The following is a 71,787-nucleotide window of genomic DNA, read 5'->3' as shown; positions in this document are numbered from 1 at the left end:
CCTCCAGCCTGGTTTATGCATGACAAAAAGTGTGTTTAGCATAGTGTGTAAATCAACCCTATGAAATAGCCATGCTTTTTGGAGTTGCTGGCAAAGGGTCTAGAATGTAGACCACAGATTTCAAAATCACCAAAATTATCAGGGCAACACCTACTGCTGACACGGTGCCTTTAGGTCACCACATTCCAAAGGTCCCGTCAACCTTGCATGAGCCATAGACAGAAAGAATCATGCCCTCAGGCCCCTGGTGGGTTGATTGCCTCCCATTCCCCTCACGAGACAGACCCTAAGCAGCACTTCCCACCAATAAAAGGGCCCCACGAAGAATGGCCTTGAATGGCAGGGACTGATGGTGGGGCAATGTACAAACAAAAACATTGCTCATTTAGCATTGCCAACTGTAATTCAGTGAATCCTGATGACAGTACTACAGGCTTATGAGATTCATTAAGATTCATCATGCAAGCCACACTGTCACTCCAACTTATGGCAGACATAATTTCATTTGCAACATTCAGCCAGACCACTGTGTGTGGTATAGGTACCTGCTGAGGATGCTAGGACTACCCTCAACAACCTCAGCAGTAGTGTTATTGGGCTTGCTGGAGCTACTAAGACATTGAGAAGTGGGTTGAGGCCAGACCTCAAATACATATGCTTACCTCAGTGAGAGAGGCAGAAGTTCTTTCTAGTCAAGTCAAGTCAAGTGGAGTTTATTGTCAATTCAACCATATACAAGTACATATTGAAACGAAACAACGTTTCTCCAGGACCAAGGTGCTACATAAGACAAACACAGAACAACACAGAACTACAAGGGACTACATAATTTATACATAAAGTGCACAAACATGTGCAGATAGCACAAGACAGTACAATGACTACTGGGACAGACAATGGGCATAGTAAGTCCCAGTGCAGCGCTGACCAGTACACAGTTCTGTTTACAAGTGAACCTAGTGACAATAATGCAAAGAGTACAAGAGTACAATACAAGTAGCTGAAATAGCGTAAGCATAAGTGTAAACATAAGAGTAGCAGCCTATGTACAGTATAATAAGTATTGCAAAAAGTATTCTAAAAAAGAGGTCCACTTGGGAGCAGGTCTCATCAGAGAAAGACACTATAATACTGGCTTTACAGCAGTGTCATGACACAGGGGCATAGAGGGCATGTGTCCCCCAGGTGTGAGATCAGGACACATCAGCCAGCTGGAAGTGAGAGCAGTCTATATGACCCTGATTTGTTCTGAGAAGTCATCACATGCTTATCAGCTCAGAAGTCATGACAGTCAGATGCATCAATCTAGCCAATCCAGCCTATCTATTGACTCACCTACTTGGAGTACTGGTGAGGGAGTGTGTAATCCTGGGAGAGTGACATCAATAAGTGGTTTCCCAAATCTGGGACAAGTTGTGCAATTGCAGGTGGACCTTCTCAGTGAAACTCGGTGCCAACTGTCGTTCTGCCTAGAAGAGCTAGATAACCTACTGGGACAGGATGAACTGGCCCCATTCTGTACTGTATACTTTTCTGCCTCTACCATGTATTGATCCCATTTTGCCCAGAATTCAGCAGCTACTTTTGCAAGTGGTCTGCACACCCTTGTGGGTCACTCCTCAAACAGATCTGCTATCCCTAATGAAAAGAATGATTTAGTACACTAACCAAGTCACCTGTGCCGGGACTGAGGATTGTGATCTAGCAGTCCAGGAAACACACCTGAATGGTGGATTGTGATAACTTCACCCCTGCCCTGTGAAGGTTGTTGGTGATGTCACTAACTGTGGTTTTTGGGTTTTTCTTCACAGCTCTCACAATGTTTCTCTCATCAACTGTTGTTGTTTTCCTTGGCCAACCTGTTCCTTATCTGGTTGTTAGTACTTTCTTTCTTTTTCAGGACATTCCAAGTTGTTGTATTGGCTATGCCTAATGTTTATGCAATGGCTCTTTTCTCAGCTTCAAAATGGCTTGCTTTTTTCCCCATAGACAGCTCTCTGGTCTTCATCTTGGTTTATACTTTTTAACAAATGCAGTCTTCACAGGTGAAACCTAAGGCTCATACCAAGAGTAGACATTAATTCTTTAAACAATCAATTTAACCGGGCATATCTGGGCAGCAAGAAACAAGTCAGTCACGTGTTCCAGTATTTTTGATCACTTGAAAAAATGGGTGGATTAAAACAAAAGGTGTCATATTCTAAGTTGTTTAACACATCTAGATTTAAGTATGAGGAAATGAAAGCTAAGTTCTAATCCATCCTCTCATATTAATCTTTTGATCTCAAACCCCAATGTCTTCAATGTATAGCGAAAACAATAGAATTGGCCTTGCTGTTCCAGTAATTTCAGAGGGGACTGTAGTTTTGTTACAATTTATTCTGAAGTCGGTGGAGGTTTTTCATGATTATTTCTAGGAAAGCTTAACATAAAAATGAACCCATAAGCAGTAAGTGCAGTCTGGTCCTCTTAAAGCCTTGGGCGCTCTAGCTGGCAGCTACAACTTAATGCAAACTGCAAGTAGGAGCAAACATTGATAGGCAGTGACTAGTTAGCAGTTAGCATTTAGCTGGCCATGACAGAAAGTAGGCTTATACTGAATGGTCAGCCAAGATCAGGGATAAAATTACAGGTACAGGGCAGGCAGAAAGAAAAAAAAGTTGCCATTTCTTTAGTGCATGATCACCATTTTAATATTGAAATAGTGACATTGTCTCTGTCACAAGGGGTAATGTCAATATTTTAATATTAAGGTGTATGGAAGACCAGTCTGGCCTAGTACTATACAGTTTTCTTTCCAGGTGCACAGAATTCAGTGGTTACTGACGTTAGTGCTCTGCACACCCTGGTGGCTCACTTTTCAAGCAAATCTGCTATCACTAATGGAAGGTAGGTCTTGTACTGTATGTCCTTAAGTGGAAGCTGTTCCATGAGTTGTTCCACAATCACCCATATGAATCCTCCAGATCCACAATCTCAGAAGACTTCCTCTTCTGAATGCCTTCAAGACAGCCAGGGCTATACCCATCTTGAAAAAGCCCACACTAGATACCTCAGTCATCAGAAACTACTGACTAGTATTACTTCTCTCCTTTTTTCTATCAATTATCTCTTTATCTTTCCCAGTCTGCCTTAAAAGCAGCACACTCCACAGAACTCGCACATGTCACCATTACTGAGTAGCTTCATGCCATTAGATCATCAAAACTGTCATCAACCCTCATTCTCCTTGACCTTTAGAAGCCTTCAACACTGTCAATCAAAAGACTCTTCTGTCCATTCTCATGAGTGTTGGAATTACTGGGACAGCATGATGGTGGTTTGCTTCTTACCTGGAGAGAATGTCATATCAAGTGACATGGATGGGATCGACATCTCCATGCAGATTTTCCACTAAGTCCAACAAAGCTTTGTGTTAGGTCCTCTTCAGTTCTCCCTCTATACCTGCTCTCTCAGTGAAGTCATATTCTCACATGGTATTTCATACCACTGCTATGCTATATGCTATGCTAAGACACTCATCCTCTCCTTTCCTCCGTCAGACACTCATGTTTCGGCATGGATCTCAGCAGGTTTGGCAAACATCTTGTCATGAATGGCATGAAGCTTCTTAGTAAAATGAAATCCCAGGAACACTGAGCTGCTATGTGTCTCTGGAGATGCATCTTGTGATCTCCCTGGACAGCTCTCAACATCTGATAGTGCACACACCCTTGAGGTAATTCTTGAAAACAAATAATCTTTCTTGTCTCACATTGCTTACCTGACTCAGTCATGCAAGTTCCTCCTTTAAAGAATCTGGGCATTTCTAGAGGCCACTCAGATGATTGTTCAGTCTTAGCCTTTTCATTTCAAGACTGGACTAATGCAACTTGCTCCTGGCAGGTCTGTCCCTGCATGTCATCTGACCTTTGCAAATGATCCAGAATGCAGCTGCAAGACTTGTTTTCAATTTCCCCAGGTTCTCACACCACCCCATTGTTGTTTTCCCTATTCTTGTAACTGACTGCATCAAGTTTAAAACACTGATTTATTCACTTCAAAACCAAATACACACCAGCCACCACCTACCTGAAAACCTTGAATGGACTCACCATACCTCAAGGTACAAGGAAGACATGCATCAAGACAGTTCTCTGTCCTGGCACCCAGATGATGGAATGAATTTCCCCTGGCTGTCCAAACAAAGACTAAAGACATCTTCAGCAAGCACTTCAATTAGCACTTATTAAATCTATTTAAAATCTCTTGATGTGTGTTTTCTTTATTGCTGTAGTAACCTCCTCTAACATGGTTTTAGCTTGATGGGATTCTTAGTTTTTGACAGTGTGATCTAGCACATGTTTCTGATAGATACTACGAAGCACTTCTGCAAGCTGCTTTGGATTAGTTGCACCTATTAAATTTTGTAAAACTAAATGAGTGGCATGTACCTCATCATTTACATCTGATGCACTGCTCAATTCCCAAATACCACCTCTTCATCAGGGACTGCTAAATAAGGGCAGGTCCCCATTTATTACTAAAGGTTTATGTGGTGGCCATTGCAGCATGTTACAACACCATGGATGGCATCTCTCTAGGTCATTGTGATGGCGGGCCTAGAGCCCCTGCACTAAAACTGCGTATAATGTTACCTGATGTGGGAAAATGAGGAGACGGGAGGCAGGCTTGGTTGGAGCACACACAACAGCTTTATTTTTACTTTCGCTTTTCCCTTTTACTCGTTTTTCAGTGGTGCAACTTCATAGCTCACGTGTATATACAAACACACACACCAAGCTCTCTTCTCTAAAGCTCCCTATCTCAAGGTGCTCATCTGTACCTTCCTTATGCTCTCTGTTTCACTGCAACATGGAACAATAACTAGGAAATTCCCCACAGGTGTGTGTAATCCCTGTCATGCACCTTCTCCCACTCCGCCCTCCATTCACAAGACGGCGCTCAACCATGCCCCTGCATTCACATACACTATATTACCAAAAGTATTCGGTCACCTGCCTTGACTCACATATGAACTTAAGTGCCATCCCATTCCTAACCCATAGGGTTCAATATGATGTCGGTCCACCTTTTGCAGCTATTACAGCTTCAACTCTTCTGGGAAGGCTGTCCACAAGGTTGAGGAGTGTGTTTATAGGAATTTTTGACCATTCTTCCAAAAGCGCATTGGTGAGGTCACACACTGATGTTGGTCGAGAAGGCCTGGCTCTCAGTCTCCGCTCTAATTCATCCCAAAGGTGTTCTATCGGGTTCAGGTCAGGACTCTGTGCAGGCCAGTCAAGTTCATCCACACCAGACTCTGTCATCCATGTCTTTATGGCCCTTGCTTTGTGCACTGGTGCACAGTCATGTTGGAAGAGGAAGGGGCCCGCTCCAAACTGTTCCCACAAGGTTGGGAGCATGGAATTGTCCAAAATGTTTTGGTATCCTGAAGCATTCAAAGTTCCTTTCACTGGAACTAAGGGGCCAAGCCCAACTCCTGAAAAACAACCCCACACCATAATTCCTCCTCCACCAAATTTCACACTCGGCACAATGCAGTCCGAAATGTACCGTTCTCCTGGCAACCTCCAAACCCAGACTCGTCCATCAGATTGCCAGATGGAAAAGCGTGATTCATCACTCCAGAGAACGCGTCTCCACTGCTCTAGAGTCCAGTGGCGGCGTTCTTTACACCACTGCATCCGACGCTTTGCATTGCACTTGGTCTTTGCACTATGCGCTTCAGCATCCGCTGACCCCTCTCCGTCAGTTTAGGTGGCCTACCACTTCGTGGCTGAGTTGCTGTTGTTCCCAAACTCTTCCATTTTGTTATAATAAAGCTGACAGTTGACTGTGGAATATTTAGGAGCGAGGAAATTTCACGACTGGATTTGTTGTACAGGTGGCATCCCATGACAGTTCCACGCTGGAATTCACTGAGCTGCTGAGAGCGGCCCATTCTTTCACAAATGTTTGTAAAAACAGTCTGCATGCCTAAGTGCTTGATTTTATACACCTGTGGCCAGGCCAAGTGATTAGGACACCTGATTCTGATCATTTGGATGGGTGACCGAATACTTTTGGTAATATAGTGTACCTCCGCCACCCGACTCAGGCCGAGGAGCAGTCCAGCCTGCCGCCCACCACCCCTTGCCGGGAAAGGAAGTCCATGACAGCCATCTGTGCCCCCAGCATGTGGACCACCTGGAACTTGAACAGCTGAAGTGCCAGATACCAACGAGTGATCCGCGCGTTGGCATCCTTCATGTGGTGGAGCCACTGGAGCAGGGCATGGTCAGGGCAAGGCCTGTCCCAACAGGCAGTACCGGAGAGTTAGGATCGCCCACTTGATGGCCAGACACTGTTTTCTATGGTGCTGTACTTGTTCTCCCGCACAGAGAGCTTATGGCTGATGTACTGCACCGGGCGCTCCTCTACCCCCACCACCCCAGCCCCCTGTCTGATGCATCCGTCTGCAAAACAAAAGGGGAGAGAGAAGTCAGGAGAATACAACAGGGGACCTCCACAGAGTGCAGCCCTTACCTGCGTGAAAGCCTGCTGGCACAGCTCCATCCCCCTTTTTAGTAAGATCAGTTAGCGGGCTGGTGACTTCTGAATAATTAGGCACAAACCTACAATAATAGCCAGCCAGCCCCAGGAACTGTCTCATCTCCTTTCTGGTCTTGGGTCTCGGGCAGGCCGCAATCGCTGCAGTCTTTTCAATTTGGGGACGCACCTGCCCATGACCGAAGTGGAAGCCCAGTTAAGCATACAATATTGTGCAAAATGCTGAACTGAAATGTTTGTCCAATAAAACTGCTTCTTGCTAGTGATCATTATAGCAAAAGCAGTGAGAGAACTGCTTTGTTGATAAATTTGTCTTGTCTTGTTGGTGCCCACTTGACTCTGAAGTGACCTTCTGGTTAAACCTGGGGTTTTGAAAGGTTATACTACCAAACAACTGACCTTGCAGCTTTCCATGCCCAGGCACTCCGTACAGTGATACTTAGACAGGACAGAGACCATCTGATCCTCAGACCAGCTGTTCAACTGCCACAGCTTAAAGATGAAAGGGGCTCTCTTCTCTAAACAGAAAGTGACCTAGACCCTACCATGGCATGCCTCTCTATCAGGAGTGTAACCACCTCTTGGGCATTACTTAGAGGCATACTGCTGCATGATATTATCTGGCTGTGACTGAAAACATGGTGATGTAGTTCCTGTTTTCCTGTTGGTGGTTTTGAAATGTTTGCCAGGAGATTCTCATCTGTGTTGGCGTTTAAACAAAATGTCAATGCTTTTGTTTTCCTCTGTTATATTTTGACTTTCCCTTTTGCTGCCTCTTAATATTTTTGAAGAATGCTTTTGTCTAAAGACAGCAAACAGAGGATCCACATAGGATGTGCCTGTCATCACCAGAAAGCTACAACCAAGATATGTTCCTAAATTCAACATGACAAACACTGAGCTTGTTCAGTGTGGGATGTTTATTTTTTCCTCCTCCATCGTTAGTAATAGGTTTATTTGTGATAATTTCACATTAGTTATCTTTCTAATGGAGAAGACTGCACATAGCAGATAATCCTAAGGTCTTAGTCAAGAATAAGTTTTCAAAAATAGTTATCAGTCAGACAATATAACTAACTAAGTAGAAAACAATATAGCCATGTCAGAAGGGCAATTAAAATCTTGTACTATCATTCCAACAGGCTGAACTAATTTAGCTAATTTCCTCTTCAAAATCATCAACTTGTGTACTAGATCACCTACCTACATATTTCCTCAAACAGATACTACCAGAAGCAATTGGACCTTGATTTAAAATAATTAGTTCCTATTTTAACATTGGCTATGTTTCTCACTAAGATCCTAGGAAAGGTCATAGCTCAGCATTTAGGATCATAATTGCATAGGAATAACATTCTTGAAATCTTTTAGTCAGAATTTAGGCCTCATCACAGTACAAAGACAGTGCTGGTTAAAGTGGTAAATGACCTACTACTGGCCTCCAAATAGGGTTGTGCTCCTTGCTTGTGTTGCTTGATCTTATTGCAGCTTTTGATACCATAGATCATAATATTCTTCTAGATAAACTAGAAAATGTTGTTGGGCTTAGGGGAATGGCTTTATTCTGGCTCAGGTCATATTTGACTGATCTCTATCAGTTCGTAGATGTAAATGAGATGCCTGCCTTCTGGTTCTGCCTGACACCATCCTCATACTCTACTTCTGTTTGGAGCCTCCTTCACCAGGGAATCACTCACTACTGCTAAAGGTTGGCCTCTCACGGACAGCCTAAAGTTTGCTATGAGGTTGCTGTGAATGGTACCATACAGATCCCTTAAGATGATTATGGATGTTCTCACTTGGACAGTCTAATGCAGGAGTGTCCGATCTTATCCCAAAAGGTTTGGTGTGGGTTCAGGTTTTCATTCCAGCCAAGCAGGAGCCACACTTGAGTGTACTGAAAGCCAAGATCAACTGATTAAACTGGTGGAATCAGTTGTGGATCCTGCCTGATTGGAAAGAAAACCTGCACCCACACCGGCCATTTCCGGATAAGATTGAACACCCCTGGCCTAATGATTGCATTTGTTGAAGTGCACCTGGATGTTATAAGACTCAAGATGGAAGCTAGTATTTCAAACAGATACATATTCAAATACAATTCAAAGTCTCTTGCACATGCTTCCAAATGGACTGTACAGATACAGTATTGCAAATTATCATTTTACTTGTTGTTTTTCCCTCCATAAATCACTGTTAGCTGCAAAGCACAGAGGATTCCTCTCATCCCCACAGTCCCATGTAACCTAATCAACAACTGGGTTATGAAAAAAAAAAAAAAACACTTGACCCATGGGATAAAGTTAATATGGAGAGATACAAATACTTTAAGTCTCTGGGTGAGTACCCAAGTGGTGATAATAGTGATAATACCATCACCTCAGATGTGTTCAGTTGGTGGGTTTTGTGATGCTGTGGCACTTTCACCGACTTATTTATCAACATACTTAGTCTTATCAGCTTGTTATAGGTAAGAAAGCATAGGTGTCGTAAAACAAAACAATTTGTCCATGTTAAATGTCTTAACCCATATATTGTTATATTATTTTGTCCAGGACTTGTAGTTACAATGGGAGGAGACATGTCTCTTAATTCAAATTTGACACATTTTATGACAACTCTGACCATGGAATCGTTGGACATACCACCATCTAGTGCTTTTTCTATATTCATTTTTGGCATCATCACATACTGTTTAATTTTGTTCTTCCAGTCCATGCTACTTGTGACTATTATTGTAAAAAGGGATCTGCATAAACCTGTGTACATACTGCTGTTTAATTTGTCCATATGTGACCTTATGGGAGCTACAGCTTTTTACCCTCAGCTGGTTTGCAGTATATTGTCTCAGACAAGAGAAATCTCCTACCCTGCTTGTGCCTTGCAAGGCATCCTTCTTCACCTGTATGGCAATGGATCTCTTTTATTTCTCACTGTTATGGCTTATGACCGATACATTGCCATTTGCAAGCCTTTGAGATACCATAATCTGATGACACAAGGTACTGTGGTGAAACTTATTTTTATGGTCTGGTCCATAAATTTTGCTATGATTGGGGCTTTATTTGTGCTCACAATAAGTAAAGAAATCTGCAGGACAAATATAGTGGACACATACTGTAATAATCCATCTTTATTGAAGCTAAGCTGTGAGGATACAAGAGTGGTTAATTACTATGGCTTGTTTACTATAGCTCTTGTACAAGGCTCTTCCATACCGATAGTATCATTAACATATATAAAAATCCTAATTACCTGTCTTTCTACAAAACAAATACAATCTATAAATAAGGCAATGCAAACTTGTGGGACTCATTTAGTTGTTTTTTTGAGTTTTGAGGTTAATATATTCTTACTACTGATTTCACACAGGTTAGAAGCAGTATCTCCACACTTAAGAAGGGCCTTTGGTGTTTCAGTTGTTATCTTTCCTCCCATTCTTAACCCTCTAATTTATGGGCTGAAAACAAGGGAAATTCGACAAACAATGTTTAAGTTCTTACAAAGAAAGATTTCTTCTATCTAACAGAAAACAAAGTAAATATATAGTCTTTTGCGATGTACCAAATAAATTAAGTTAAAAAAAATAACTAGGCTTTTCCTCTGCACTAAAATAAAATGACTTCTGAAATTATTCACTGATATACCATTGAAATATGAATATTATTTTTAAATTCTACTCCTGTTATTTAAAAAAAATTTATTTTACAATCAAATAAAAAATATATGAAATACACAACTGAATAAGCATGCTGATGAGCTGTTAGAGGACCTTGTATTTATTTTGTTGTCATGAAAACTCTCTGATCAAACCTAGTCGAAGACATAAATTTAAACCAGGATGTTCAATCACCTAAATAATCTTCTGTCCTGTCATAAAAATAAGTATTATAGTCTGAGTCAAATTCAACTTTATCATCCTGCATATTGCACAACAGAATCAAGTAGTGCGCCCTTTCAGTGCTACACTGCGCATACACATTAAACAAAAGCATTAAATGCAAGCAATAAAAAGAATATACATGATAGTGTAAATAGCTTAAGATGCATAGAGTATTTCATGCAAATGTGCAAGGAGCTCTCTTCCCTAAACAGAGAGTGGGAAGTCTCTGTTTAGAGAAGAGTCATTTATGTTTGGCTATCTGTAAATGTGCTAGGATTTATGTCCTTAACACACAGTATAGTCATCGTAACACACTTTTTAACAGTCCCTCAAATGAACTTAAAAAACAAAAAGATAAAAAAAGAAATTTACTGTTATAAAGTACAATTATCCATAATTTAATGTTCTTTATATCACTGGTTTACACTGTCCCCGTAATTTACTATTATAACTGTACACTGAAATTTACATGTACATTTGATTTAGTCATTTGTAAGATTAGCATAACAGTGTGTACAGTTACAATGTGGTCACTTTTTTTTTAAATTACAAATATGTGATGAACAAGTCAAGAATGCTCTCTATCATCAGTGGCAATTGCATATAAAGTATAGAAGTATATATAAATAGTTAAAAGAATGGTAGATATACAGTATATTGTATCCACAGGTACTTATATTACATGGTGTCAACATGAAATGCGCTGAACCGGGATATGTCCAACATATTATTGTATTCAATATACAGAAGAGAATTCATTGCATCCAAGAAGCCACCTTTTATATCACTTGTATTATTTGTCTTCTGTTTATCTGCCTAGGGAGAAGCTAAGTACAACACATTTCATTTTACTTCAGATTAATGTTTTTGTACTAAAAGTCACAGTGTTTTGTACTGAAACTCACAGTGAATTATAGGTTCACAACACAGAATTCCTATTTCACAATTTGGTTTTTGTGATTTTAGTAATATAGATACTGTAAATGTATTTGCTGGTTAACCTTAGCCTAGAATAATATATTTTCTTGGGCCGAGATGTGTTAACCACATAACTTGCATATAACATATAACAGCATGTTAGTGTATGTCCATGATTTCTGAAATAAAATATTCTTAATAAATATTCTATAATAAATATGGTATTTATAATAATTATAATAATAATAATAATAATAATAATTTATTAGGTTTAGTTTTTGGGTTTGTTACATTCCAGAAAGATCAGAAAAGTTTGTTGGACAGACTGTCAGAATCAACTATAAAGCTGGGACACACTTACAGTACAGTGCTGCTTCAAGTCAAAATGGGATCCAGCATTTCATTGTAATGCCCATGTGATTTTCTGAGAACATTTTCTTTTAATAATGATGGAGAAAATTAATAATTTAAGAATGAAGAAAAATATGCACAATGAATGTACAAGTTTTATAATATTTTTAAAATTAGTTAATTATATTATTATGTTTGTGGAGAGCCAGAAGAAATATGCAGCCCTGTGCATAGCGCATGGTCTGTGTGAACTATACGGAACAGTTCAATGTGTGAAAGCATATTTCTTTTGTTTGTACAGAAATATAGTAAAAATGTGGTTTTATGTAGAGCTCAATAAGGCAGTCAGGCTAAAACCAAATAGCATCTCCCATTAGTATAATGTTAAAGACCTTGCCCTTTTTCAAATTTTCATGGGCAGGGTTGCAAGGTTTTGCATATAATGTCCATGTACTGCATATACCTGTATACTACAAATCAGAAATGTGCACTACTTTTAATTTTTTTCCCCAAAAAAATAATGAGATAAAGAAGAAAAATATCTACCTCTTCATATGCCCGCATACGCATTTTGGGCTAGTTTCAAGACTTTTTTTTTGTGGTTTTTGAGTTGTAGTTGGGGTTTAATAGGAGTTTTTACTGAAACCTGGCAACCCTCCCCATCAGCTTTCACAAGCTGTCCTTTAAAGAACAGCAAAGTAAAACCATCACTTTCATGCAACCCTTTTTGTTTTGTCCAGTGTCAAATTACAAATATTAATATGCCAATTTTTTGTTTCCGTACTTGCATTCTTTTAGGACACCTTATCTGTTAAAACCGAATAATGTATTTGTGTTCAGTTACACCCCTAGTGTACAGCACAAGTTGGATTTGCATTAGAATTTCTACTAACACTCAGTGCTAATAAATAAAAGCTGAAGGGCTTGTTACTCAGTATGACCAAATGTGTACGCATCGAATTCTCAAAAAATCTTTTTGATATTTTATAACAGAATTACTACCCAAGCAACTTATAAAATATCTGAAAAGGTACCTTACATCTCTCACATAAACATGTACAATCGATTTAGGGATAAATGAATTAACGTTGTCTCTCATGTTAGGAAAATCAGCTGGACAACTTCTTCCTTATTGCACCTCACATCACAAGAGGGCACTCGATAGCTTTTGCAAAAGAAACAATAGAATTATATTATTTATATTATAAAGAAGCAAAAGAATTATTTAGTGGAATAACAACTGCAATGGTTTCCAGCTTCTCTATCTTAACATTGAAGAATGTTTGATTGATTTTTCATTTTTCAAAGAATTTCATTGATTAAAATTCTTCATGCTGATAAACTAATGAAAGCTGATGCATTTCGCTGCAGGTCTCTTTGTGTGTCTCTATGTCCTATGCATCAAACACATAATTATAAGTAAAGAGCTCCATGGAATAAGTAGACAGGTATACAGTAATGCATTTAACTTGGGCAGTGGTGGCTCAGTGGTTAAGGGTATGGTCTACCAGTCAGTATCCATCTCCCACTGGTCCCCGAGGCCATTACTACTTGCCTGCTCCAAGGGCACTGGTTCATGAGAGACCCTGCATGAGGAAATGGGTAGGCTCTCTTCCAGTCTGTTTCATGCACAACCCAAAGTGTTTTTAGCAAAACTTGCCTTGCCAGATGTATATAAATCAATCTTATGAAATACGGTGAATATAAAAAGTCCACGCACCCCTTGTAAAACGGCAGGTTTTTGTGATGTAAAAAATGAAACCAGGATAAATCATATCAGAACTTTTTCCACCCTCAATGTGAAGTTACAATGTAAATTAAAAAATTAAGTGAAAAAACAATCAGAAACATTTTAGGGAAAAATAGGAAAAGTAAAAAACTTACAATAACCTGGTTGCATAAGTGGGCACACCCCTAAAGTAATACATTGTTGAATCACTTTTTGATTATATCACACCACTCAGTCTTTCTGGCACATCTTGACTTATATATTTTCTCGGTCTTTGTTGAAAAAAACATTCTAGATCCATCAAATTGTAAGGACATCTCGTGTGCACAGCCCGCTTCAGGTCACCCCACAGATTTTTAGTTGGATTCAGGTCTGGGCTCTGGCTAGGCCCTTCAAAAACATCAATCCTTTGTGGATTTGGATGTATGCTTTGACTCATTGTCGTGCTAAAAGGGTTAATTCCTTTTCATCTTCAGCTTACTAGTAGACACCTGAAAGTTTTGCACTAAAATCTACTGATATTTGTAGCTATTCGTGATTCCCCCCACCTTGATAAAAGCCCCAGTTCTGGCTGAAGAAAAGTAGCCCTAAACCATGATGCTGCCACCACCATGCTTCACTGTGGTTATGGTGTTCTTTTGGTGATGTGCTTTGTTTGCACCAAACATACCTTTTGAATTATGGAATTATTATACCTTTTGGAATTGGTCTCATCAGACCATAACACATTTTGCCACATATTTTGGGGTAAATTTTTTTAAGCTTGTTTTTTGTGAGAAAGGGCTTCTGTCTAGCCACCCTACCCCATAGCCCAGACATGTGAAGAATAAGAGAGATTTATGTCTCATGCAGACAGTAATCAGAACTTGTCAGATATTCCTGCAGGTCCGTTAATGTTGCCGTAGGTCTCTTGGCAGCCTCCCTGGTAAGTTTTTGTCTTGTCCGTTTATAAATTTCAGAGGGACATTCTTGGTGATGTCACTGTGGTGCTCCATTTTCTCCACTTCTTGATGATGGCCTTCACGGTGTTCCAGGGTACATCTAATGTTTTTTGTACCTCTCTCCTGATCAATACCTTTCAACAATGGGACCCTGTACAGGCTTTGTAAGCTCTTTGTAGAACACGGCTTCAGAAGTCAGATGAAACCAAGATGAGGTGAAGAAAATACTACAGAAACAGCTGGTCTTTATTTGGTGTTATTCAGAATAATTTCATTGATGACAGCTGTATCAATTTCTTTTGAACATGAGACTGAATATGACCATATTTCAACCCATATAAAGACTCCATCAACTTTGCATAAGCCTTATACATAAAGAGCCGTGCCTTCAGGAAAAGTGTAGTTAGCACAGTCTGCCTTGCTGTAAGTGTATAAATCAATCTTATGAAATATGCCCTGTGTCCCAGAAAGGCACTAGAAAGGAGAGTAGAGATTTCAGAATTTAAAAAAAACATCCATGCCACACTGTGCCTTTGTTCCATCCTCCATAAAGGTGCCATCAACCTCATATGAGCCCTAGACAGAAAGATTCATGCCCTCAGACCCCTAGCAGACCCCCTACCATTCACCTCATGGGGCCAGCCCTAAACAGCACCCCTCACCACTAAATGACCTGATGAAGACTGGCCATGGAGGGTTGAGTCTTGTAGTGGGGCAGTTCACAGCCGAAAGCATTGCTCATTTGATAGTGCCTATAGTAAGTCAGTGAATCCTGATGACAATATTACAGCAATAGGAGATTCACTGAGAATGCTATCCACACTATCCACAATGCTGTCACTCCAATGTGTGGCAGATATTGCATTTGCAATGCATTCATACCTGCTGAGGATGCTAGGACTACTGACAGCAACCTCAGCAGTAGTGTCATTGGGCTTGCTAAGAGATTTTCAGTGGATTACCAGCCTGGGCCCTAAATACCACAGGCTATTGTGAAAAATGTGCTCACCTCAGTGAAAGGAGCCCAAATTGTCCCTTGCTGGTGATACCCTTTCTAACAAAAAATATCAGGTTGGGAGCAGGGCCCCCTCAGAGAGCAGACACTATGACACTGGCCAAACAATGCAAAAAACTGCAACAAACAACATCTTAGCAAGTGAAATATCTTGAATATAGTCACATCCAGTATTTCCTATTATAAAAATCACCTTAACCTAATATGAGTAGTAACTTATTTCTAGAGGTTTTACTAATTTCAAGCTTTAAATGTTCTTATTCTATTGGCAGATAATGTTCCTTCTTTCTAGAAATAAATTAGTAAAAATGTCTAGAAATACGTTTAACAATCTTTGGTTTATTGAAAACTTATAATAGGAAAAAATATATGCATTTGACTATATTCAAGATATTTTCACTTGCTGTCATATTTTTTGCAGTGAAGCTTCATGCCATTAGATCAGCCAAACTGTAACTGGTCTTCATTCTCCTTGGTCTTTCAGTAGCCTCTGTCAATCACAAGTATCTTCTGTTCAAATTCATTCACCTTTTGGAATTACTGGGATTGCATTGTGGTGTTTTGCTTCTTACTTGGAGACAAGGTCAAAGGCAGTGGAGGGGCTTTGCATCAACATTTTCATACCACTGCTATGCTGAAGACACTCAACTCGTTCTCTCTGTTCCTTCTCAGACACTCTTATTTGCATGGATCACAGCATTTTGTCATGGATGGCAGCTCATCAGCTGGAACTAAATCCCAGCCACAGTGAGCTGCTGTATATACCCAAAGATGCATTCCCATAACAAGGTCTTTTGAACTCCTTCGACAACTCTCACATCATCTGACACCACACACTACCCCTGATCTGGAGGATCTGGCCATTTCAATCCATAGAGGCCACTCAGGTGTTTGTTCTTTCCCTTGTCACAAACTACTGCAACTCATTCCTGGCAGGTCTGCCCCTGTGTGCCATCCAACCTCTGCAGCTGATCTAGAAGGCAGCTGTAAGCTGTATCACACCCTGCTCTGCACTACATTCCTTTTCAACCTCTAGCATGGGCTTGACTAGACTCACCATCCCCTAGTGAAAGAGGAAAACACGGATCAAGATTCTTCTCTGTGCTGGCACACAGACGCAGCATCAAAATCTAGCACAAAAACTGTTTTTTGATAGAGCTTACAAAATACTTCTGTAGGTCTCTCTCTGTCACTGATGAAAGATGCAAGGAGCGCCCTTGTCCAAACAGAGACTTGCAAAGTCCAAACAAAGCTTGCATTGCTGCTACCTGGTGTCATTGTTATCTCTGAACAAGACTGTGTAGAGAACGTTAGAGGGGAATATATTCAAAGTTAAAAAGGGACACGTGGAACAAAGTTTTAAAACACCACCTATAGCAAAACCTGCTTAATTCTACCAAACGACATTTAAGCAGAACATGCCATATTATATGATTAGACTGGTATTTATCAAATTATAGTATTATATTCATTTCAAACAGATACATACATATGCAAATTTCCATTCCGTGCTTCCAAATGTACTTCCAAACACAGACTTGCACGTTATCCTCAGCATATTACTTGTTTTTTACTATAGGCCACTGTTAGCTGCAAAGCTCCAAGGATACCTCAAAAACCCACAGTCCCATGTAACCTAGCATCAACAACTGGGATTTGAAAAACATTTGACCTTTGGGATAAAGTTTACATGGAGAGATCCAAATATTTTAGGTCTCTGGATGGATACCCAAGTGATGAAAATGAACACCATCAGCTCAGATTTGTTCAGTTTGTGGGTTTCGTGATGCTGTGGCACTTTCACTGAATTAGTTGTCAACATACTACATAAATACTTAGTCTTATCAGTTTGTTCTAGGTAAGAAAACATAGTTGTAGTAAAACAAAATAATTTGCCCATGTTAAATGTCTTAAGTCGTATTTTGTTATATTATTTTTTCCAGGTCTTGAAGTTACAATGGGAGGAGACACATCTCTTAATAATTCAAATTTAACACGTTTTATGACTATTCTGACCATGGAATCGTTGGACATACCACCATCTAGTGCTTTTTCTATATTCATTTTGGGCATCATCACATTCTGTTTAATTTTGTTCTTCCAGTCCATGCTACTTGTGACTATTGCTGTAAAAAGGGATCTCCATAAGCCTATGTACATACTGCTGTTTAATTTGTCCATATGTGACCTTATGGGAGCTACGGCTTTTTACCCTCAGCTGGTTTGCAGTATATTGTCTCAGAGTAGAGAAATCTCCTACCCTGCCTGTGCCTTGCAAGGCATCCTAATTCACCTCTATGGTGGTGGATCACTTTTATTTCTTTCCGTTATGGCTTATGACCGATACATTGCCATTTGCAAGCCTTTGAGATACCACAATCTGATGACACAAGGTACTGTGGTGAAACTTATTTTTATGGTCTGGTCCATAGATTTTGCTATGATCGGGTCTTTATTTATACTCACAATGAGCAAAGAAATCTGCAGGACAAATATAGTGGACACATACTGCAATAATCCCCCTTTAATGAAGCTAAGCTGTGAGGATATGAGAGCGATTAACTATTACGGCTTGTTTACTATAGCTCTTGTACAAGGCTCTTCCATACTGATAGTATCATTAACATATATCAAAATACTATTTACCTGTCTTTCTACAAAACAGGCAAAATCTATAAGTAAGGCAATGCAAACTTGTGGGACACATTTAGTTGTTTTTCTGAGTTTTGAGATTAATACATTCTTACTACTGATTTCTCACAGGTTAGAAGCAGTATCTCCACACTTAAGAAGGGCCTTTGGTGTTTCAATTGTTATCTTTCCTCCAATTCTTAACCCTCTAATTTACGGGTTGAAAACAAGGGAAATTCGTCAAACGATATTTAAGTTATTACAAAGAAAAACTTCTTTTATCTAACAGAAAACTAAACTAAAAGCATATGCATATACTTATTTTAATATACTTTCCTTAGTAAATTAAGATAAACAAAATGATGCACTAATGTAGCAGTGGCATATCTACCCCTGTTATTCAGTCAGTTTAATTTATATAATGAAAATATATACAGTTCCATATAGAAATGAAACACAACACAGTACCATAGTAAAACAAAATAATTTGCCTGTTAAATGTCTTAACCCATATGTTGTTATATATATTTTTTCAAGTCTTGAAGTTACAATGGGGAGAGACACATCTCTTAATAATTCTAATTTAACACATTTTATGACTATTCTGAGCATGGAATCATTGGACATACCACCATCCAGTGTTTTTCCTATATTTATTTATTTCTTTTTTTTTTTTTTTGCATAATCACATACTGTTTAGTCTTGTTCTTCCAGTCCAAGCTAAAAAGGCTCCTTACATACAGTTCCTTATCTAAAAGAAACACAACAGGAGATGCATGATGAGGAGCGATTAGAAGAGCTTATATTTATTGTGAGATCATAAAAAGTGGCAGCTTGTAATTGTGCATCTCTAAGACTTAGATCTAAACCAGAACTTTAAATCACCTAAATAATTCTCTGGCATATTATGAAGCTCAGTATTAATACAGCATAGTTATTAGGACATCATTTCCAACAGTGCCAGAAATTAAATTGTTTGAAGTACAGTTGTTCATTATTTGATGTTGAATGCATTACTACCTATGTCACTTTACTTTACCACCTGGTTCATGAGCTTTTTATATGCAGTTCTCTAAAGGTACATTCTACTCATGATTTCATAAAAAAATGACCATATATTTAGAAAAAAAAATGTATGGCTGTACCATAGTAAAGCTGTCACGAGCTGAAGACATTTCTGTTCTATAAACACCCACTATGTGACTTTCATAAGTCATCTAACAAGCAGCTGTTCTAAAAAAAAAAACAAAAAAAAAAAACTACAAGACAAATAAACACCAATTTTACATTTAGTGTAACTGGAAAGATATTTTAAACTATTGACACTTTTAAAAGATGAGACATCAGTAACTAATTTAACGCAGTGCATACTGATGAGAAATACTATTTATTATTATAACTGTACATTTGATTTAGACATTTGTAAGAATCTTTAATCCAGAACAACTTGCAGAAAATACTTTTTAATTTGGATGTATGCTTTTGTACTGAAAGTCATCATGTTCTGTAGTGACACTCACAGTGCATTGTGGGAGTTCTGTTTTGTGAACCTATGTATGTTGTGATTTATTTAATTTGTCATTTTAGTAACACAGATACATGTGTGTGTACATTAACGTTAGGCTACAGTGAAGAATATTACCTTGATGGGAGAGCAACCATATTTAGATTTGTGTTTTTCTTATATATACACTGTACCATAATCTCTGTCTTTCTTTTACAAGCAATTACAGATAGCCGTATTCTAAGACAAACACTACAGGTAGGAACAACAATTTTAGTCACATCAATTCCTGAAATTTGTGTCAGTTTATGTTATATGTCAAGTTCATTTTAAACTTAATAAACTACACTAACTAAAGTAAAAACCTGAATTACATTTTGTATTTTCAACTAGTTTTTCTATTTTTTACAATTTTTCTATGCTCAGAAACAAAAAATCTCTGTTTTCAGATAACCTGCAATCAAGAAAATTTACATGTTAATTCCTAACCCTTATTAGAAAAATATTACAGAGGAAGTTGATTATTGATGAATTTACATTAGATTTTATACTGAAAATGGATTTTTTTTAAATTAAAAAAAAAGTGTATGGTATTCTCTTGTTTAAAAAATTCTCAATTTCTGTAAAAGTCTTTGTCTTGAGAGTGTCATTAGACAATGCCTCATTTGCATAAATAAATGTATTTTATTTATTTGCATAAATTCTTAATTAAAGTTCCAATACAAAAAGTACTTGTAAGAATATCAGAAAAGACTGACTGTGATATCTATTTTTTTTTCACCTTTCTTGTCTTTAGTCTCCATCTTCTGTGTCAGAACACTGACGGTGATGTCTGTTATAAATCTGATTAAAGCGGTTACATTTTCCTGGAGGTCCCTTTGTGTGTTCCTATGTCCTTTTCATCAATAACATAATTTTATGGCCTTCACTAAATAAGCAGACACATACAGTGTGCATTTATTCTAGGTAGTGGTGGTTCAGTGGTTATTGATGTGGGCTACCGATCAGTATCAGTCTGCCACTGGCCCTTGAGTGAGGCCTTAATCCTCAGCTGCTCCAGGGGCACTGTACCAATCTGACATAGGAGCCAGGAGACATTGCTTTCAGCCTGTTTTATGCATGGCACAAAGTATGGTTAGCATAGTCTGCCTTGCCTGATGTGTCTAAATCAGTCCTATGAAATCTGCCCTGTGTGCCAGGGATACTCTTTAGACCTCCTCCCAAATGACCGTAGAAAGGAGTGCACAGATTGCAGAATCAAAATAGCCGAACGTACAGGTCACATGGCACCTTAAGGTCACTGTAACCCAGTCCCGTGTTCAAATGCTCACAACAGTGCATTCAACCCCATGCAAACCTAGCAGGCAGTGCAAACCTGTGTGCCTCCCATTTACGTCATGGTGAGTTGTACCTCACCACTAAAGGACCTCCTGAGCATGCCCATGAAAGACACATAATTCAACATATTTTCTTATTATAAAAGACAGTGGTTTCTGTCTGTCCATTTTAGATTTGAAAGAGCTTAACTGATCCTTAAAAGCCAAGAGGTTAAGTTAGGCCCATTCCATATGCTAAATATGTCAAACTGGTTCATATCGGTGGATCTGTGCACCTTTGGAGATTTGCCTTCCAAGAGCCGACATTCCATTTCACAGTTCTACCCTGTGGCCTTTCTCAAGCACCACTGGTATTTTTGAAATGCATGTAGGCTGACCTGTCTCCTCTGTTGGCCAGAGACATCAGGATACTGTTATATTTGGATGACTGATTCTTCTATGCCCCCACCAAGGAGCAGACCATTCAAGTGTCCAACCACCCCACCCCACCCCAAACACATCCCTCAACTGACTGGATACCTCTTTAAAGCTCACTTTAAATGTCAATTTCATTAAATATATGACTTGCAACTCCAACTTCCCCTTAAACACTCTGACACACTGAATGTATAAAAGTTCAGGAAGTGTGCATACCAGACTCACGTCAACACTTAATTTGCACAGTGCCTTAAGTTGCACAATACTTAACCTCATGGAAATAAGACAGATGTGTTTTATACCACCACTGTTGTTTGTGTCTGAATAATTTTTATATTTCCTATTTTTATGCCATATTATCCTGTTCCAGTGTTGTACACGTTGTGTGATTTTTAAACCCTGTCATTATTTTATTTGTTATTATTTATATGTCAGTAAAGTTCTTGAATCTCAAATCTACAGTCCCCTTCAAAAGAATTGGAACAGTAAGGCCAATTCTTTTGTTTTTGGTATACACTGAAGACATTTGGGTTTGAGATCAAAAGATGAATATGGGATGATAGATCAGAATTTCAGCTTTCAGTAACATGGCTATTTTTAAGAGTTTCTTCTAAATTTAGCTTTTACTTTTAGCCTTAAATTCTTTGGCAATACAGCTCAGATCAGAATTTAATTAAGCCTTGGCCATATGGGTCTTTTGTCTCTGATCCCACAATGCTGTATGGACTTAATTATGTGTCCATTTTGCCCTCAATCCCACTACTCCTGAGGGTGTTTTTGTTTCCTTTTGTGATAATAATTAAACTAATTCCTCATTTGGTTGTTCTTAAGAATGAACTATTTCATCTTGAATATAGAAAAAAGTGAATATAATGGTTGAAATATGCAGTATGTTTAAAATAAATAAAAGTACATGATTGGGCTTTGTTTAAGATTAATGAGTAAGTAATAAGTGTGTCTGCTGTTTGTTTCACACAAACATCACACACCTATACATTATGCTTTTGATACTTTTATGAATATGGTAATAATATCTTACCAATATGTTTTTTTGGGTGGGAGGTTCAGGAAATATACAGTCAGTTAACAAAAATCTCATTTACTTTTACCAACAACTGCATCACAAATATGGAAAATAATTGCTTTTTTGATAGATATGCTGATGTTATGATGTTAAGTGTAACATATTTTTATGTTTTGTTTGATATTACTACCATCCAAGACATAAACAGTAACATATCCCAAAAGGCATTATTAGCTACAGTGTTCATTAGTGAAACAAGCTACTTATTCATGGAGGAGTCTCACAGGATTAATTACTATGTACAACTGCTAGTAGGATATCATTAGCTGAATCCCCATACATGTGATTAATGAAAGGATTTGTGTTCCAAGACATAATGGCCTAATGCTGTGTCCCAGAGGTGTGGCAATGTTTTGATTTGAAAATGCTCATACATAACACTGAGATAACAACAACAACAATTATTGCAATAATGCTCTACCTTCATTAATATTTTATAAAATTTGAAGTAAAACAAAGTGGAAATAAATGTTTCATTCACTCTTTTGTGACCTACATAGTGGTTGAATTGTTGACTCTGGAAATGCCTCTTATCCATATTCTAGTCTGTTTTTGATCACTACTGATAGTGAGGAAAATCTGCCTTGATCATGCCAAGGGCATCACTTGTCAACTGATTTCAACTTTCCTCATGGAATATTTTACTGGTCTTTTGTTCAGGAAAAGGGATAAAGGAGAAACTGTGCTTATATGTAGGAATAAAAATTTCACCCCTGCTGGACTGATTACCATATCATTTAAAATGGATGACCCATTCTAAGAGACCGGTTAATATTCATTTATTCATTCAGTCACCTTCCATTTTTCTTGGTGAGGCTTGCAGTGGCCACAGGCTGAAAAGGTCAGTCCAGACTTCTCTAGCCACTACAGATTCCAGCTCCTCGTGGGTGATCCCCAGATATTTCCAAGCCAACTGCGAGATGTACTCTCTCCAGTGAGTCCTTGACCTATCTTTATATGGATTTCTGTAAAGCTGCTTTGCAGCAATGCCCCATTGTTAAAAAGTGCTATATAAATTAAATTGAATTGGTCTGCCACAGGGTCTCTGCCCAGTAAGAATAAGCCCTGTAACTGGGCAGAGGAAGTGCATTTGAAACATCTGTACACACAGCCCACAGCTTGTGTCCATAGGTGAGAACAGATGTTTACATTTACAGCATTTAGCAGATGTCCGTATCCAAAGCGATTTACAAATGTGCTCTGTGTTTTAGGGAAGATGTCATTGACTGTAGGCTTTTTCACACACATCTTTGCATGAGGATAAAATATAATATAAATTAATATAACATGGAAATCCTTGTACCTCAGTGGTAAGGCAAATAAAAAGTTCTGTTGCACTCTAACATTCTTGAACAAAGCAAACTGATGCTTCACCACAACCATGTTTTAACATACTAAAGTAACCATAGAGATCCTTCAAAAGAACAAAAGGAAGAGCAAAAATTATACATTTGTAGTTACTGGTACAACTGGAAACAACTTGAGCTGTATCTCTGTCTGATTTTCCATCCATAAAGGACTATAAATGGTTGTCTTTATAGATCAGGGTTCATAGGTTTCTAAAAGGGTTCTAGTTTGGAACTCATTGTCACTGTTCTACCTAGAAACTTTAAGCTTTCCATCAGAAGGACAGCCACCAAACCCCTAAGGAGTTTAAGTTGATTTTTTTTTTTTTTGCTAAGAATGTACCATTGTTCTTGCCTTTTTGCCAATCTCAGTTAGTCCATTCTCTACTCAACTCCTGGTATCAGAGTGGCAATGATTATTACCTTGAGGACTGGAATGTATACAGAAATGAGAATTGGTGGTGGGTGAATGTTAATGACTTGTTGGATCTTATCTGGACTGACCTGCTCCTTGTTCCTTGTTTGAGAGATCAGCTCCTAGGTTGGTATTTCAGGGCACAAATTCATAATCATGGACACAGAGAACCCACTGTCCTCCACATTTTAGTGTTTTCCCTACTCTAACAGACCCACTTCGACTTGGGAAGCATGGTTAATTAGCTGATTACTTGAATCAGGTGTGTTGGGAACAGGGAAAACACTCCAGTTACTCCAGGGTTGGGATCCTGTGTTCCAGGGTATCTGGGGATGGATGAGAGATAGTACTCAGCCAGTTCCTGAGTGGGTTTTCTAGCACTCCACTTCACCAGCCCTGTCTAGTCAGTGTATTCACCTGTTTTTCATTTACATGTAGTGTGAATTTATTCACCTATGTTGATTAGATCTTGTTAGGTTTTCACTCTTTTAACCATTAAGTCTTATTTTTTGGTTGTTTTATTAATCTGAAAAAATTGAATTGTCAGTGGTATTTGCAACATGGAGCCACTCAAAAATATGTATGAGAATATATGTATATGTATATGCACTTCCCGAACATTTTATTGGGAACACTGTACTAATACTGGGTAGGTCCACCCTTTGCTCTCAAAACAGCCTCAATTCTTCATGTCATGGATTCCATAAGATGTTGGAAATATTCCTTTGAGATTCTGGTCCATGTTGACATGATTGCGTCACGCAATTCCTGCAGATTTTTCAGGTGCACTTTCATGCTGCGAATCTCCTGTTCTACTCCATCACAAAGGTGTTCTATTGGATTCAGATCCGGTGACTAGGAAGGCCACTGAAGAACACAACTCTGTCATGCTCATGAAACCAGTTTGAGATGACTTTTGCTTTGTCACTTGGTGTATTATCAGGCTGTAAGTATCCATTAGAAGATGGATAAATTGTAGCCATGAAGGGATGCATATGGTCAGCAACAATACTCAAATCGGCTGTGGCATTCAAGCGATAATTGATTGATATTAACAGGACCAAACTGTGCCAATAAAACATTCCTTGCACCATTACAACACCTCCACTAGACAGGACTATTGACACAAGGCAGGTTGGGTCCAAGTATTCATACTGTTGGGGCCAAATTCTGACCCTGCTGTTTCTGATTCTGCTGTTGATGCCCATCCACGTCAAAGTTCAATGTGTTGTACATTCTGAGATGCTTTTCTGCTCACCACAATTGTACAGAATGGTTATCTGAGTTACTGTATCCATTCTGTCAGCTTGAACCAGTCTGGCCATTCTCTGTTGACCTCGCTCATCAACAAGGCATTTCGATCCACAGAACTGATGCTCACTGGATGTTTTTTCTTTATTGCAGCACTCTGAACTCTAGAGACTGTTGTGTGTGAAAATCCCAAGAGATGAGCAGTTATAGAAATACTGAAACCAGCCTGTCTGGCACCAACAATTATGCCCCAGTCAAAATCACTAAGATGACATATTTTCCACATTCTGATGGTTGATGTGAACATTACCCAAAGCTGCTCAAACGTATTGCATGAATGTATGCATTGTACTGCTGCTACACAATTGGCTGATTAGATAATCGCATGAATGAGTAGGTGTACAGTTGTAATAAAGTGCTCAGCGAGTGTATATTCCAAATTATATTTATTTCTTAGATATCTTAAACAAATATTCCATGATGAATATTGTTGAGATATATGGAGGAATAACACTTTGGGATGTGCTATTAAGAAAATAATCAGCTTCAGGGTGATGCAGCCCAACAATTTACTGTTACCACCCTTAAAGAAAATTTAAAATTAAACTGACTAAAGACAAATACCTTTCAGTTAATGTTGAAAACAATTTATTTGATTATTCATGAACAATACAACATACACTGTGTGGCCAAAATTTTGTTGACACCTGACCATAACACTCATATGTGCTTGCTGAACATCTCATTCCAGATTTAGTCTCCCTTTGCTGTTATAATAACCTCCACACTTCTGGAAAGGCTTTCCACTAGATTTCATGCAGTCTGTGTTTCTAATTCATTCTAAAGGTGTTCCATGGGGTCGAGGTCAGGGCTCTGTGCAGGCCACTTGAGTTCTTCCACTCCAGCCTTGGCACACCACGTCTTCACGAACCTCGCTTTGTGCACAGGGGCATTGTCATGCTGGAACAGGTTTAGGCCTCTCAGTTCCAGTGAAGGGAAACTGTAATGCTACAGCATACATAGACATTCTGTACAATTGTGTGCTTCCAACTTTTTAGCACCAGTTTGGGGAAGAAACACATATGGGTGTGATGGTCAGGTGTCCACATACTTTTGACCATTTGGTACATGTCTGTGATAGAATACAGAATGTTTGTTAAATTGAAAAGATCACTTCCATTTCTCAGTTCCATCTGTTGAAACAAAAATTAAGGAAGGAAGATCAGCAGCAAAGTGGTCAGCAGACTCGTCCTTGGTGCTCTGCAAGCTGCACTGGATATTCATTACATAGATTTATATTCATAAAGAAGAGTTGAACAGTCTTTTACGCTATAAGGTTTTTGAAGAGTCGGTGGGAGCGGTGTCTGTGTGCTCCTCCGCAGTGTGTGAGGCATTAACTGTGTCTTTTTGTTGTTCAGCCAACATGTCGGTTAACTTCATGGCCAGAAGAGGATTGCGTGTCTCTGCTGCCACCTGGTGATCAAAAGAGAGAATTAGTCTTGATTTTTCATGAGCCTTGTCTCTTCCTAGCTCTGAGCACACTTGATTTGAATGTCACCTGAGTGGTACCATCTACATTTGTACCTTTAGCATGCATCTTTGCATCTTCCTCCTGGTAAAATTAATACAGTGTACATTTCAATTTTAAATAAGATAATACAATGCCTTTTAGGACCTAGTATGTAATGTAATTACATTTAAGAGATACATAAAAAAAAATGAAACTAACAAGCAATGGGACCATTTTCCTGAGAGTGTATTGAGTTTCGAGCCTGGAGTTTAAAGTCTTTCAGCAGATCATAAGTAACTGGCATGCTGTATGTCGTTTTATAAATAGTCCATCTATAAATGTGCTGATATAAAAGGAAAGAGCTGAATTTGCAACCTTAAGTCATTGTTTAATTTTACACCACTGTGCTTTTGAATTGTCTATTCTGATCGGTCAGGAGGTATTATTAATGAAGAAGTAAGTAATAAACTGCATCAGAAATTGCAAACCACATCATTTCTGGAACAATATCCTTTGGACTGATGAGACCAAGGTGGAGTTATTTGGTCATAATGCACAGCACCATGTTTGGCAAAAACCAAAACACAGTGTATGATCAAAAACACCTCATACCAACTGTCAAGCATGGTGGTTGAGGGGCAATGATCTGAGCCTGTTTTGCCACCACAGGACCTGGTAAACTTGCACTCTTTGAGACAACAATGAACTCCACTTTACACCACAATATTCTTGAGACAAATGTGAGGCCACCTGTCTAGCAGCTTAAGCTCGGCTGGAATCGGGTCATGCAACAAGACAATGATCCCAAGCATACCAGCAAATCAACATCTGATTGGCTACAGAAGAAACAAAAATCAAGGAATTTTGATGCCATTGAGATGCTGTGGCGGGATCTTAAAAGAGCTGTGCATAAACTAAAAAAAAGTTTACTTCCAGTTAATGTTGCTAAAGGTGGTTCTACATGTTCCTGAATTACAGAATGTGCTTATTTTTTCCCCACTTGGTTTCTGAATGATGGTTATTTATAAAAAAAAAAAAAAAAAAAAAAAAAAAAAAAGACTACATAACCTTTCATTCATGGTACAACCGGAACTATTTTCCAAGCCATGCTGTTATACAAAAATAATGCACAACCTTCTGTCCTATAGATTCTAGCATTCAATCGTGCTGTGGTATAATTTTCTACAATCGTAGCACGTTATTTACCAAAGAAAAACTTCAAATTTTTGATATGGTTAAGTTTTCTGTGAGGAGACATTTGTTTAATGTTTACGTTAGGAGTCTCCAGTGTCAGTGCTTTGTAACAGTCAATAAGTCCTCTGAAAGAGGAGTTTTTTGTATTATTAATGTTAACAGAGGGAGAAACAAAAAAAGAGAGAGGAAACGACGGTTTTTAGCTGCTATAACATGAGAATGGGAACTTGTTTTGCGGACATGTAACTTCAAATGGATAAAAAGTATGTTGTGTAATTCTTTAATAAACTACTTTAATTGCTCAGTAATTGGTATGCACAATGGAAATAAAACGTATACACACCCCTGTTAAAATGGCAGGTTTTTGTAGTGTAAAAAAATGAAACCAAGATAAATCATGTCAGAACTTATTCCACCCTCAATGTGAACATACAACATACAAAAGTTAAGTGAAAAACAATCAGAAACATTTTAGGGAAAAATAGGAAAAAAAAAAAAAAAGTTACAATAACCTGATTGCATACGTGTGCATACCCTTTTATAAATAGGGATATGGGTGTGTTCACAATGAACCAATCACATTCAATCTCATGTCCAAAAGTAATTATCATACAGCTGTCATCAATGAAATTATTCAGATTAACGCCAAATAAAGATCAGCTGTTTCTGATGGATTTTCTTCACATCTTCTTGGTTTCATCCAACTGTTCCATCAACAAGAACAGGACGTCCCTCCAAAATTTATAAAAGGTCAAGACAAATACTTACCAGGGAGGCTGCCAAGAGACCTACGGCAACTTTAAAGGAGCTGCAGGAATATCTGACAAGTACTGATTACTGTCTGCATGTGACAACAATCTCTCATATTCTTCACATGTCTGGGCTATGGGGTAGGGCGGCTAGACAGAAGCCCTTTCTCACAAAAAACATCCAAGCACAACTAAATCACCCCAAACCATGTGGCAAAATGTGTTATGGTCTGTGGAGACCAATTCCAAAAGGTATAACAATTCCAAAATATGTTTGGTGCAAAAAAAAAAAAAAAAAGCACATCACCAAAAGAACACCATACCCATGGTGAAGCATGGTGGTGGCAGCATCATGCTTTATGGCTGCTTTTCTTCAGACAGAACTGGGGCTTTTATCAAGGTGGTGGGAATCATGAATAGCTATAAATCAGTCAATTTTAGCGCAAAACCTTCAGGTGACTGCTAGTAAGCCGAAGATGAAAAGGAATTTCACCTTTCAGCAGGATCATGACCCAAAGCATACATCTATAACCAACAAAGGAATGGCTTGACCTGAAATGACCTGAAGTGAGCTGTGCACAGGAGATGCCCTTAGAGTTTGATGGATCTAGAATGTTTTTGCAAGAAAGAGTGGGAAAATATTGCCAAGTCAAGATGGGCCATGCTGATAAATTCTTACCCATAAAAGACAGAGTGGTGTAATAAAATCAAAAGGTGCTTCCACAACATATTAATTTAGGGGTGTGAACACTTATGCAACTAGGTTATTGTTGTTCTTTTGGCTGCTCCCGTTAGGGGTTGCAAAGTGGATCACCTTCCGTTGTCCGCATAGTGATTTGGCACGTCGGATGCCATTACTGACGCAACCCTCCCCATTTATCCGGGCTTGGGACCGGTGATGAGAGTGCATTAGCACCCCCAGTGGCTAGGGTTGGTGCCCCACATGAGGCTCAAACCTACAATCCTGTGATCAAGAATCCCATGCTCTACTAACTGAGCTAGTCGGGCAATGCATCTAGGTTATTGTAAGTTTTTTATTTTCCTTTGTTCCCTAAAAAAGTTTCTGATTGTAAAATATAAAAATAAAGTGAAAAACAGTTTCACAATTAAAGGTGGGAAAAGATCTGACATTATTTATCGTTTCATTCTTTTTATTCGCAAAAACATGCCATTTTAACTGGGGTGTGTAGACTTTTTATATCCACACTAACACTGTGTTTGGTTCTGTACTACAGTGGAACAGTATTAAGTAAGGAATCAAGCACTCAGTGTCTTCCTGTTATAGGAAAATAATTAATCTGGGGGTAACAGTAACTCAGCTTCATATCACTACCCAATCACTGATTATTTTCCTACACCAGCATGACACAGAGTGTTTTATTCTTTACTTCATACTGTTACACTGTAGTACAGAGTCAAACACAGTGTTGCATACCAACTACTTATAAACATAATAAATTCCGCTGTAGTACACACCGAATACATCTGCAGTGCATAATGTGTGTAATTCTTATTCATAACAGTGACTCACAGCAGGTCCACCACCTCTCCTCCTGAGCACAACACCATCGGCAAGAAGAGCCTTTGCCGTTTCCTCAAGCAGCATCTCTGTCTTCACATCTCCCCTGCTCTCCAATTCACTGTACTTCTCCACAAACCTGAGCAAACACACAAAGAGCACACATTAGTTATATTCTGGTAAGACAAAATAGCACAGCATGTAAAACATTTGCAAACTTCTGGTCTGAACAGACAGCAACATACAATAAATATCCTATTTTCTTGCTTTTCCATCTTCTTTATCCGGACAATGCTTAAATATAAAAATATGTTTAAAAAAAAAAAATTGAGAACTTTTCTGGTATTTGCTCATTTCCATTAAATAGCTGAAGTGGCATTACTTAATGCAGCACTCTGTCAATGCATATGTTTGGCTTTGCTGATTAGAAAAAGCCAGAAAGGTTGTGTTTGACACATTTTCATCAAGACTTTCATGTATATTGCAAACTTTCTTGCCTTTTTCCCCTCATCACCTGAAAATATTAAAAAAAAGGCCAATCAATGGACCAGAATGTACGAGATTTGGATTAATATCAGCCAGTTTCTTATCCTTTTTTTGCATGTCTCGAAAATCTTCATGGTGAACAACATCCGTGAGTTTATATCTTTATATATTTCGAGGCTTATGTATTTTATTCAGACCTTGTTTAAATCCAAATCTATGCATTTCACCTCTTCTGCTCCTAATTTAAACTAAAACCATTTAGTCTTCAGATTTTTCCCATTAGTAGTTATTAGAAAGAAAAGACGTCAGGGGGAGTGGAGCAGGCAGATTCCGGCACAAAACTAGAGTCCTGCTTTTCCTGCTGGTGTTTGATTGTAGCATGATAAATGATGCCATATAACATAAAAGCTCAAATCCCTAAAACATTGGAAACCTGTGTCAAAATCCTTTAAATTACTTAAAAAAAAAAAAAAAAAAAAAGATAATCATACCTCTGGCAGGTCGATACAAAGCTCGGTTTTGTGAGATCAAACGCTTTAGGTCCATTTCCATACAACTCATAGAATTTCCTATAGTGAAGAAAAGAGCACAACTTCATTTATTATTTATTTCTGCTGTTATTATTATAGTTTATGATACAGTAAATACATAAAAGCCAAGCAGACAAATCTTTAGGTCATTACGCTCGTATTTGATCCTCCTTGTAAAAGATTTCAGGCACATTCTCCTCAGTTTTCCGCCGCACCACTCTCATTGGTTTCACATAGACGGGTTCTCTCTTTGGAGGAAACGCGGCATAGACGTCAAACCAAACAGGTTTCTTAGATTCCTTGATGACTCCAGAGCGCATAAGATCTCGAACCCTTGACAAGTGGCAGAAAAGAAGAAAGTGATGAGGATAAAGCAGACATTTCCATCTTACACTCTGTGAATTTACAGTGCCTTGGATAAGTATTCACCCTCCATGAACTTTTGTAGTTTTACAGTGAGGAACTGAAATGGACTAAACTGCAACTGATTCCTTAATCATATTAAGGTCCGGGATCTGACCGTTATAACACTTTCTGGTTCTTGGTTTTGAACTCAGTGTACCTTTGGCATTGTCCTGTCGGAAGCTGACGTCACTTGCAGACTACAACACATTTTCTACTAAGACTGCCCTGTATTTGGCTCGGCCATTAACTCTGACTGGTTTCCACAATCTCCACAATCTGATGCTACCACCACCATGCTTCACTGTGAGGATGATGTTTTCAAAGTGATGAAAGCATCCCCACAATAGTGAATAATTATGAAATTATAAAATAAGGCCATTTATTTTCAAAAATTTGTAGTTTGCAATCCATATGGATTTACAATTGCCAATCCACCTACTGGCATGTTTTTGGGAGGTGGGAGTTAATCCTCACAAGCACAGGAAGAACATGCAAAACTCCACACAGACAGTAACGATAATGAAACTGACATAACAAATTGTTATGGTCTTTACATTGTGACAAATATACATAGTTTTTAATTATGGTGTTGCTATTTTTTTCTGCTAATACCGTGATACTGAGAAACCGTGACTCGGTTATCAGAGCATAAGCATCAAACCGTACCACCTCCTTGTACAGGCATGAATTTGGGTTGCTTTCTGAACCTTTAGGTTTGATCTGTCACAGCTGTAAACATTTAATTTAACATAGCAGCGTCATTTTGTCATTTTAGCCAGTTTTATGGTCAATATGCCAAAAATAAAGCAAATAAGCTACCTCAACTAAAAAATAAAACAGTTTTTGACCCAAATACGTACCGGGTAAAAACAGTTCCGACCTTCTCAAGTCGGCTTCCAGCCATCGTGCAGTTGAGAAAAAAAATTATTTAGAGAAACGACAATAAAATAACTTGGGTCATGAGAAACCCGTGTCCCTTCTGCTCACCGGAGGTTAATATTTCCCACCCGTATTCCGAAAATCCCGCCCCCTGCGTAGGGATTGGCTTGTACTCTCCGGAGTTCTGAGTTGTGATTGGTCAGTAATTTAAACTCACACGCAGTTCGAAGGAACTGTCTTTGTGCTGTGAGGAACTAGCCAATCACAAAACAGGAGGCGGGATTTGTTGGAATACGGGTAGCGAAAACAGAACGCGCACACCAGCTGCATGGCAAACTACTTCCTGTGACAGCACTACGGCATTTCATTAGGGACAAACAGTATCGGTATTTTTTTTTTTATAACGCATATACGCTCACCGTCCAGTTTATTAGGAACACCTGTACGCCTTCACATTCATGCAGTTATCTAATCAGCCAATCAGGTGGCAACAGTACAATGCAAAAAAATATGCAAGGTCAATTGCGTCAGTTAATGTTCACATCAAACATCAGGATGACGAAAGAGTTTGATCTCTGTGACTTTGATTGTGGCATGGATGTTGGTACAAGATGGGCTGGTTTGAGTATTTCATAATCGGCTAATCTCTTGGGACTTTCACACGCAACAGTCTCTAGAGTTGTGTGAATGGTGTGAAAAACAAAAAACATCCTGTGAGCAACAGTTCTGTGGGTGGAAACGCCCTGTAGATAAGCGAGGTCAGACGAAAATGGCCAGATTGGTTCGAGCTGCCAGGAAGGATATAGTAACTCATATAATCACTCTTTACAACCGTGGTGAGTAGAAAAGCATCTCAGCATGCACAAAACATCGACCTTGAGGTGGAGGAGATACAACAGCAGATTATGTTTATAAAAAATACTCAAACCAGCCCTTCTGGTACCAAAATCCATGCCATGATCAGCGTGACAGAGATCACACTTTTTCCCCATTCTGATGTCTGATGTGAACAATAACTGAAGCTCATTACTACTCATTACTATCTGCGTGGTTTTTTGCATTGTGTTGCTGCCACATGATTGGCTGATTATGTTTGTAAAACATTGTCAAATATATAAATAAGAAGTAATAAGAAAATATTAGTTACTAAGTCATTCATTTTAAGTCCATTAAGCCATTTATACTACATTTAAAATACACACAGAGGACCTCTTTTATAAATCTTTTAGTAAAGTTGTGTGTATAAATGCCAATCATCTGTAAATTACTAAGCATATTCAAGATACAACTGATTTACATTTAGCCACACCTACAAAACTCCATAAAAGGCAAAGCTGACAGAGAGTTGAAGACAAAAATAATTAGACTAAACAGATTAAGCTCCCATGGGAAGCATGTGCTGATTCTACTCGTAATGCAGCACATTGGCTACCACAGACACACTAACATTTCCTCCTTTTATAGGGCGCCATTACATTTGTCATAATTGAATGGCTAGTCTTGGATTGCAAGATTGATTGTTTACTTATAAATCATTTATGTTAAACGAGTGAGTTTTTGCAAAAATTCGCATTAAATTGGTGTGCGTAATTGAAATAAGTGATTTAGATTTGATAGCGTAATCGAAGCATACAATCGATTACCCAATTATACAGTTTAAAGCCGATCAGTCGAAGTTCACATTAGTGAGTCTCCTAATACTTAAAATTTAAACAAACTCAGGAGCAAATGTTGAACATGCTTATCCAACAGGCTTTTCATACATACTACATTTCTTGTGCAAATGCTGCTGTGAATGATTTACGAATAAATTCATTCATATCCAGTTTGAAGAATGAGGCTCATAAACTTCTTCCCATAAATCCATTTTATTGTACAGTTTCATTAGTACACAATGGCTGAATAATCAGTTGAAAATCAAAATAAGAGACATTTCAATTTTCGAACTAGTTAAAGACACATTTACAAAATGTATACATAGAGAAAGTCATGAGTTCAGCAACACCAATGAATCCTTAAGAATATATTTTATGTCTTATAAAAGATACAATAAAGAAAGATGATTGAAATATTGATAATTGAATTATTGAATTGATGAAAGAATTATTATACTGAATATTCCAATAATAATACACATGATACCAGAGACTGAAATAAAACAATAATATGTTACACACATACAATATGTAGTACTGCTTGTCGGATCTCGACTAGTGACTTTTGGATCTCTGATGCTGAAGCAACTCATGATGATAGATGTGAACATATTCCTTTATTTATAACACAGATCTTCCTGTGTTGCTTGTTCCAGAACTAGGCTCCAAAGATGTCTTCATGGTACCTCTTTTCAGCCTAAAATAAAAACATCATCATTACTTTTACAAGCAAATGATCCTACTTTGGTGCAGGCTTAACAGACTATTAAGAAAATCATGGATCTATGATCTGTCATGACATAATGAGAGCTCACCTTTAGTTGGTCCAGATATTCTCCAGCCTGCGTGAGTGTTATACCCAGATGGCTAACCAGGATCTCCTGTATAGCATGGGCGACATCCCGGGCCATGTTCATGCTCCCACACACATACACATGTCCGGACCTCTGGTTCAAGACCTCCCAAACCTCTTCACTAAGCTGCTTCTTCAGGACATGTTGAACATACACCTAGGCAAAAAAGAGGATAGGTTAGGGCAACTGTGCTTCACAGGGTATCCGATGTGTAAACAGTATCATAGACAGCTGTCTTTACACATGATAACAACCTTAATTATTACATTTAAGGTGCCAACATCTATGGTTTAGCCATTGTATTTACAGTTGTTGCACCCTTGCTACAGCGATATTGGAGACAGTTAGAAATTAAGCTTTTCTGATTTTCCAGATGTGACAGACCTTACTTTCACTTCATTAGATAAAAAATGAAGAAGCTGCTTATCATTAAAGATTCGATGAGCAGTTCATGACATACCTTGGGGTAACCAGCTTGACGAGAATATGCTGGAGTGATGCTCTTCAGAGTCCCATTTTCTTTCATGTCAAACGTCTCCTCTTTATAAAGATGATCTGTGTCTGCATCACGACATCCAAACACCAGCATCATAGGACTCTTTTGCAAACCTGCAATAACAGTTTAACATTTATTGTATTTTTCAAAATCACTAAAACAATCCTGATTTATTATATTTCATATTGCAGATTGCCTGTCCCGGAGTGGATCTGGGATTACCTGTCTTTTTCATATCATGGAAGCGTTGCTGCCAGAAGCTGCGGAAGGGAGCAATGCCACTTCCTGCTCCGATTAGGATAGCTGGAGTGGTGGGATCTGGTGGAAGGTGGAATCCACCGGATCTGAAATCATAACAGTCAGGATATGAAAAGTCACTTTCATGCCAGAATTGGTGCCTAAAGATCCTAACTGCATATAATTTCTCATTCATGGTCTCTGCAGTTTTGGTGCTTTCCCATTTCCCAGCTTAAGTCCACTCACTAACTAATTAACAAGCCAGAACCAGAATGAAGGGTGAATTGTTGGCAGAGGAAAACCAAAATGTGCAGGGTGGTGGTAATTCAGGACCAGGTATATAATATAAACGGAGTTAGGAAACAACGGAAATCTGGGAGAAAGACCTCGTTTTCAGGTCCACCTTCTTACTAGTTAACTGCCTATACATTCTTATCTTTTTTTTCTCTACTAGTGATGAACTTTCCACATCCATCACCTCCCTATTTCCTCCCTACCCAAGATTCTTTAATTGGAAGCTGCCCAGAATTCAAGTCCAAGTTCTCCCCTCTTTTTACAGTTCTATAGTCACTGTTCATGCCATTTATTTATATATTGTGTTCTGTAATTGCAAAAAGCATTTGGTTACATACCCATGAATAAAGCAGGGAACTGTCTGTCCTTCTTTGAGGGTGTTGAGCCATGTGCTGCAGACACCATGATGTAGCGGACCCTTTCCATCTGGTGAGAAATAAGAACCAATATAGGATGTTAAAATACGATGTTTTTTCCACAGCAGACATTTCTTATGTTGGTTAGAATGAGGCTCCTTTACAGTAGCACTGTTTTACTTGTCTTGTGCATGAAGATTAATATTGCATACTGTCCTTTACCTTGGGTATGGTAGTTGACCACAGACACAGTGAGGTGAAGCTCGTGAGGGTAAAGATCAGGGGAGGAGCTGACAGAGTAGAGGCGGGGCTTCAGCAGGGGTAGCTGGCTGAGGAGGAAGGCTGCAGAGAGCTCCAGTGAAGGAAACTCCTCCAGAACCTCCAGGAAGTTGGGCTTGCGGAATGCTTTCCATTCTGAGTAACACTTGAAGTCCTGCAGAAAAGTGTTGTAAATTAAGTTTCATAAGTTATGCATCTTTCAAGTTACATCCTAAAGTAAGGAAGCTGTTCATCAAGTATGGACTTAGCATACCGATGCCAGTTCTAGCAGGCGCTGTTGGTCATCTTCCTTCTTGGTCAACTGTGAGAGCTTGCGTAGGAAGCTTTGAGAAGGTGGTGTGGTGATGTCCAGGAGGAATGTAAGAGCCTCGGTTAGAGAGCAGGCTGGGATACGAGAATCTGTCTGCCATTCTTCACCTCCTACAGGACAACACAGTGAAAAGAAGGTTTTTGATTGCTATATGGCTCTATAGAACACTCGATTTTCAACTGATTGTTCATTTTAGGCATTTGGACTGCCAATTCTGTCAAACAAACTAGCACAGATACAGAACAATCTACTAGTGTTCAAGTTGCTGTGTACTGTCACTAGTCATTTGGTAATGACCATTATTGCTTGCATATATGCTGGGATTTTCACATGGTGATATTTGATAGAAGTCTTGTAAGTTTAGTAGAACTTTTACCAGGGCCAGACTCAGGCAGGTATTCAAGTCGGACACTCTGATTGGTGGGAGGAGCATTGGGGAGGTGCTTCAGAATGCCCATCACCAGCTCATGTGAATTCCCTGGGAAAACGCCCACATGGTCACCTGCAGCATAATTTAAGACCTCTTTCCCATCGTCCACCTCCAGCTCCACCAGTAAAGTAGAGCGGCTGAAAACAAACGACAAGAAACAGTGAAAAACAGCAGATCAAAAATGGGCTGGCAACATTCCAAAGCAAGGTAAGAAAACTATAGAGTAAGTTGATTAAGAGCAGACCTTGACGCAGCACTCTGGAGATTCTTTCTCTTCTTCAGCTTCATGGGAAACACAGTTTTAGAGTGGAGTGCTGACAGGGCTGTAAGAACAAAACAGGTAGGCTGCTCAGCACCATAATATTCATTACAAATGTGAGTAGCTAATAATTGTATTCTTTTGCATTAATGTCTGATCACCAATGATATGTATAGTGTTGCTGTTAGACAGGGTACCTGAGATGTAGTCTAGGGTGCTGCTGTCAGGTTGCACTCGGTGTTTCTGAGCATCCCAGGTCTCTGTTAGGGACTCAGAGCCTGATAGTTGGCCCTTAACACCAAATTCTTCGCATGTAGCCTACAGGATGAAATACATTTTTTAGAAAAAGCTGAATTTTGATATGCTTAGTTGCCATTAAAGGTAGCCAGCATCCCACCAACCTTAAAGACGTTGCAAGCCCAGGCAGAGAACGCCTCTTCCTGCCCATTGAGCTCATCTCCCTCTCCTATGGAGGTCACACGTTTGGCTCCCAACTCTGCGAGCTTATCATCCACAGCATGGGCAAAAGCACAAAACTGTGGGTACATGCGAGAGCCAAGGCCAAAAACACAGTACCTGTGCAATTGGAAAAAAAAAAGAGATTACTCAAACCTCCTATTCTTTAACAGTTCTAAAGTTGTTAGTTGAACCATATACTTAGGACTAACCTCATGTTATTTTGCAGCTTATTCAGGTTCATGAGCTGCTTCTTGAAAGTCTGAGAAAAGAAGATATCATGGTGTCAAGATCTTGCATATGTCTATTTTGTTCTGCCATTTTTTTTCCTCTCCCTCTTGCATTACAGTATTTAGAATGGTCACAGCTAACATATGATTCCTTCAAGAGATATGAAGCCAGAAACTTTTTCAAACTGCTTTTGATGCAACATCATTGAGCAACTAAACACACAGTAATTAAATAACTGCCATGATATGATGAGGTAAACCTTTAGAGAAATTAACTCTAATAAATGTGAGTGTATTGGTAAATACCTCTCCATTTCCTGGAGGGTCTCCATTGCCAAATGTGCTGGTGACGACCATCATAAGACGCTCATTCTTAAAATCCTGAAAATTGTAGTCCTCCATGCAAAGTAGCTGTATCAGTAAAAAAAAAAAATAAAGAGTCGAGTGTTTATCTCACAGATAAATAGAAAATCAGCTCCATAGCGTGAAAGGGACTGATATGTGGGGATGGTTTTCTTACCCTGGGATTGAAAGCACAGCTGAGCATTGACTTGAGCTTTTTGGCAAAGGTCTGTGATTTTCCGGTTTCAGTAGCATAGAGGATGGTGCAAGGTACTCTCTTTTTCAAGGCAGACAGCATGAGGATTTGAGAGAAGACCACTGCCCTGAAGGATCAAAATGCAAGCACATGAACATCATTGCATTTAAAAACAGTTTTAAAATAATATGTCCAATGACAACTGAAATTAGTTAGTGAAGCACTGGGTCAGCAGCAGAGCCACGCCCAGAAATTGAAAATTGTGAGGTTGTCTTACTTTGTAAGTGCTTTGAAGCTGATTCTTTTTCGTTTCTTTAGTCCTTTTGTCTCGTCTTTCCAGACATATGTTAACCAGGGATCAGCCTTCAAACAACAGCAATAGCAACAGCAAGTTAAGACAGGTGAAACTTTATATATAATATAGATATAGATGTATAGATATTTTCACTCTCTTTGCACTAAATGCAGCATTGGACCTTTTTTAAGGACATGATATTCTACACTTTGGCTTTTAAAAGGTTTTAGGTTTTAGTACCATTATTGCTCTAATAGCTATGGGCTATATTCAGAGTTGAGCAAAGTGCGTACTGTGGATTTAATATCGAAATTGAGCACATTGTTATTCCAAGGTGTAACTACAGACTTAAGTGCTATTTTATTGTACAGGATATGTGCACACAGGGTGGGGTTTTCCTATAATAAAGCTGTATATCAGTCACACAAGATTCTGTCCTTGAACATAAACTCATTTTCTTGAGCAACATCAAATCAACAAAAGTCTGGCAACCCCAGAGGCATGAACTACACAAAAGCAATTTGCATAATCTGAATGGAGAGCCCAGAAAATTGACTTCAGCACCTGTGTTACCTGACTCTGAATATGAGGAACTTTCCCCATGAAATTAATGACATAACTTTTGGGCTTAAGTCATCATCTCTGAATATGGAACTTTTTTCATTGTACATTTATAACAGTATTCACTGTTCTGGTAAGAGGTGCAGAGTGAGTTCTACCTGGTAGTAAAAGAAGGGGGACAGGATGTAGTTGATCATCTCCTGGTGGAACACAGGGGTCAGAGAACCAGACATGGGAGGCACCAGCCAGACCCAGTCAGCAGGACAGCCACCACGCAGGCGCAATTCAGTCTCCATGTGCTTCATGAAGGACTCAGCGGCAGAGTGGTGGTCTGTGATGGTCACCTTATTTTTCTGCAGCATAAGACAAAGAGGCACTCAGATGAGACCTACTGCACACTATAGAAATGTCTTCTTCTGTATAGAAACTGCACATAATGATCAATACAAGAGCTTTGTACCTGAAAACTGTGAATAACAGCAACATTGATGGCAACCAGAGCCTCATCCTTCCACAGTGATGACAGCTTGTGTGTATCCAACCCCATATAACGCCCAACTTTCTGTAGAAGGTAAAGCATTAAAAATAGAAATTAGTTTTAAACTATCCAAACCTAAACTTCAGGACCATCCCACACTGAGTGAACTAGGTTTACCTCAAGAATGTTGTAGCGCTGGGTATCACAGAAGTCCCTCACACCAATCTCAGTGCCCATATACCAGCCATTGAAAGGGCATGCTGTGAACTCAATACCACCAATCTCCAGCAACATGTTGGCCACTGCAGGCAGCGCATACCATCTGAGGTTCAGTTCTTTGAACCATTTATACCTGTGGAAAAACCAAAGTGTTTTAATGAGTGGCTGTAAGATCAGAGCCTAAACTACTGTATGTTCATTCATATCGATCATATTAACACATATGTATACAGGATATGTATAAATTATATACGTATCCTTTACCACAGGATACGTATACAAGACACAGTGTGCACATCACTTACTGTGGGTGCTCCATTTCCACCTCCAGTACCAACTCTGGGGGAATTTCAAATAGCTCAGGATCTTCTCCATTGGCCTGCAAGATCAGTGGCAGCACATCAAAGGACCCGTACTTTGGTGTCCATCCAAGTTGGACACAAATCTGTTAGAAGGCAGAGTTCAGATACTTCAGAAACCAAAAAGATACACTGTGCTTGGGTGAATTATGTATTATTTGTAAGCTTATGGTTCAGAAAAATTAGAACCCAAATAAACTGAAGTGTGACTTGTGGATACCTCAGTGAATTCCACATTAGCAGGGTCTCCTATAATTCGGCCGTTCTCCATCTGATAGCCAGCGTATCTAATGAGCTGACTGTTCCAAACCCGGAAATCATGCTGGCCATCAGTTCTTTGAGGAAACACAGTGATCGCTGACCTGTAAAATAATAACAATTATGCACAGCACTGTTTTATTCTCGAATCTGATTGGCCAGAATGTGCCGTCTGCAGGGCAAATCGCGTTTATATCAATGTGCCCGTTATAATGCATTATTATTTTTCTAATTATAGCTCATTCACAGAGACTTGTATGGTGGATGCTGTTATTTAACAAAATAACATACAGTCCCCCCGAAAGTACTGGAATGGCAAGGCCAATTCATTGGTTTTGCTACCAATTGTTTGAGATCAAAAGATGAAACTGTAAACTGTGGCTTTAAGTTTTCCACCACAGGAAAGTCTTCAGGACAAAAGAGTTTATAATTTTCCAGTTTGTAACATGACAATCTGCATTTTTTTGTCTTAACTTCAAAATAAAGAAAAAGAGGCTGGCGAGGAAACGACTGTTCATAGTTGCTATAACATGAGTGATAACAGGAACTAACTTGTTTTGCAGACGTTCTGCAACATTAATTATAACTGTAAAAGTACACCATCATTCTTAAATAAATAAAATAAAATAAAATAATTAATCGTTGGCAAATTGCTGTTGTATAACAGGAATAAAACATTGCAGGACATGCTGTTATAGGAAAATAATCAACTTTGGGGAGGTAACAGTGACATTACTTTATACTGTGCATCACACTACCCAGTCTTTGAATATTTTCATATAACAGCATGACACAGCAGTGTGTGTGTCTTATTCCTCACATTAGCCAAAAACATTCCATTCTATAAGCCCAAAATGACTGGTTATCAAACATAATAAACACCATAAATTAAGTGTACCTTAAATTGCCTCCATTTGTGGCAAATTTTATGTGAGAACACAAGAACTGGAACATTTCCTTAGAGGTCCTGCATTTGCGTGCATCAAACAACTGAGGAGAGAAATAGCTCACATTAAATTTTGCAGACATGGATTTGCACATTTCAGTTCTTAATTTTGCAGTTTATTCACAAACATGATATAAGATTTTAAAAATAAGAATATTTGACCTGTAAATTGGACCACTGAATCCTGCCGATGCACCTGGGTGCGTTCCTCCAAGCCTGTTTGGCTCCAAATGCGAGCTCCTCTGTGGTGAGCTGATAAGATCCGGTGGCATCAATCTCGTTGGCCACCTCATTAAGACGGGCCAGATGCTCATCTGTTTTAGACCTGCATTAAACAAACACCACTGGATCAAAACCATGTCTCAGCTTAGTTCATTTAACCTACAACAAGTACAAATGGTATTGAAGTATGCCTACGTTTTGAAGGATTTGTAGTACTGGTTGATGAAGTCGATGGCCTGCGTAAGGAGCTCGTTGGTAGAAGGTGGGGAAACTGGAGAAGAACGCGTTAAAGACTTTGGGTTCATTATGGAACCCTCACACATTTTCGGCTTGCAGACCTGACTCTGAAAAAGCAAGACAGTAGACATTTAACAGGAATTCTTGCTAAATTTAAATATATATATTGATATGTTCAAATAAATATGTTGTTATAAATTGTTTCTTTTCTGATATTTTACAATATTTTTGTATTCCATCTAGGTCATTGGTTTATATAACATTGTAGATTATACTAACTATTTACACAATGAAATTCCTAGTATTTTTTAGAACATTATTATTTATTAGACTAAAACTTTCCCTCCATTTTTCGATGCTATTTTCTTTAGTTTTTAGCACTAAAAAGCAGAATGAATGTAATGGTTAATGACAGTACTCACCCTGACAGCTCGGTGGTAAAGTGTGTCTTGGTGGCTTGTACCATTTTGAAAGTTTTTCATATGTACTGACATTGGACAACGGCTGATTCTGTTCTCCCTAACCTGCACAGGAAATAAAATACTTAAAAATACTACTACTACAACTAATAATAATAATAATAATAATAATAATAATAATAATAAATTATCTATTAAAAAAGATTACTTTAAAACATAATTCATATTCATATTTTAAAAACAATAAAAATACAAATAAGTAAAAATAAATATAAATAAATATAATATTTTATACATATAAATAAATTCATTTCTTTTCTTTTTCCAGTTATGCCATGGTTTTACTACCATTGTCACTGTGTCTGATTGTAATACATGCATCATATTTAGCTTAGTTGACTTTACTCGCCTTATTTGTCTGGGTCAGGGGGGGCTCCTTCATGGTGTCAGGAATAATCTTTCCCATGTTTATTAAAGTATAAAGTGCTCAACACTGTCACTGTGATGAGAAATGAGTCTGTTGATGATATAAATAGGTCTATGTTAATTTAAAAAAAAATAAATAAATTTACTACTATGCTTAATATCATAGTAAGCCTATTCTGAATTCAGCCCATGAAATGTTGTTAAACTTAGGTTAAACTTTAAAAAAAAAATAAGCTTCTCACCTTTCTATTTATGTGGCAGCAGGTTTTCTTCAGTTTCTAGTAGTGGTAGTTGTAGCACAAGTTGTGGCAAGTGCACATCTGATTCACAAGTGAGCATCCTTTCCTTTTTATAGGCTACACCTTCTTCAGGTTTTGGGGCAGGCCACATTGTGTCTAGAGCCAGTGGGCAGGGCTGTGTAGTAATCATCCACATTGTCAGTATACTTTCTCAACACTCATATAATTTTTTTTTTCTTCCTTGTGGGGAAATACGTCTGTGTTTTATTTATAGATTTGCCCTCATCTTGTAGTTGTATAACTTGCTCATAAAAGAAAAGGAAAAAAAAAAATTTTTTACTTCACATTAAAAAGAAAGCATTTTACTGTTTTCATATTTGATATACATTTGTTTCATTCATTCTTTCATTTTTCTTATACTTTTCCTGGTGGGGGACATGGTGGGACCAGGCTGAGTAGGTCAGCCTTGACTTCCAGATTCCAGCTCATCCTGAAGGATCTCCTGATATTCCCAAGCCAACTGTGAGAGCCAGTGTGTCCGGGGTCTGTCCCGAGGTCGCTGCCCAGTGGAACGTAACTGATACAGCGGGAGCTGAAAAAAAAACGTCTTTAAATTTCGTTAAAAAAAAAAAAAAAGAAAGAAAGAAAGGTCTTCATTCCATAAGAATAGTAGCGAGGCATATGTAACCAGCACTGTGGATTCATTGGAGTTAGACTGACCTGAACCAGAGCATCTAAAATCTTTACAATACTGTATATACCTCTTGAGCAGGAATTATCAGCCATATGCAGACATGTGTTACCCTGTTGACTGTCCATTTTTAATCTACTCCCTTTCCCGTTCACCTTATGGTGTGGGAGCGAGGAACTTGTTCGGGTTGAATTGAGTTGTTTGGGATTCGAGATCTCAACAGTTGTTGCAGCAAATGTCCCAGTCATCATAGTCACAAAGAAAAGTTCTCATACTTGCCCTCATATTCACACTTACTCTAGGATATTACTCAAAGCAGGAAGTTAATGAAATCAGTTTACTTTCCCTTCCTAGAAATACACAATGTTTCTAGTAATTACACAAAACTTAAATTAGATTAAGCTCAGGTAGGTCAGGTACATTCTTTCTGCAAATTCCATCTTGACTTTCAAGAATTTTCCACAGAAGCACCATCAGCACTCACCATCTCAGTGTGAAGACATGTATATCTACAGTAGACGTGCTTTTTTCTGCCAAATACTTATCTTTCAAGGTAAGACTGTATTCCTCTCAATTACTGAATCAAATTTAATTCTCAATTCTGATACATAAATTTGATTATTTGGTTAATTTTCTATAACAGCAGTTCTGAAAGTAGTTCCAGCTGTAAGAAACATCAGGTGGATATTAATGTGCTAATTCTAATTTGTTATTGTTTCTATAGTAACACATTACTATAACAGGGCTTGTAAGGTGGAATCTCGACATAGACAGATTTATGAAAAAAAAAATTGAATAAAAAGTATAATTGTTGATATGTCGCAGGTATGAGAAGACATTTATTTATGGAGGGGGTCTCCAGTGTCAATGCTTTGTAACAGTCAGAGGTAAAGCTGTAACTTTTTTCAAAAGGTTTTTCAGCATCTTCAGAACAGAGGACTTTACGCTTTGTGGTTTCTTGGTTACATGACAAGCTTTTTTTGTCTTACTAACGTGAAAAGAAAAAAAGGTGAGGAAACTGGTGAGGAAACTGCTTTAATGCAAGTGATAACAGGAGCTAAATTGTTTCATGGACATTCTCCAACATTAAATGTAACTATAAATGGATAAAAATTATGAGGAATCATTCTATAATACAGTAACATTTGTTATTGATGGCAAATTGCTGCAGTATAAGAGGAATAAAACACTTCAGGACATGCTGTTATTGGAAAATAATCAACTTCAGGGTGGTAGCAGTAACTACGCTTCACACACCACCTTGTCATTGATTATTTTCCAATAACAGCATAAAATAGAGTGTTTTATTCCTTACTTGTGTGCTACTATTTTTATGGAAGAAGATTCTATCACCTTGTGACTTGTGTTTGGAGCAAACACTCCAAAATCACTCCAGATCGTGTGTTTCTCTTCTGTTTCTCATCAGATGGTAAAAATGTATTTCTGGATTTACTCGATGTAGTGTTATAAATAAATGGAAATAAAAATCCACACCAGTCTGTCACATTATCAAGAAAAAGCAAATAAGAAAAAAAAGATACACCAAACTGGGTGCATAGATAAATTCAATACTATTCAATATTTAATTACTATTTAGATTATTTAATAACTATTTAATTACTATTTAACTGATTGAGACAGGAATCCACTGTATTTCAGGCAATACCTGAAAAAAAAAAACAAATCCTCAGACAAACAGAAGATTACTCAGATAGGCCCATATGAATGAACTTCCTTGTCTTTGTAATCATCACATATTCTCTTCAGGTCTTATTTTTCTTTATGTTCATCTTTTGTTTTGGTGAAGACATTCTTCATTCTTGACAGCTGATGGTGTCAAGGTATGGTGGTAAATGGAAAGTAAAAGAGTGTCACTATAAAGGTATGGTGGTAAATATGCGTAACATATTTACAACATAAATAACAATGGATTTACTGTAATGTGCGTGCAGGCTTATTTTACCCATACTCTATGCAGTGATAGTAAAAAAAATATTTTTTTTGTCAGGTGCATTGTCACATTTTAACAGTAAAGCCTAGCAGAAAGGGAAATAAAAATCCTGGATATTTTCAGAGTAAAACAATTGCTGTAACTAGTTTCACCCGAGATGACTCAGTGTTGATTAAATCATTTGCCAAGTCATTAGCTGTTGGTTAATTTACCTAATTTTCATAAAGGTATAATTAAAGATATAATTTATCAGGACATCCTGTACAGAAATGTTACATGAACTTCATGTCTGAATACAAAATAATTTACATGTGGGTTTTAGTCACATGCGGTTTTTAGATAATCCATGAGGAATTACTTGCAGTTAATGGGAAACCTGCTACTGGGATTACAAGTTATTTGCATATTTAACCATTGATGATAACATCAGCAAAAAGAGCAAAAAGATTAATAATCACTCAATATAAAACAAAATACAATTCTTGTTTATTCTACACTGTCACATTACTAAAGCATAAACCTTTATTTGAGAAACGCCTTACTTATTATAAAATACACTGACTAAAGTTTAGTCTTTTTAGTCATGGATTAAATAAACAGTCAAAGCATTTGATTATTTTGATTAATTAAAGTACTTTTTAACCATTTATAGTAACCATAACAGTCGTGCCCTCACCAGCATCTCTTGAAGCTGATAACACAAAGCATAAACTCCTCGGTTCTGTGTTGGAAAACTTGAACTTAAACATACTGGGGTGGCGTGTACCACCCTGGAGTGGGTTATTTTCCAATAACAGCATGGCCTGTTGTGCGTTTGCCAATGATTACAATTTTTAATTTATTTAAAAAAGTGGGAATTTATTTAGATAGATAATTTATTTAAAAAAGTGGGAAGTGGTAGCTCAGTGGTTAAGATGTTAGACTTCCGCTCGGAAGGTTGAGAGCTCAAATCCCACTGCCACTGCTGGGCCCCTGAGCAGGGCCCTTGAGCGAGGCCCTTAACCCTCAACTGCTCAGTTGTATAAATGAGATGATTGTAAGTCGCTCTGGATAAGTGCGTCTGCCAAATGCCGAAAATGAAATGATAATGAATGACATGTCACACTTTTAACCATTTATAGCTGCATTTAATGTGATGTAATGTCTATGCTCAAATGACCAAACTAATTTGTGTTATCACTTACGTTATAGCAACAACAGCTATAAACAGTTGTTACTTGAGCAATAGGGGTGCAACGGATGATAGATGCTCAGTGATCCGTGCGGTCCAGGCCCCACGCTTCGGCACGCGTGTGATTCGCGGATTAACTGTTAACTTTTAACCATCACAGAGTGAAACTTTAGCATGTTTTGTCTTGCCAGTTTACACATTCACGCAATTTTAAACCATTCACGCGGAAGAGGACTCGAGTCGGGACTCGCGCGCTGTTTTCTCGCGCACACCCGAAGCGCGCGCACGCGGAAGGACAGAGGCGCGACTCCGACAGCGCGTGAGCACCGAATCGACTCCTCTTCTCATGCCTCTTTGCGCTTGAACGGACACATACACAGGAAGTTATGTTAAAATACCCGTTTTGGCAAGTTTTCTGGTAAACACAGTCGGTTAACCGAAAACGTAAAGAGCTGAAAAAAGAAGCAGGATGTGTGTCAGGACCAGGTCCGTGCACTTGCTATTAAAGAGACAGCAGCCTATAAATAATCTGCTTCTGTCTGTTAATCAAACACCACCACAGCTTTAACAAAGATTCATCTGCGTGTAACTTATACAGTGAGCACTACTGTGCTATTTTACACTTCATTATTACATTTCTGCACCTGAATACTTCTGTTTCTGTTAAATACTGACTTTATCTGCAACTTTGTTATTCATCTATGTCTGTAATTGTGTAATTGTTCTTGTTTTATTACTGACATTATTAGTTAAGCTAGTAGTTTTTGCTGTGGTATAGAAGTACTTAAAAAAAAAAAAAGCTTCCAGTAATAAATGAAAAGCAATTTTTTTTTTCCGGTCCGTAAAATGATCCGCATCCTGAGTTGAGTGATCCGCTGCACCACTATTCAGCAGCCTCTCTTTTTCCCTCTGTTGCAGTTAATCAGACAAAACGAGAAGATGATATGTTAGGATGTGTTTGTATAATACTGATCTAACATAAAACTTCCCCATATCAATGATTACTTATATTTCTTTTTTCATATTCATATAGTTACAGACCCATGATAGCATAGGAGAGTCAGAGAGTCATTATACAGTGATCTCATTAAATATAACTAACTAAAGTGTTTCACATCCAAGGCATAACTACACTGGAATTCAAATAAACAAAATAAATAAATAAATAGATGGACAGACAGACATACAGATAGATAGATAGATAGATAGATAGATAGATAGATAGATAGATAGATAGACCTTTAAAGTATTACTCTAAAAGCTAACTAAAGGTACAAGAGTGGTCCTTAAGATCAAATTATGTACATTAATCTTAGCTTTTTAAGGTGAACTACATTCACATTACTTTGTAATAGAATACCGTGTACCTCTGATGGTGCCGCCTCACTGATAAGGAAAGGTATTTTTTTTTTTTTTCTGAGTGAGTTTCCTTTAAGGAAAAGATGCAATGTTACAAGTTTAATGTTTAGACAGATGGCAATCAAAACTCATTGCCTGATTTCCTGCAGAGATTCACAGGAGTTTATGAGAAATGCTCGTTATTTTCAGGAACAGTGAGGAACTGAGTAAAAGTTTAAAGTTATTGCTGTACTAAGCCACCTGCATGTATGTAACCTTTATTTAACCAGGATACAAAACTCACTGAGATAAAATCTCTTTTACAAGAGTGATCTGGCCAAGAAGGCAGCAAAAAAAAAAAAAAACACAACAACAATTAAAGACACAACAACAGAATTAGTGAAAAATTTAGTCATTTAGTTGCAAAATGAGTGAAAATGAATAAATGACTCAAACAGAAGTAGAAATTTACGTAATAATATATGATTAAATATTGGCTCAGACCTAACAAGGGGAACACCAAGTTGAATAATGCCCTTTGTACGCAGACTGTAATGTTTATTGATGGATGACAAAGTAGGTGAGTATGTAACAAGCCACATTTTGATTTACAAATAAAACAGTACCAGCCTAAGTGCCGTTGTAAGTTCAGAGGTGGCAGTTCAGCTTTAGCATAAAGAGAACCGTCATGAGTTTTATAGTCGTAATCACTAACAAAACGTAGGGCGCTGTGAAAAAAGGGTGTCTAATTTTTTTTAAGTATTGCATTTGGTCATGCATATATAATATGTCTCCATAATCAAGCAAGGGTAAATACTGCTTTTTAAATTCAATTAATGAAATTCTTAGGGTATTGCATAAACATATATAAATCAGGCCAACTGACAGATGTTTCTCATGACATTTAACATCTCAAGTTTCATTTGCGGGAATCAACTGAGAATTTTTTTTAATCTACATGCTCGCCCAAAAAAAAAGAAAGAAAAAAAACCCAGCTGGCATCTCGGCTCATTTCAGCCTCTGTTGATGGAGTATATGAATGGTCTTATTGTGTAACAACAAGGAAACATCTAGTATAAAATGTCAATTAAATATGTTTTCTCCCATGAGGGGTTCCCCATACTGTGGTAAGAACAATCTTGCTCTTTAAAAATTATTAAGAACTGACAGAAAAATATGTACAGAATCAGTACACAATCAGTATTTCACTACAACAGAGGATTGTGTCATATTTGTTCCCTTCTTCAAGATGTCTGCTTGATAATAATGAAGAATGTTCTCATTTGAATGTCCTTGTTTCATATTATTCACTGTCATATTGTTTACGGGCCAGGAAGTTAGAAATGATACCGAAAAACAACATAGGCCTATTATTCCTAACTCTTTTTACAGAAAGAAGTGAACAAAGGACAGAATATAAAACATTAATATTATATATAATAATGCATTTTTCTATAATTAGCCCACCATCATTATTTGGTGTGTTGGACAAACATATTGTTTTTTTTTATTATACACAGAGTTGCTTTGATTATAGTTTTTTTCCCTCTTGTGTATTACAAAAGGTTAAATCAGCAAACAACGCCTTCTTACGCTAACACATATGCTTGCATAACAGAGCTCATACTGTACATGTAATTAGAAGTCAATCAGACTGTAATCAGATAATAATGAAAAAAATTTCCTAAACCAGTTCAATGAAAAACAAACAAGCAAAACAACAAATAAAAATTCATTTCATTTTATAAGCTGTATGTAGGATAGTTCAAAGAATAAATAAATATGTAAACAGAAAGTTTTAGAATTTGGGGGAAAAATAAAATAAAAAATATTCAACTTTCATGTTTCTGGATTATTTCTAGGTCTTTATTTAATTTTAAGCAAATGACTCTGAAATTCATGTGAGTAAATTCTAAGATTCTACTGTTCTCTCAGATTATTGCTGATAATATAATTTGTAATGGGAAAAAAAAGATTCAATTAGAAAAGAATGCAAAATACAAGCATGATGCTTTCAGATTTTTGGATCCCACTATATGTAAGACTTACGTCAAAATCCATAAGATAACATAAGTTTTTATTTTTAAGTGTATTAATTTGCATCTATATGGAAAAAAAATGCACACGATCATATATTAAACAACGTAAACAAAATGTGCCTGGAAGCTGCCTGTAAGTTATGAGATATTTAGTTCCAGCTGGATTTTAACACAATTGTTTTACAGAATCAACGATTTTAGTCAAACCTCATCAGGCTGGATGATCTTTCTCCAACTATGAGATTTAGGCTCTAGTAGAGAAACTCTAAAGGAAATTGTTCTCTGATTTATCTAAGGCTCAAATTGAAAACTACTTGTATCACCATGTAAAGTGCATGAAATTAATAAGCAAAAATACAGTCAAGTACAATTCCAGCACATTTTAAAATCCTAATAGCTTGACACAGACATTTTATCTTTTTAAAGGCTGACACTGTCCATAAACTGACTAAACTTTCCTGTGACCTTATTTAGATAAAATGTTTAATGATACTTGATAGGAAGCAGGAAATCCCAGTAATGAGCCTAAAGAGTGTGATATCTTTCATTTAAATCAATAAAACCGGGAAAACTTGTCTTTTCTTATAAAGCGCCTTTGGTATGTGAAAGATGATAGAATGCGTTAAGCGGAAAACTCTCAGGTAGGAACTATGAGTACACTTCCTCTTGATGAAGCACTGGTGCATGAAAGCTCAGGCTTGTGTCTTGTTTCTTTTAGTTGTTTCAAATAAAAATATATGCTATACATACTGTGCTTTAAATCATATGCATATCTGAATAAATAAAACTTTAAGTGTTCTTGCTAAAAGTGTGACCACTAAGTCATTAAGTCTAGTGTTTTAATCATGAAGACATACAGAAACCTCAGAAACATCGAGGCAGACTTTACATAATATCTATTAGGAAACATACTTTGTACCTACATTTACTTAAGTTTTTGGCACTTTAAACAATAGACAATGTCACAAAGCAGGTTTACGGAAATCAGGATATATATTTATATACCTAATGAATAAACCAAAGGTGACAGTGGGCAAGGAAAAACTCCCTGTGACCACATGAGGAAGTAACCTTGAGACTCAAAAGGAAATCCATCCTCTTCTGGGTGATACCAGATAGTAGGCTTATAAAATATTAGAGTATGTAGGTGTAGCAGCGTAAAGACAAACAGTAGGCCTACTAAGTGTGTTGAAGAGTTGTTCAGTATGAGCCATATTCAGAGCTGGTGACTTCGTTACATCAATATTTAAGCAGGGAAACTTGCAGGGATAGAAAATGCAGGCTGAAGGAGGAAACAGAGTCTTTTCTTTGCTGTTAAATGTAATACAGTGTAACCTAAAAGAAAGAGACTATTTAAAACTGAAAAAAGGAAAAAACTAGTATGATGATATATGAATGAGGAGATAGCTAGTATTAAAATAAATCTAATAGGTAGCTAGTATATTATCACATTAATCACTGCAAATTTGCTTTAACATTACTTTAACAATATGGCTTCCATACTCATTATTCTGTTGCTTATAAACTAGCACTTGATGCAGCACATGCTATGATTTTGCAGTATGGAATTAATAAAATAAGGCCAATGTTTTTGCTAAGCGCCCAGGGTTTAAGGATAAGCTGCTTAAGCATTCATCTACTACACCTACTTTAACTTCATTTATAATTTTATCCATAAAAATTTGCAATATCTCCTATTAAGATGCATCTCCTCCGATGCCCTCCATGTGGAAAAAAAAACTTTTTGTAGACTTTAAAGAGATAATACTATTCATTAATTAATAGTGTCATATTCATATATTTAATATTGACCTTTAATTGGACTTAAAACTGCTTAGTTTCAAGGTTAGAATTGTGCATAATTGGTTAGAATAATTGGCACACCTCTGTTTTTCCGCATGTGGAACTGTCTGAATAGCACTTAAGTCTGAGGCCTGAATACTCTCGGCACAATTTATGTATTAAATCCTAACTAATCTGAAGATTTAATGAAGCCCACAGTAAATAAAAATTTCACTTTGTTGATAATTCAAGAGTAACATTAGTTTCCTCTGGAAAGATATAGCAAACACTGATTTGTTGTAGCTTACTGCAATCATGGAGTGGTAATTAAATGCATACTCTAGTCTCTAGGATATGAGATCTGTGTTTACAAAGTGTTTATACTGCAGTACCATTGTGATTTAACAGAAATGTCATACTTGGCTTTTTTTTTTTTTTTTTTTTTTTTTTTTTTAACCCTACCCTCCTCTTTGTCTCTAGAGCTTTCCAAAACAAAGTTACACCTATGTGGTGCTGTCTAAATAATAACACAACCCTTATTCATTCTTTCAGAGCATCACATATATATTTCATGGCATTTCCTTCTTCACTGGAATACAAGACAACCTATTCAGTTTAACTGCTAGGATTCTTATACTTATCAAGCATGATCAGATGCACCAGCCATGCAACATTAACGACGCATTCTTACATTTAATAACCCAAATAAATAAATGTATAGTCCTGAGTTCTCTTTTTTTCACTCTATAATCTCATCTGAAACAACTTTACTAACTTTATGTAACAGAAGGAAACCATATTTCATCAGTTTGATTTTATTAAATATTTTTTTAATTGCCCACACTGCACATTTCCAAATTGCTTTAAATACTGGAAAGATTTTTTTTTCTCTTTTATTTTTGACTTTTTAATTATTTATCAGATATGTTGGAACGAAGTGGGTTTTTTTAATCATTTATAAACTACTATATCTGAACTAGTTTCTTAAATGATTTATTTCCTGCCCTGCTAGCTATGGGGCCCAACGGCACTTAGTTTAGCTCATTTACCCGCGAATTTTTATATACACATCCTTACAGCAGCATGCATTATTTTTATATTTTATATTGCATTTAAAATTCTACATAGATTTAATTCTGGTTTAAAGAGTGACAAAGTGTCTATGTTTTACTGGGTGACTGACAGTGATAGATTTGTTTTACAGTTTGATTAAATCTTTAAAATGTAGTAGTTCTTAATCAAGAAAGTTTCTGAAATATACTGCATAATATAATTCCTATCATTTGTATAAGTCAAGGTTTTTATAGAAAGTCTTACAGAACATCCACCCACTCCAGCAAATTATACTAATTCATTTATTAATTTCAGTTTTTTAAATAGTGTTTGTTAAACCAGCACTGGTTATAATACTCCACTGAGCTTTTATTTCCACACATACATATACAGTATATAGCATAGAAATGATGCAGATGTTGTCTGTTCCCCATGTGAAAACAGTAGAAAAAAAAAAGCTGGAGTTGCTCTTTAATTCTACTAACTGCTCTTTAGGAAGAAAATTTGTCCCTGTAAAATAAAAAAGATACATATATGTACTGTATCTACATATGTACTGATTTACTTTCATTTATTGGAAACAATGCCGTTTTCATCATAGACTGTTACGTGTTGAGTTTTTGTAAATTCCAAAAAAAAAAAATAATAAAATAAAATAAAATAAAATGAAAGGAGTAGGAAAGTTTCCAACATGTCAGGGGAAACAGTTCAAACTGCACAAATGATAAATGTAGCTACAGGTCAAGAGCTTCAGTTAACATTCAGATTAATCATCAGAATGGAGGAAAATGTGATCTCAGTAACTTTTTTTTTTTTTTGGCAAACCACGTTTTCAAAACAACATGTAGTAGAATGTGTGTGTTTGCATGTGTGTTTATGCGTGTGTGGGTGTGTGTATAATTGCTTTCTGGGAAGCAGGTGGTGTAATAATGAGAAAAACATATCTTTCATTTAAATCAATAGCATAACCGTGGGAAGTATGTCGAATCAGGTTTGTCATTGTTTAGCCTGTTTGTTACGTAAAGATGACAGATTTGGGTCGAGATGAAAACAGGTGTTATGATGTACTTCCTGTGGCTATGCAATGATGCATGAAGAATGTGGAGCTTGCTGCATTTCTTACAAATGTTATAAAAAGCTTATTATTATCATCTAGACATCATTTCCCCCTTTTCCGTGTAGGTTAAATTTCAAATTCAATTAAATATATACATATAAGTACATTTGAGGCTAACTCTGTAATCAATATCTAAGATATGCAAAACCATTCCCGTTGAGGTATCCAGGAAAAAAAAAAAAAGATTTTACCCTTTATATACCTTTATACATTATAACGCCATGTAATTAAATCCTCAAGAAAAGACTGATATATTCGCATTTTACACAAGATTTCCTTAATATGTTATTTTATATTCACTTGCATGGTTGTTTATACGTTCTTTATATTTACCATTAAATGGCCACAATCTTAACAAGTAACCAGAAACAAGTAATTATTACTTGTTACTTATTTTCTGGCCTTCATTACAATTTTGTAGAGTAAATAACTGTATTTATGCAACAGTGCTGTTGAATTCTCAATTCTGATTGGACAGAAGGCATTGAAAAATTTTCTACAACAGCAGCTCTGACAGAAGTGCAGCTGCAGATCGCAGGTTTATGTTAATGCGCTCGTTCTAAAATGTTATAAATTCTATAGTAACTTACAAAGGGGCTTGTAGGGCGGATTGTCTACATTAATCATGCCTAGGAATAAATGAAAGAAACTGTAAGGACAAGTTTATTTGAAAGTTATGGAAGGAGTCTCCAGTGTCAGTAACAGAAAGTAAGGAAAGTCTTCAGGACAGAGGAGTTCTGAAATGCTTCGCGGTTTCTCTGTAAAGGGAAACGTCATATTGCAGTGGTATAAGAGTGCTAAAACACTTCAATACATGCTGTTATGGGAAATTAATAAACAGTAACTAACCATTCATCACACTCCCCACTGTTGATTATTTTCCCATAACAGCAGGCTTTCAAGTGTTTTATTCTTTACATATTTTAGCCTACTTGACCCCTGCTAGCTGTAGCAGAGCAGAAGCTTTGTTCACTCAAGAACTAAGCTACATGAAGGTATGTTTGGGGAATGAAAACCTGGAGGAGTGTCCAGCAGGGAAAAGCACAGCTATTGAAATGTTATTTTGTAATTAATCTTGATCTGTCATTGCTGCAGGCACAAAGAGAAGGAAAGAGAAAGGGTAATAAAAGATAAACAAAGCACTCCAGAAACTCACCTGAGGTTCAAACAAGTTCAACGAAATCAGGTTTTCGTTTAGTTTTAGCAGAAAGAATATTTCTGTAAACTTCTGAATTCATTCTGCTGCAACCATCCTGAGTTACATCATTAATAAAGATTAGTGAACCTGTCCCAGAAGTAGCCATGCAAGCCCAAGCCATGTCACTACCTCCACCATGCTTGACTGTTGAGCTTGTATGTTTTGGATCATGAGCAGATCCTTTCTTTTTCAGGACATTCCAAATTGTCTATGTTTCAACTGGCTATGTGTTTACATGCAACCTGGGCAACAAGAAACATTAGTTAGTCACATGTTCCAATATTTTCGATCACTAGAAAAGTGGGTGGGTTCAAACAAAAGGTGCCATGTTCCAAGGTACCAAGTTATTTACATCTAAATGTGTTAAACATCAGGAAATTAAAACTGAAATTCTGTTCTATCATCTCATATTCATCTTTTGATCTCAAACCCAAACTCTTTTGAAGTTAATAAGAAAAAATGCGGCTTGTCATGTAATTGAGGAATCAGAAAGTGTAAAATCTTCTGTCCTGAAGACTTTCCTGTGTCAGAAAACTGTTACAATGTGCTCACACTGGAGACTCCTTCCATAAATAAACATAAACATGCCATCACAAAAAGCTTCACCATATAAACTTTTATACACTTTTCATTGTTAAATAAAACATTTTTATCTGCTTATTATTAGCCTTTGAATATTGTTGATTGTCTGCCATTAATATAAACCTGTGATTTGCAGCTGCACTATTGTCTGAGCTGCTGGTATAGAAAATAAAGGTAGTTATTTAATCTACAAAATATACTGTAGTTTTCAGGACTGCTGAATGATACATCTAACATCTGTCAATTATTAATGTAAATTATTATTATTATTATTATTATTATTATTATTATTATTATTATTGCGAGTCTTAATTTTTTTATGCTGGCCAGAAAATTAATAAAATTATAAAATTTAGTAATTATTTGTTTCTGGTAAAAACTGTGGCCATTGTGGCCAATGGTTATATAAAGAATATGTCAACAGGAATGGACATTGATCTTGGATAATGATTACCAGGACAACGTTCTGATCAACAGCTTCTGACCAATCAGGGTGGAGAATTCAACACCACTATAGTATAAATATATGTAAAATGTTGAAATATGTCATTATAGTTTTGCATAGAAAATTTTTATGTCTGGGTAGGCTGACCCACACAAAATGACTTTAATAATAATAATAATAATAATAATAATAATAATGTGATTATTTAGTCTGTTGTTGGTAACATTTCAAGATCCAAAGGCTGAGGCTGTTAGATTTAATATTTCATAAAAGGCCGGGGAACTTTCCAGGTAGGTATGTTGATTTCTTGTGTCACGTATACCTCCTGACACCCTGTCAACACCATGCTGACTAGCGGCTTTGATGCCGTTGGGGTTTTCCTTCTCCTGAACAATGTGAGCATTCACTGATGACATTAACACTGCGTTCTTCACTCTGCCAGCTGGACACTTATGAACCACCGATCCAGTCGGACGCTTGGCATCGGAATCCTGGGAATGACCAGTGACCTATTCCAGCACTGAGGTTGAATTTATGGACCACATCAAAAGCATGCCCACGTGTGTTTGCATGGCTTAACCCCAAAGGGCTCCCTACATACATGACACAAAGGATGTAATAATGGCTTCTGGCCTTTTTTGTAGTGCACTATAGGTCCACTAGGGAACCTTAGGTTAGCCTTAGGGAATAGGCCCAGGTTCCAGCCAATAACTTTTATCACAAGTTTATCAAATCTGTCTCTGTTAAAAATAATAATTCTTATGTAATACAAATGACATCTTAAAACAAATATAGGACAAAACAAATCAAATGTTTATTCACACAGCTAAACAAATGTGGTTACTTTCATAAGAAAACCAAATAAGATTCTGTCGTGAAAAAATAAATAAATAAATAAAATCTTTACTTTTGGCAATGAAAATATGAAGATAATGTTATTTTGCACTGAAAATATATTTAATTAATTAATGATTTAATAAATTGAATGAACAAAATGAATAAATTAATTCTTTAATTAAGTCATTTAATTAATGAATCATTAAATTTTATTTATTACCATCCCAAAGTTGATTATTTTCCTATAATAGGAAACTAGGACCAGGAAACCAAGACAAGGAAACAAGTTGGTTCCTGGTCTCACTTAAGTCACCAGGCTCTCTTTCTTTTCCTTTATATTATAGCACATTAATATAAACCTGCGATTTACTGCTGAACTATTGTCAGAGCTGCTGTTATAGAAAATTATTCAACACCTTCTGACCAATCAGAATCCAGACTACTACAGTGATGTAGTAGAAATATATCATTTCCAACTGTTGCTAAGAACAGGTTAATAATAATAATAATAATAATAATAATAATAATAATAATAATAGTTTTTATTATTATTATTGTTATTATTATTATTAGTAGTAGTAGTAGTCGCAGTAGTAGTAATAGTAGTAATAGTAGTAGTAGTGGTAATGGTTGAAGAATTGGTAGTAGTGGTTATGGTAGTAGTAGTAGTGGTGGTGGTGGTGGTGGTGGTGGTATTAGTAGTAGTCGCAGTAGTAGTAGTAGTAGTGGTAGTGATAGTGGTGGTAGTAGTAGTATAGTGGTAGTGGTAGGAGTAGCAGTCATGGTATTAGTAGTAGTAGTAGAAGTGGTAGTGATAGTGGTGGTAGTAGTAGTATAGTGGTAGTGGTAGGAGTAGTAGTCATGGTATTAGTAGTAGTAGTAGTGGTGGTGGTGGTGGTGGTATTAGTAGTAGTAGTATTAGCAGTAGTAGTAGAAGTATTAGTGGTGTAGTGGTAGTAGTAGTAGTAGTAGTAGTAGAAGAAGAAGTATTAGTAATAGTAGTAGTAATAGTAGTAGTAGTAGAAGTATTAGTGGTGTAGTGGTAGTATAGTAGTAGTAGTAGTAGAAGAAGTAGTAGTAGTAGTAGTAGTAGTAGTAGTAGAAGAAGAAGAAGTATTAGTAATAGTAGTAGTATTAGCAGTAGTAGTAGAAGTATTAGTGGTGTAGTGGTAGTATAGTAGTAGAAGTATTAGTAGTAGTAGTAGTAGTAGCTGTTGTTGTTTGTTTCTTTGTTTGTATATCTATTTTTCCAAGTAAAAATGAGACTTTTAGTTTGAAATTATTACAGACCCACACGAACACCGGAAGGTACTTTAGGAAGAATCCCAAATACACACTTACTGCACATACAAAGCGCTAGGCAGGGAGCAGGAGCCACTATTTTCCACCCTCTCAGGGACTGTGAGTAGGCAGTAAGGAGCTGTTTGTGATTCGGTCCTCTTAAACAGCGCGCACAGTTCAGAAGGGAACATTTCATATCAGAGTATAAACACGACAAATAATAATTCACTACAGCTGATACACAGCTATGTTCTAGCCTCATTTTGCTCTCCTGTATTTTTATTTTTTATTTTTAACCGGTTTTGAGTGAAGGTCATCAGCGTGAGTGAGAGCCGGTGAGAATGGCACCACTTCCGGGTGCGGAGCTCGTGCGGACTCCGGTGCAGCTTTACCGCTACCTGCTGCGCTGCTGCAAACTGCTGCCCAGTCCGGCCATGCAGGCACACTACCGACACACTGTCCGACAGGTACTGAGCACTTCACACTGAGAGCCCTGCGTGCACAAACACACCAACTCTGCCATAAACACGTGGGTCATCAAAGGCACAAGTGCACAACTCTCAATGCCAGATATGAGTAGAATAAACAGAGTGCACACTTCACAAGCAAAAACCAACAAATGGACATCTGATTTGTCTGCTTAATGTGTGTTTTAATGTTTACAGTCTAAAGCTTATGCGCATTGATGGCAACATTTTCTGGGGGAAGTGGCTTATCCATGCTGAAATTCGCCAGATGACGTCAGAGAGAAATTTGCATGTTGGTTGAATTAATTCATGATCATTTGCATATCAAACCATGTTATGTGAGGATGGAAGATTTTCTGAAGACATTCAAAATAGAAAAGAATGGAACAAAATGTTTTTGGGAGGTGGGAGGAAACCGGAGAACCCGGAGGAACCCCGTACGAACGCAGGGAGAACGTGAGACTCCACGCAGACAGTAACCCGAGCTCAGGAGCATAGCACCACTAACCAACTATTTATGCTTTTACAAAATAAACTGGCTACACCTTTTACTTTTTTGCATTCACATGCAATAAACTTTGGACATCTGATTTATCTACCTAATGACTCTTTTACCTGGGGTCGAAAAATCACCAACTTTCAGGAGAAAATAGCTAACACATGCTCAAATTGTGACTAGATGTTACCAGATGACATCACAGACTAATCTGTGTGTTCATTGAATCGTCATATAAATCAATTTGCATAACAGACTGTGTTGTCCTGTACAGAGTTACAATAGCCACGCGGATGAGGATGACCCGGAACGAATTGGTATGATCATCCAGCGAGCTATTTCTGACGCTGACTGGATTTTAAACAAGGTAAACATCAGTAGAGTTGTGAAGTAAAAGAAAAGTCGTAAATCCACTGGAATGTGATTTACATTGCCATATTTTATGAAACAAGAGGTTTAAACAGAGAGGATCATTATGGACATAAAGGTTTTCTTTTTTTTGAAGCCGCTGATAACTGCTGTAAAGTTGTTACAAGGTTTTCTTGATTCTGATTGGTCAGGAGGTGTTGATTGATATAAATTAATTAAATAAATTAATGTGCTTGTTCGAATACGTTATTGTTTGTGTAGTAACAGCTTATTCACAGGGACTTGTATTGGTGAACGCACTACATGAGTGTAATTTTTGATACTGTGAAGTTTATTGTGAGGAGATGTTTTTTTTTTTTTTTTTTTCAATGTTTCTATAAAAAAAAATCTAAAATAATTGGCTGGCAAATTCATGTGGTATAAGAGGAACTTTAGGACATGGTAACAGTAACTCTGCTTCATCACACCACCCCACCATTGATTATTCTCCTATAACAGCATGACACAGTGTTTTATTCCTTACATAGGTGGATTAATCTTTCTCCATTTCTTTTTCACAGTATATCAAAAAGACAGGATCTCTAGGTCAGGATGAAACAGGACAAAACAACTCTGATCGAAGGTGATGCTACGCTGGACTGCTATAAAGCTCATAGAAAGCTATATTATGCTTATTACCAATCACTATTGTAGGCCAGGGTTCCAAGGGAATAAAGTAACATGTTTATTACCAAAATGTGTAAGAAAAGAACTTAATACTTACTGACCAGCTGTATATTTGTGTGAAAATTTCGTACAAGCTATTCAGTTGAACCATGCTGGTAGCTTATGGACCTCTGGTTGCATCATGTGAATAATCTGTATTCTTTTCCATTGTACATAATAAATATCTAATAAACGTTATGAGCTTTGGTTTGTCAGCACTGATTAAATCTATGACTAAAATGTATGACTGTTTTTTTTCACTTTTGAACACTGTTGCACCATCTGGCTATTCAAATAATAAAAAACAGTCATACCCAGTGATCAGCAGTTTGTCAAATAAGGTAATTATTCATTTCTCTCAGACTAATGACAGACAAACATGGTCTATGTGCTTTATTAAATGAAGTCATGAATCAGAATATCCTAGGCCTCTTATTTTGTAGAATCTTGAATTTGGTTAATGAATATTTGTTACTTTTTAAATATTTGCCACTTTGCAACTTATAATAAATAACATAACCATTTCCATCTTAAACTTCAATTCAATTTTATTTGTATAGTGGTTTTAACAATGGACATTGTCACAAAGCAGCTTTATAGAAATAAATAAATTCAAGATATAAACTTTAAATTTATAAATTTATTCCTAATGAGCAAGCTAGAGGCTCTCTATGATGATATGAACCCTTGGGAGGAACCAGACTCAAAAGGGAACCCATCCTCATCTGAGTGACACTGGATATTGCGATTATAAATAATCCCCTATTATAACTGTGTATTATACGGTCAAAAGGTGCCATTGTGTAACCAGGAAATTCATTCTAGTTTTAACATGAAGTCTATTTTGTTGAAGTTATCAACTGGTCACTGATGGAGACTTGAGTGCAAAACTGTTCATGACAAATTGCAGTCCTGAAGCTATCATAGCAATATGAAGCCATCTTCCTATTTTCTAAGTGGTACCATTCACAGCAATCTCATGTACTGTATATCATATAAAACTCTGTACACTTGGTCTATAGAGATGTTGGACATTTATTGTTGACATTTAACTTGACTGACAGTGACTCCCTGTTAATATTAAAATAAATGTTCATACATAAAATAAATTGTGTAAATTATTATATATTGAACTTTTTGAAATGGTTGGTTGACTTCCTTAGTTTTTTAGTTTTTTATTTTTACACCTCTTCAACATGTACCTGAAATTTCAACAAGTAGAAAAGGGTCATTTAGTGGCCTTCTACAGACTACATTAGTCAGTTAAACAGAAGATCTATGTCTATTTTTGTTTCTACCCACTGAATATGGTTGGTGGGCAGGGTTCCCTGTTTGAGGGGTTGACGCTAAAGATAATAAGCCATTGCATCCTGTAGACATGGTTTGTATGAAGCTTATGGACAATTTATTAAATTTTGTGGGAGAACTTAGTGCATCATGCTTAAAAATCATCAGTACTGATGATGCATAGGCATAAATTGGTTAACAAATTTCAAAGTTTGTTCTTAATAAAAGTGAGCATATTTGACTGAGGGAGCGCAAGCAGTCTTTCGTCAAATATGTTCTTATTCGTTTCAATTTACCTCTTGCACCTTTGGTGCTTTGGCCTATCATGAAAACCTCCAGTTAGAATAGGCCTACCTACACCATCAGTGCTTGGACCCCTAATAGGAAAGGGTAGAGTATGGATTCTTTTTGGTGCTTGGACCCCTTGGACTCTTGCAAATTGTGTGTGTTTTGTTCCTTCGTTATTGACTGTCATATTGATGTGAACTTTGTGTAGATAATTTTATTTCTCTGCACTTTATAAGTAGAAAAACTACCTTATTTTACACGTGGAACAATGTGACCCTTTATTACCCTTTAAAATGTTTATTTCTGGAATTAATTACATTCATGGCTCTAAGAGTTTTAGGAGAATATTTGAATTCCAGTTTGTGCCAAAATAGTAAAATACTACTAGTTTTTCAAATGAGATCTAAATATTCCGTTTGTTTATACCAACACATGGTAAAGAAGCAGTTTATTGTCTTTATACCTGTTATGAACTTTGTTAAATTTCTCGTAAGTTATTTTTCCTTTTAAACATCTTGGTGTTATTGTATAAAGTGAGTAACGTAAATAGCCCACCATTCAGAGTAGTGCTCTCAGCTCCTTATCCCCCTCTCCCCATGAGCTTGACATCTCAAGAGTTTGGTATTTCTTTTCTGTCCATTCTGCCCCAATCCGAAGCAGGTGCCGTGTATAAAAGGAGCAAAAAAATTTAATATGCTCACAATGCCTCACACCGATGATGAGCTGGCATCTAAAATATAAGGTAAATATAGGTTGTTATATATGTTTGTATAAATTCTGTCTAAATAGAAGAAGAAGAAGAAGACGAATGTCTTGTTTTTGTCCGATATTATTATAAATTTGCATTTAGTTATCAACATGCTCATTTCTCATAACAGTAGAAACTGCATGGTAAAATTTTGGGGAAGAAACTTTGTCAAGGTAAAGGAAAGGAGCTCCAGCAGACTCAGTTAATTAAAAAATACGCAAGATAAGTAAATTAAAAAGGAAGTAATCCAATGTACATGAATGGGATGTAAATGTTTTGAATGGTCTTTAGCAGGCAGCGAACAGGAGCGGCCAGTGTCCCGTAGAGCTCCATGTGTGCAATCTTCAAAACGGCTCACGATGCCATGACACGCTTTATCACAGAGCTGTTAAGGTGAGTCCGATTCCAAATAACTGAGACCGACCTATAGCTTTGGAGAAAAAAAATATATATATATTACTTAGCAGTGTACTTTTTAGTACTACTTATGACTATTTACTACGTATTATAGAATGCCGTTTATTATTATATCATTCCATTTACCATATGGCACTATTCAGTACTATTTACATTTTGCTACAAATGATAAGTACTATGATACTATATAGTACTTTTTGCTATGTGTTACAAAAGAATACTTTCCTATTTAGTAATATCACTATTTAGTCATATGTCATATGGTACTATTTATCATTATTATACTATTTACTATTTAGTCATATTTAGCTTTTACTACATGATAATTGTTATGGTGCAATACAGTACTTTTTACTATGTGTTACTATAGAACACTATTTTACTGTTGTACTATTTACTACTATTTATTATTTAATATGGTAATATTTATTAATATTTCATACCATTTACTATGGTGCTGTTTAGTACTATTTACTTTTTGCTACAAATGATAATTACTGTGGTACTGTACAGTACTATTTACTATGGTATTATTTAGTAATAGAATACTATTTCATATGGTACTGTTTATCATTACATCATATTATTTACTATGGCATAATTTTCTACTATTTACATTTGCTAGAAATGATAATTAATATGGTACTCTACAGTACTGTTTACAGAATACAATTTACTATGGTAATATTTCCTATTCCTTTTCTATTTAATACAGTACTATTTAGTACTACACCATATTATTAACTATGGCACTATTTAGTACTCTTTACATGTAGTACTGTTCAGTGCTTCTTACTATGTATTACTATAGAATACTATTTACTATGGCACTATATAGTACCATAGCATATTTAGTAGTTAATAAAACGATATTTATTACTACAGCATACTATTTGCTAAGGAACTATTTAGTATTATTTCCTTTTTGATATAAATTACATTATGACATATTACTATCATTAATACTATTAGTAGTAGTAGTATTAGTAGTATGGTACTATTACTTACTATTCATTACTACAGAATACAATTTATTATCATATTTAGTTATATTTATTATGTAATACAGTACTATTTACCATTATTAAATATACTAAATAGTACTATTATGTCTTACTATAGAATACTGCTTTAAATGGTACCATTTAGTAATACTTTCAATTTTGTACAATACTGTTTATTACTTCAATTAATATGATACTATTTCAACTGTATTACTATATAGTAGTATTTACTAAACCATAGGTTCACTACTTGACCTGATAATATGGTTGTGTATTATTCTGTACTATTCTGACATGCTTTTTGCATGGTAAAATGCAGGTTCAGGCACAGCCTAAATCCTCAACATGTGTAAACCAGTACACTTTTATTGCTTATAATATACACTGATAATTCACAACACATTCATACATCACTCACTTATTTGTATCTGATTAAGCCTTTCCTAGTCTTAGTTCTTAGTCCTGAGCTGTGACTGTTTGAAATTCCAGGGTCTGTGCTGCAAGCCGAAAGTATGTGAGGGCTCCATAATGACTCCAAAGTCTCTAACTCGCTCTCCTCCCATTTCCCCACCTTCCTCCAATGAGCTCCTCACGCAGGCCATTGACTTCATTAACCAATACTACAAATCCTTTAAAAGGTAGGCATTATCTAAGCATTTGTGTATTTACATCTAAGGAATGTTAATCACTGTTGCCAAGCTGAGCATTTTGCAGCCTGCTTGGATTATTTTTAATCACACCAGCCTGGGAAAAATGGCCAGTAGCTTGAAATAAATTGCTGTTGGGATCATTTATACGTTGAAAGCATGATTTGGCTGACAAGCCTAATCGCATCTCATTTGTATTCATCATTTAACACAGCTCTAAAATAGACGAGCATTTGGCCCGGGTTAATGAGATTGCTCAAGAGATTGATGTCACTGGATCTTATCAGCTCACTACTGAAGAGCTTGTGTTTGGAGCCAAGCAGGCTTGGAGGAACGCGCCCAGGTGCATTGGCAGAATTCAGTGGTCCAATTTGCAGGTTTGCAGGTTTTCCAGATTTGAGACTTTTGATGATCGTGTTCAACTTTCAAGTTGATGAGCAGTATACATATGACAATATTCTCTCCTCTTCAGGTATTTGATGCACGAAAATGCAGGACAGCAGAGGACATGTTCCAGTTTATCTGTGCTCATCTTAAATTTGCTTCTAATGGAGGCAACCTGAGGTATGCAGATTTTAGTGATGATATTATTATTAGTAGTAGTAGTTGTATTTTTTTGTTGTTATAATTTTTATAGTTGTTATATGTAATAACTAAATCAAGTGGGGTGTGCTGTTAGAGGGAATTAATCAATGTTGATTATTTTCCTATTACAGAATGCCACAATTTTGTTCGTGTTATATCACCAGAATTTTTATTTATTAAAGTATGACACTTTTTAAGTACTTTTTATTCATTTATGGTTACATAGTTACAATTTATGTTGTGGAATATCCACGAAACAAGTTAAAAAAGAAAAAAAAAACAAGTTAAAAAATACAGGTTGTCATGTTACCAGGAAACTGGAACAGACTGAAATAGGAACTGTATAGACTTTCCCTGGTCTGAAAACTTAATGATTGTTCCAAAGCACAGACAATGTAGACTCCTTCCATAAATCTTAAATAAACATCACCTTACAGAAAACCTCAACATATCACCAATTATATGGTCCCCTCTGAAAGTACTGGAACAGCAAGGCCAGGACTTTTGTTTTGGCTATACCCTGAAGACATCAAAAGATGCTCAAAAAGATGAATATGAGATGATAGATCAGAATTTCAGGTTTCATTTCCTGTTATTTAAATTTAGATTTGTTAAACAACTTGGAACATGGTGGCAGACCACTCAATTTTTAGGTAAGCGAAAGTATTGGAACAGATTGGAACAGGGTTAAAGTAAATAACACTTAATATTTGGTTGCAATAACTGCATCAAGCCAATGACCCACTGACATCATCAGACTGTTGCATTCTTCTTTTGTGATGCTTTTCCAGGCATGTAAAACAGCTTCTTCAGTTGGTTTTTGTTTTGGAGGGGTATCTCGCTTCAGTCTCCTCTTCAGGAGGTGAAATGCTGCTCACTTGGGTTAAGGTCTGGAGATTGACTTGGCCAGTCTAAAACCTTTCACTTTTTTCCCCTGATGTTGGCAGTGTGGTTTGGGTCATTAACTTGTTGCATGATGAAGTTCCTCCAAGTACCTTGGATACATGTCTCTGTAAATTGGCAGACAGAATGTTTCTGTAAACTTCTGAATTCATTCTGCTGCTACCATCCTGAGTTACATCATTAATAAAGATTAGTGAACCTGTTCCAGAAGCAGCCATGCAAGCCCAAGCCATGTCACTACCTCCACCATGCTTGACTGTTGAGCTTGTATGTTTTGGATCATGAGCAGATCCTTTCTTTCTCCATACTTTGGAGTTTCCATCACTTTGTTCAAGGTTCAAGATTCAACATTCTTTATTTGTCACACACATATTACATACATGTGATGTAATGTAGTGAAATGTATGTAGAGGTTTGGTTGAAGTTAATCTTGGTTCCAAAACTTTTGTGGCTCATCCATGTATTTCTTTTTGAATTCCAATCTGGCTTTTTGATTCTTACTGCTGATGAGTGGTTTGTATCTTGTGGTATGGCCTCTATATTTCTGCTCTCAAAGTCTTTTTTTGAATGGTGGATTGTGATAACTTCATCCTTGCCCTGTGGAGGTTGTGGTTGATGTTACTGACTGTTGTTTTTGGGTTTTTCTTCAAAGCTCTCACAATGTTTCTGGCATCAACTGCTGTTTCCTTGGCCAAACTGTTCGATGTCTGGTTGTTAGTACACCAGTGGTTTTCTTTTTCAGGACATTCCAAATTGTTGTATTGGCTATGCCCATTGTTTTTGCCATGGTTCTGATTGATTTTCCCCTCTTTTCTCACCTTCAAAATTGCTTAGTTTACTCCCATAGACAACTCAGGTGAAAAAAATGAAATTCTGATCTATCGTCTTATATTCATCTTTTGATCTCAAACCCAAATGTCTTTAGTGTGTATCAAAACCAATGAATTGGCCTTGCCATTCAAGTACTTTCGGGGGGACTGTATGTTATTTTGTTAAATCTCTGTGAATGAGCTATAATTAGAAAAATAATAATGCATTATAACGGGCACATTAATATAAACGTGATTTGCCTTGCAGACGGCACATTCTGACCAATCAGATTCAAGAATTAAACAGTGCTGTGCATAATTGTTATTATTTTACAGGTCAGCGATCACTGTGTTCCCTCAAAGAACTGATGGCCAGCATGATTTCCGGGTTTGGAACAGTCAGCTCATTAGATACGCTGGCTATCAGATGGGGGACGACCGAATTAGAGGAGACCCTGCTAATGTGGAATTCACTGAGGTATCCACAAGTCACACGTCATCTAATGTCAATTAACTGCTGTTCATTGATGAAAACACATGAATTTGTCTTGGCTTTCTTAAATTTGAGCCCATTAATCACTGCCTTCTAACAGATTTGTGTCCAACTTGGATGGACACCAAAGTACGGGTCCTTTGATGTGCTGCCACTGATCTTGCAGGCCAATGGAGAAGATCCTGAGCTATTTGAAATTCCTCCAGAGTTGATACTGGAGGTGGAAATAGAGCACCCACAGTAAGTTCTAAACATCTTATAAATATTTCATTACTTTCTTAATAGCTCTAACTTGTTTTTAAACAAGAAGATATTGGGTCAAACAGATTAAATTCTTGTTTGATAGTCTGACACTATTCAACAAGTGAATAACCACTGCAGGGTTTTTTAACAATGCATGCAGAATCATGCATAAAATATTCTAGGTGCAATGTTCAGAAACAAAATAGTATCTGTAAAGTTACTGTACTTGCACAAGCTAATTCAAATATGCAAATCTCAGTGTGTGAAATGTAAAAACATGACATGGCGTTTTAAAAAATATTTCCTGCTGGGAATATGTGGAGGAAATGAGATATTGGTGTAGCATCATTCTTTGGTTTCATACTGGAAAATTTATGAGCAGCACTTTAATAGAGAATTATTATTTGCTGCTGTTTTGCAAAGGCACAATTAGATAGAAAAGATTCTAGTGACAAAATCAGTAGGTTTATTGACTGGCTCTGTTTATCTCAGTGGTGTTTACGCAGACCACCAAGACTCTTCCCTGGGGTGCTTAAGGTCTCTTACATTGCTTGCTTTCTACTTGAGGTTGCTTTCTACTTGAGGTTGAAAATCCAAGTAAATCTCCAGGCTCTGAGAACGGAAAAGTTCCCAGTCATTCTTGTGCTTGTGAAGGGTCTGCAGTAAAAGAACCCTTCAAACTTAAAGATCAGGGATAAGTGGAAAAGCCATCAGTTCTTAATTAAACCACTAATTTGCCCCATTCCTTCATGAGAACATAACAAAATGACCCTATCACCCCATCACATATTAGCTTTCTTGAGCACTATGTGAATTTCAGTGAAGTGTTGACTGCTGGAGCCCACAAGATGCAACTATCAATATTGAGAACTACAACAAGGCATGACCAAAATCCTTCTAGTAAAGTCTGGCCACTTGATGCCCATCTTGGTGACACACTTGGGCAGTTATTTTCAGTCATACAAGACCAGGCTTTTACAAAGCTTTGCATAATTATTCACCTCTTGAACTATTACACATTTTGTAGTGTTACAACCAGGAACTAACACGGAAGATTGCATAAGTATTCATCCCTGTTGCTGTGAAACCCAAAAATTTGTTCTGGTGTAACCAGTTGACATCGGAATTTAGATAATTAGTTTAATTGGGTCAACCTGTGTACAATTTAAATGTCATATGATCTCACTATAAATAAACCTGTTCTTCCAAGACCTTAGAGTTTATTAGAGAACATACCTAAACAACCAGCATCACAAAGATCAAGGAGCAATCAAAGCAAGTCTGGGTCCAAAGATCTGGAAAAATATTTTAAACATCCTGTTGTCCATCATTAAATCCATTACTAAAACATGGAAAGAATATGGCACAACTCTGCCTAGAGGAGTTCACCACAATCAGTGATTAAGTAAAGAGGGCATTAGTCAGAGAAGCAACGAAGAGGCCTAGGGTAGCTCTCAGCATGTTGCTGCTACCACCATGAGTTACTGTAGGGATGGTGTTCTCAAAACAAGGAACAACAAGAAATGGATTGATGTTTAAAACACAGATTTGAAATTGTTGTAAATAATGGGGTCTTCGACTCCAATAACAACTAAAAAACATTTTTTCAGGTTGGTCCATCTACTTCACATGCATGTTTCTCAATAACTAAGAAAGCACCCTATATCTGAGCATGCATCAGTCACTACATTAAGTGTTATGCACTGCCACATTCATTTTTATAAACAGTGCGCTGTGTCTACTCATACCATTTCTGGTATATATGAACAAAGACAAAGCACATGGTATAGTGTATGACTTTGGGGTATATTCTTTGGTAAGATGCAGTGAGTGCATCATGTATGTTGTATTCTCACCTTCACTTGAAACTATTAAGAATAGATATGTACTTATCCAAGATAAAACAGAAAGATTAACTAGATTTTGGGTGGCTAACTAAATATACTAAAATAAAAGAAACAGAAACTATATAATATTCTATACTAACTCCCTGGCCTCAAAACAGGAGAAAAGAGTTATCAAGAATAAATGCTGCTCAACCTCTACAGATTCCACACAATTTATCATGTAAGTTATTATCTACCACAAAGTACAGATGAAAGCTACTGAATACTGTAGGTAGAAAGTGAAGATAGTTACTTTGGTCAGATCAGATGAGACTTCTCATCACGTCAGAAGGAAAAGGCCCTCGAGTCCGTGATTCTCTCTCTAGTGCCTTTCCCTCATATTTTAAAGGCACAGTGCCCCATTAAACCAATGACAATGCTCCACATACTCTTGCGAAAAAAAAGAAAACATAACCCAACATACGACCAAAGGGCATTGCAAAAGATGGTCTTAACATGAATATTTGTATTTTATATACTGAGTACCTTATGATTCAACAATGATTGGTTCATTTTTTTTAAATCCAGTTATGAGTGGTTCAAAGATCTGAAGCTTAGATGGTATGCAGTACCTGCAGTGTCCAACATGTTGCTGGAGATTGGTGGTCTTGAGTTCACAGCATGCCCCTTCAATGGCTGGTACATGGGCACTGAGATTGGTGTGAGGGACTTCTGCGATACTCAGCGCTACAACATCCTGGAGGTAACTCTATTTAATTCAGTGCAGGATAGAACAAGAGGTAAGGTTTAGTTTAAAATTAATTAAAAATAAGTTTAAAATTAACTTCTATTTCTAATGCCTTCTGCAGAGAGTTGGTCGTTGTATGGGGTTGGATACACACAAGCTGTCATCATTGTGGAAGGATGAGGCTCTGGTTGCCATCAATGTTGCTGTGATTCACAGTTTTCAGGTAAAAATTTTTAAGTAAAGAAAAAAAACATTTTATTTTCTTTACTTAAAAGAACAATATTTTTCACAACAGTAGTTATTAAAGGTTTTAAAGGTTAATTGGCTCTTAGATTTTGATATACTGTATCCAAACTCCAAACAGTATCCAAAAAGGTAGACGTTAATGGAGGGTGGGTATACAAGTTATTAGAGAATACTTATATCACATTTAGAAATAGAAATGCAATCATTCATGCTGATTTTGTTTTGTCGTTTCCCCCCACTTTCCTAATATACACTATTTCATGAGCTGTGAATGTAACAGTAATTGAATTTTAAAAAATGCAGGTACATATAAGAAAATTTA

The 71,787-nt window shown here is 37.1% G+C and overlaps 6 protein-coding genes across 9 annotated transcripts in view; 4 read left to right on the top strand and 2 right to left on the bottom strand.

Annotated features, from left to right (window-relative positions):
* The first annotated feature begins 9,121 nt into the window (after positions 1-9,121).
* LOC113539117 (olfactory receptor 52B2-like) lies at positions 9,122-10,078 on the top strand. The gene has a single exon (XM_026934674.3). It carries the CDS (start codon positions 9,122-9,124, stop codon positions 10,076-10,078), a length of 957 nt encoding a protein of 318 aa, XP_026790475.3.
* A 7,168-nt stretch (positions 10,079-17,246) lies between these two features.
* Positions 17,247-18,306, top strand: LOC113539116 (olfactory receptor 52B2-like). The gene has a single exon (XM_026934673.3). It carries the CDS (start codon positions 17,347-17,349, stop codon positions 18,304-18,306), a length of 960 nt encoding a protein of 319 aa, XP_026790474.3. The 5' UTR covers positions 17,247-17,346.
* Positions 18,307-26,005: 7,699 nt separating this feature from the next.
* Positions 26,006-32,791, bottom strand: mrps23 (mitochondrial ribosomal protein S23). The gene is made up of 5 exons (XM_026934922.3): positions 32,628-32,791; positions 31,516-31,695; positions 31,324-31,401; positions 30,359-30,485; positions 26,006-26,847 (listed from the first exon to the last, which is right to left on the bottom strand). The coding sequence occupies exons 1-5, from the start codon at positions 32,669-32,671 to the stop codon at positions 26,704-26,706; spliced, it is 573 nt and encodes a 190-aa protein (XP_026790723.2). The 5' UTR covers positions 32,672-32,791; the 3' UTR covers positions 26,006-26,703.
* Positions 32,792-34,504: 1,713 nt separating this feature from the next.
* On the bottom strand, positions 34,505-43,897 carry LOC113539397 (nitric oxide synthase, inducible-like). Of its 2 annotated transcripts, none has more exons than XM_053239882.1 (26): positions 43,703-43,897; positions 43,444-43,533; positions 43,038-43,139; positions 42,574-42,722; positions 42,319-42,481; positions 42,109-42,200; positions 41,173-41,314; positions 40,899-41,038; positions 40,552-40,726; positions 40,357-40,458; positions 40,055-40,249; positions 39,318-39,403; positions 39,023-39,167; positions 38,809-38,913; positions 38,485-38,534; positions 38,218-38,392; positions 38,014-38,134; positions 37,802-37,880; positions 37,504-37,694; positions 37,071-37,237; positions 36,761-36,971; positions 36,521-36,608; positions 35,874-35,995; positions 35,616-35,764; positions 35,117-35,311; positions 34,505-34,998 (listed from the first exon to the last, which is right to left on the bottom strand). In XM_053239882.1, the coding sequence occupies exons 2-26, from the start codon at positions 43,498-43,500 to the stop codon at positions 34,960-34,962; spliced, it is 3,240 nt and encodes a 1,079-aa protein (XP_053095857.1). In that variant the 5' UTR covers positions 43,501-43,533; positions 43,703-43,897; the 3' UTR covers positions 34,505-34,959. The 2 variants fall into 2 exon arrangements, with proteins under 2 accessions (XP_053095857.1, XP_034166259.2); XM_034310368.2 differs by having other exon boundaries at positions 43,444-43,551; positions 43,703-43,896.
* Positions 43,898-59,062: 15,165 nt separating this feature from the next.
* On the top strand, positions 59,063-61,542 carry lyrm9 (LYR motif containing 9). 3 transcript variants are annotated; one of them, XM_034310939.2, is made up of 4 exons: positions 59,063-59,304; positions 59,497-59,651; positions 60,422-60,514; positions 61,077-61,542. In XM_034310939.2, exons 2-4 carry the CDS (start codon positions 59,526-59,528, stop codon positions 61,140-61,142), a joined length of 285 nt encoding a protein of 94 aa, XP_034166830.1. In that variant the 5' UTR covers positions 59,063-59,304; positions 59,497-59,525; the 3' UTR covers positions 61,143-61,542. The 3 variants fall into 3 exon arrangements, with proteins under 3 accessions (XP_034166830.1, XP_053095859.1, XP_053095858.1); XM_053239884.1 differs by having other exon boundaries at positions 59,063-59,315; XM_053239883.1 differs by having other exon boundaries at positions 59,063-59,386.
* A 1,972-nt stretch (positions 61,543-63,514) lies between these two features.
* LOC113539231 (nitric oxide synthase, inducible-like) overlaps positions 63,515-71,787 on the top strand; it is a 14,571-nt gene continuing 6,298 nt past the window's right edge. Inside the window, exons 1-9 of the mRNA XM_053239570.1 lie at positions 63,515-63,538; positions 63,836-63,937; positions 65,455-65,603; positions 65,827-65,989; positions 66,085-66,176; positions 68,246-68,387; positions 68,503-68,642; positions 71,060-71,234; positions 71,341-71,442. Of these exons, the coding sequence (XP_053095545.1) occupies positions 63,515-63,538; positions 63,836-63,937; positions 65,455-65,603; positions 65,827-65,989; positions 66,085-66,176; positions 68,246-68,387; positions 68,503-68,642; positions 71,060-71,234; positions 71,341-71,442 (1,089 nt within the window). The remainder of the gene's footprint in view (positions 63,539-63,835; positions 63,938-65,454; positions 65,604-65,826; positions 65,990-66,084; positions 66,177-68,245; positions 68,388-68,502; positions 68,643-71,059; positions 71,235-71,340; positions 71,443-71,787) is intronic.

Source organism: Pangasianodon hypophthalmus, chromosome 14 (assembly GCF_027358585.1).
Source record: "Pangasianodon hypophthalmus isolate fPanHyp1 chromosome 14, fPanHyp1.pri, whole genome shotgun sequence".
NCBI classification, from domain to species: domain Eukaryota; kingdom Metazoa; phylum Chordata; class Actinopteri; order Siluriformes; family Pangasiidae; genus Pangasianodon; species Pangasianodon hypophthalmus.
The sequence above is the reverse complement of the archived record's forward strand: the minus strand, read 5'-3'. Positions and strand labels throughout refer to the sequence as shown.

Bases quoted from the DNA above. Each gene is read 5' to 3' on its own strand.
- LOC113539397 (XM_053239882.1), bottom strand. From the start codon at position 43,500: ATGGGAAAGATTATTCCTGACACCATGAAGGAGCCCCCCCTGACCCAG. The intron at 42,201-42,318 runs GTCAAATATTCT...TTCTCTCCTCAG, and splicing joins TTCAGTGGTCCAATTTACAG to TTGTTTGATGCACGCAAATG. The intron at 36,609-36,760 runs GTAAAGGACAGT...ATTTCTCACCAG, and splicing joins GGTCAACTACCATACCCAAG to ATGGAAAGGGTCCGCTACAT.
- LOC113539117 (XM_026934674.3), top strand. From the start codon at position 9,122: ATGGGAGGAGACATGTCTCTTAATTCAAATTTGACACATTTTATGACA.
- lyrm9 (XM_034310939.2), top strand. From the start codon at position 59,526: ATGGCACCACTTCCGGGTGCGGAGCTCGTGCGGACTCCGGTGCAGCTT. The intron at 59,652-60,421 runs GTACTGAGCACT...TGTCCTGTACAG, and splicing joins ACCGACACACTGTCCGACAG to AGTTACAATAGCCACGCGGA. The intron at 60,515-61,076 runs GTAAACATCAGT...TCTTTTTCACAG, and splicing joins CTGACTGGATTTTAAACAAG to TATATCAAAAAGACAGGATC.
- mrps23 (XM_026934922.3), bottom strand. From the start codon at position 32,671: ATGGCTGGAAGCCGACTTGAGAAGGTCGGAACTGTTTTTACCCG. The intron at 31,402-31,515 runs GTAATGACCTAA...TCTTCACTATAG, and splicing joins AAGGAGGATCAAATACGAGC to GAAATTCTATGAGTTGTATG. The intron at 26,848-30,358 runs GTGAGTCACTGT...TTTGATCACCAG, and splicing joins GGAGAGGTGGTGGACCTGCT to GTGGCAGCAGAGACACGCAA.
- LOC113539116 (XM_026934673.3), top strand. From the start codon at position 17,347: ATGGGAGGAGACACATCTCTTAATAATTCAAATTTAACACGTTTTATG.